At 45.3% G+C, this 72,089-nt stretch overlaps 2 protein-coding genes across 2 annotated transcripts; one reads left to right on the top strand and one right to left on the bottom strand.

Moving 5' to 3' along the window:
* The first annotated feature begins 36,861 nt into the window (after positions 1–36,861).
* Positions 36,862–37,495, top strand: LOC123066354 (uncharacterized). The gene is made up of 2 exons (XM_044489447.1): positions 36,862–37,029; positions 37,128–37,495. The coding sequence occupies exons 1-2, from the start codon at positions 36,906–36,908 to the stop codon at positions 37,334–37,336; spliced, it is 333 nt and encodes a 110-aa protein (XP_044345382.1). The 5' UTR covers positions 36,862–36,905; the 3' UTR covers positions 37,337–37,495.
* Positions 37,496–39,282: 1,787 nt separating this feature from the next.
* Positions 39,283–48,190, bottom strand: LOC123072213 (homeobox protein LUMINIDEPENDENS). Its single transcript, XM_044495782.1, has 13 exons — positions 47,846–48,190; positions 46,914–46,941; positions 46,487–46,617; positions 45,613–46,169; positions 45,438–45,531; positions 45,268–45,361; positions 44,882–44,984; positions 44,760–44,811; positions 44,643–44,683; positions 44,443–44,522; positions 43,399–43,845; positions 41,013–41,611; positions 39,283–40,921 (listed from the first exon to the last, which is right to left on the bottom strand). The coding sequence occupies exons 1-13, from the start codon at positions 48,023–48,025 to the stop codon at positions 39,533–39,535; spliced, it is 3,795 nt and encodes a 1,264-aa protein (XP_044351717.1). The 5' UTR covers positions 48,026–48,190; the 3' UTR covers positions 39,283–39,532.
* Between the last annotated feature and the right edge of the window lie 23,899 nt (positions 48,191–72,089).

The following is a 72,089-nucleotide window of genomic DNA, read 5'->3' as shown; positions in this document are numbered from 1 at the left end:
GTCCGTTCGGCACTAGGATCTCCGGTGATTTGGATCACGACGAGTACGACTCCTTCAACCCCGTTCGCTTGAACGCTTCCGCTTAGCGATCTACAAGGGTATGTAGATGCACTCTCCTTCTCTCTCGTTGCAAGTCTCTCCATAGATAGATCTTGGTGACTTGTAGGAAAATTTTGAATTTATGCTACTTTTCCCAACAGTATGATCCGCATAATGGGCCCTGTCATCTTGGTTCGTTAACAGGCCTAAATGTAAGCTGGCCCACTAGTAGATTCGGGCCTTTAATAGACCGAGTAAACCGTCGGGCCTATTTTTCCAAGAAAACTCAATGGGCTTTTAGGATGCTGAAAAGTATGTTGGGCCTAAAACATGCCGAACAGCTCACGGGTCGGTAGCAGGCCCAAATAGATCCCGGCCCATGATTGTGCCAATCAAGTTACGGGCTTATAACAGGCCAAAATTGTCTCAGTCCTTGTTTGGCCCAATCAGATTATCGGCTGTGAGCAGGCCGGATGCAAATGGGGCCGTAGTTAGGCCCAACTATATGACGGGCTTTTAACAGGCCGAAATATATATAGGGCCGAAATGTTAAATGGGCCTTTAACAGGCCGAAACTAATATCATGTGATACGTCTCCGTCGTATATATAATTTTTGATTGTTCCATGCCAATATTATTCAACTTTCATATACTTTTGGCAACTTTTTATACTATTTTTGGGACTAACATATTGATCCAGTGCCCAGTGCCAGTTCCTGTCTGTTGCATGTTTTATGTTTCGCAGAAAACCAATATCAAACGGAATCCAAATGGGATAAAAACGGACGAAGAATTATTTTGGAATATTTGGGATTTTCCGGAGGAAGAATCAACACGAAACGGTGTCCGAGGTGGCCACGAGATAGGGGGCGCTCCCTGGCCTCTCGTGGGCCTCCCGTAAGGCGGTTGATGCCCTTCTTTTGCCGCAAGAAAGCTAATTTTATGAGAAAAATCTGGGCGAAAGATTCACCCCAATCGGAGTTACGGATCTCCAGATATTAAAGAAACGGTGAAGGGGTAGAATCTGACAACGCAGAAACAGAGAGATAGATCCAATCTCGGAGGGGCTCTCGCCCCTCCCAAGCCATGGGAGCCAAGGACCAGAGGGGAAACCCTTCTCCCATCTAGGGAGGAGGTCAAGGAAGAAGAAGAAGAAGAAGGGGCCATCTCTCCCCCTTGCTTCCGGTGGCGCCGGAGCGCTGCCGGGGGCCATCATCATCACCGCGATCTTCACCAACACCGTCGTCATCTTCACCAACATCTCCATCACCTTCCCCCTTCTATATCCAGCAGTCCACTCTCCCACAACCCGATGTACCCTCTACTTGAACATGGTGCCTTATGCTTCATATTATTATCCAATGATGTGTTGCCATCCTATGATGTCTGAGTAGATTTCCGTTGTCCTATCGGTGATTGATGATATGCTATGATTGGTTTGAGTTGCATGTTTTATTATTGGTGCTGTCCTATGGTGCCCTCCGTGTCGCGCAAGCGTGAGGGATTATCGTTGTGGGGTGTTGCAATGCGTTCATGATTTTCTTATAGTGGGTTGCATGAGTGACGGAAACACAAACCCGAGTAAGTAGGTTGTTGCGTATGGGATAAAGAGGACTTGATACTTTAATGCTATGGTTGGGTTTTACCTTAATGAATCTTTAGTAGTTGTGTATGCTTGCTAGAGTTCCAATCATAAGTGCATATGATCCAAGTAGAGAAAGTATGTTAGCTTATGCCTCTCCCTCAAATAGAATTGCAATGGTGATTATCGATCTAGTAACATAGTCAATTGCTTAGGGACAATTCCACAACTCCTACCACCACTTTTCCACACTCGCTATATTTACTTTCTTGCATCTTTATTTAAACAGCCCCTAGCTTTTATTTACGTGCTCTTTATTATCTTGCAAACCTTTCCTTTCACACCTACAAAGTACTTCTAGTTTCATACTTGTTCTAGGTAAAGCGAACGTCAAGCATGCGTAGAGTTGTATCGGTGTTCGATAGAACTTGAGGGAATATTTGTTCTACCTTTAGCTACTCGTTGGGTTCGACACTCTTATCAAAAATTGTTGCGATCCCCTACACTTGTGGGTTATCAAGACCTTTTTCTGGCGCCGTTGCCAGGGAGTCAAAGCGTGGGGTGAATATTCTCGTGTGTGCTTGTTTGCGTTATCAGTAAGTAATTTTTATTTGTTGTTCTTAGTTGTTTTCTATCTTTACTTATGGGTAGGAAACGCAAAATACTAAAAAAAAATAGTTGTACCTACTACACCAATGGTTGAAGAACCACTCAAAATCTATCACACTATTGAAGCTTTTTACTTGGATCATCTTTGATCCCTTTGTGCTCGTGCTGAAACCCCAACTAGCTTAGTTGAGGGAAAATCTTTAGATGAGCATGCTTGTTATGTGCGACACTGTATATCGGAAAAAGGGAAACTATTATGGGATCAAATTCAATGTTTGCAATGCTATGCTTGGACTTTATGTGAATTATATGATATTACTTGTTGTTCTGAAAACCCTAAGAAACACCTTCCCTACTAATGTGAGTTTGATAATGGTATCGTATCTTCATATGCTAAGGGTGTTTATAATTACTATGATGTTCAACAAATTGAAGAATTTGTTGCTTTTAAGGGTGCTTTTGAAATTGCTTCTTTGATTGAAAAGTATGTTGCTACTCTTTACAAATCTGAAAGTTTTGCCATACTTGAATATTTTTATGATAATTATGCTTCTAATGCCTATGTTAAACCATATATTGAGAAATTCTCCGTTGTCCAAGAAGAGACTAATGTTTTGCAGGAAGCTATGGAAGAAGAAATTGATGAAACTATGACCTTATTGGATGAAAAAGATGATGAGGAGAGCAAAGAACAAAAGGAGGAAGAGTGGATTAGCTACCCGTGCCCACCTTCTAATGAGAGTAACTCTTCAACTCATACATTGTTTAATTCCCCTTCGTTCTTACCGAAGGATGATTGCTATGATGATTGCTATGATCCCGTTAATTCTCTTGATATATCCCCTTTTGATGATGCTTGCTATGCTTGTGGCCAAGATGCCAGTATGAATTATGCTTATGGGGATGAACTTGCTATAGTTCCTCATGTTAAACATGAAATTGTTTCTATTGCACCCACGCATGATAGTCCTATTATCTTTCTGAATTCTCCCTACTACACTATATCGGAGAAGTTTGTGCTTATTAAGTATTATATTGATGGGTTGCCTTTTACCATTGCACATGATGATTTTGATGAATGTAATATGCATGTGCTTGCTGCTCCTACTTGCAATTATTATGAGATAGGAACTTTATCTCCACCTCTCTATGTTTCCAATACGATAGAATTGCAAGAAACTGTTTATACTATGCATTGGCCTTTACTTTGTGTGCATGAATTGTTCTTTTATGACATGCCGATGCATAGGAAGAGAGTTAGACTTCGTTGTTGCATGATATATGTTACTTTGTGCTCACTACTAAATTACAAATCATTGTTAATTAAAATTGGCTTTGATATACCTTGGGATCCGGGTGGATTCATTACTTGAGCACTAAATGCCTAGCTTAATGGCTTTAAAGAAAGCGCTGCCAGGGAGACAACCCGGAAGTTTTAGAGAGTCATTTATTTCTGTTGAGTGCTTTCATATAGTTTAAAAACAAAAAAAATAAAGAGGAGAACCTAAAAACTTTTCAAAAAGGAAAGTGAAAGTGAGAAAGACAAGCATTGTTGAAGTGGGAGCTAGCCTTGAACTTTGTTCATGCTCACGGAAACTTTGTGAATCTTGATTACAGAAACTTTTCATCAAAAAATAATTATCCCCTTGTATAATTCCATTGTATTATAAAAATAATGTTCCAAGGTTTTCCTTTAGGATGTTTACAATGCTTGCTGGTTTGTACGGTGCAGGACAGAAACGTTGGCTGTAGTGCGCAATTTTACATTTTTAGCTGGAAAGTCAATTGGTTCTGATTCCTGTTGCACTGTCTTTCTATACACCTTGTTTATTTTTCATAATTGTGGTAGAATTTTTGGGGTACCAGGAGTATGGTTAATGTTCAGATTGCTACAGACTATTCTGTTTTTGACAGATTCTGTTTTTGATGCATAGTTTGCTTGTTTAGATGAAACTATCAATTTATATCAGTGGATTAAGCCATGGAAAATCTATATTACAGTAGACACAATGCAAAAATAAAATATGAATTGGTTTGCAATAGTACTTAGAGTGGTGATTTGCTTTATTATACTAACGGATCTTACCGAGTTTTCTGTTGAAGTTTTGTGTGGATGAAGTGTCTAATCGAGGATGTCTCGATATGAGGAAAAGGAAGAGAGGCAAGAGCTCAAGCTTGGGGATGCCCGAGGCACCCCAAGTAAATATTCAAGGAGACTCAAGCATCTAAGCTTGGGGATGCCCCGGAAGGCATCCCCTCTTTCTTCAACAAGTATCGGTATGTTTTCGGATTCGTTTCGTTTATGCATTATGTGCAAGTCTTGGAGCGTCGTTTGCATTTAGTTTTCATTTTTATTTTATGCACCATGCTGGTATGAGATAGTCCTTGGTTGATTTATAGAATGCTTCATGTGCTTCACTTATATCATTTGAAGTTTGGATTGCATGTTTCTCTTTATATAGACAACCGCCATTTGTAGAATGCTCTTTTGCTTCACTATATTTGTTAGAGCGTGGGCATATCTTTTGTAGAAAGAATTAAACTCTCTTGCTTCACTTATATCTATTTAGAGAAATGACAGGAATTGGTCATTCACATGGTTAGTCATAAAATCCTACATAAACTTGTAGATCGCTGAATATGATATGTTTGATTCCTTGCAATAGTTTTGCGATATAAAGATGGTGATATTAGAGTCATGCTAGTGGGTGGTTGTGGATTGTAGAGACACTTCTGTTGAGGTTTGCAAGTCCCGTAGCATGCACGTATGGTAACCGTTGTGTGACAAATTTGAAGCATGGGGTGTTTCTTTGATTGTCTTTGAGGGAGTTCTGGAGTAGGGGGTGTCCGGATGGCCGGACTATGACCTTTGGCCGGACTCCCGGACTATGAAGATACAAGATTGAAGACTCTGTCCTGTGTCCGGATGGGACTTTCCTTGGCGTGGAAGGCAAGCTTGGCGATATGATATGAAGATCTCCCCCCATTGTAACCGACTCTGTGTAACCCTAGCCCTCTTCGGTGCCTATATAAACCGGAGAGTCTTAGTCCGTAGGAAGAACAACAATCATACCATAGGCTAGATTCTAGGGTTTAGCCACTCCGATCTCGTGGTAGATCTACTCTTTTACTACCCATATCACCAATATTAATCAAGCAGGAGTAGGGTTTTACCTCCATCGAGAGGGCCCGAACCTGGGTAAAAACATCGTGTCCCTTGTCTCATGTTACCATCCGCCTAGACGCACAGTTCGGGACCCCCTACCCGAGATCCGCCGGTTTTGACACCAACATTGGTGCTTTCATTGAGAGTTCCTGTGTGTCATCGCCTTTTAGGCCCGATGGCTTCTTCGCTCGTCAATCACGATGCGGTCCGGGATGAGACTTTTCTTCCCGGACAGATCTTCGTATTCGGCGGCTTCACACTGCGGGCTGACTCGTTCGGCCATCTGGAGCAGATCGAGAGCTACGCCCCTGGCCATCAGGTCAGGTTTGGAAGCTTGAACTACATGGCCGACATCCGCAGGGACTTGATCTTCGATGGATCCGAGCCACAACCGGGCACGCTGCACTGTCATGATGGGCACGATTTAGCTCTATCGTCGGACAACGCCCAGAGCGCCGCTCAGGTGTCCGCTCCGACCATTAGCTCGGAGCCCACTACGCCAGTCGGGGACGGACGGTTAGACGCCACCCCGGAAGCTGCAATCTCTACGGCGATAGAGCCGGATACCGGCCTAGTCCCTCGCAAGGCCCGTGACTCCGAGGTGCCGGACTCCGATCCGGACTCCGTAAATCCCGCACCTCTCCCGGTTAAGCCCGATTGGGCTCCGGTCATGGAGTTCACCGCCGCGGATGTCTTTCAGCACTCACCTTTCGGCAACATCCTGAATTCGTTAAAGTCTCTCTCTTTGTCAGGAGAGCCCTGGCCGGACTACGGCCAACACGGTTGGGACGCGGACGACGAAGAAATTTGTAGCCCACCCACCACCCACTTTGTAGCCACTGTCGACGATTTAACCGACATGCTCGACTTCGACTCCAGAGACATCGACGGCATGGACGCCGATGAAGGAGACGAACAAGAACCAGCGCCTATAGGGAACTGGAAAGCCACCTCGTCATATGACATATACATGGTGGACACCCCTAAAGCGGGGGATGGCGAGGAGAAAACGGAGGATGACCCCTCCAAGAAGCAACCCAAGCGCCGACGTCAGCGGCGCCGCTCTAAGTCCCGCCAAAGCAAAAACGGCGATTCCAGCACCGGAGATAACAATACACCGGACAGTGCCGAAGACAACCCTCTCCAGCAGGATTCAGTGCAGGAGAACGAAGGAGCCAGCCCTCGTGAGAGAGCGGCCGACAAAGAGGATGAGGACGACAATTACATGCCTCCCTCCGAAGACGAGGCAAGCCTCGACGACGATGAATTTGTCGTGCCAGAGGATCCCGTCAAGCAAGAGCATTTCAAACGCAGACTCGTAGCCATGGCAAGCAGCCTCAAGAAGAAACAGCAGCAGCTTAGAGCTGACCAAGACTTGCTAGCCGACAGATGGACCGAAGTCCTGGCGGCCGAAGAGTATAAACTAGAACGCCCATCCAAGAGCTACCCGAAGCGCAGGCTGCTTCCCCAACTTGAGGAGGAAGCAACTAAACCAACATCACCAGCGTATGATGCGCCCGATCGGCCACCCCGTGGCCGCGATAGAGAGGCCTTCCGGCCCTCGACCCAAACCGCACCTCGACACCGCTCAAAAAATACCAGAGTACAGGGAGACGCAATAGACCTGCAAGACATCTTGGAGAATAAGGCAAGGCAAACAAGATCAATCTACGGATCGCATGGGCGCCCCGCGTCACGTGACGCTAGCCGTCACGTCGGACATAATAAGTATGGCCCGGCCGAATACAACAGACCAAGCTCGTCTGAGCTGCGTCGCGATATAGCTCAATACAGGGGTGCCGCACACCCACTATGCTTCACAGACGAAGTAATGGATCATCAAATCCCAGAGGGATTCAAACCTGTAAACATCGAATCATACGATGGCACAACAGATCCTGCGGTATGGATCGAGGATTATCTCCTTCACATCCACATGGCCCGTGGCGATGATCTACACGCCATCAAATACCTCCCGCTCAAGCTTAAAGGACCAGCTCGACATTGGCTTAATAGCCTGCCAGCAGAGTCAATAAGTTGTTGGGAGGACCTGGAATCCGCATTCCTTGACAACTTCCAGGGCACGTATGTGCGACCACTAGACGCCGATGACCTAAGCCACATAATCCAGCAACCAGAGGAATCGGCCAGACAATTCTGGACACGGTTCCTGACAAAGAAAAACCAAATAGTCGACTATCCGGACGCCGAGGCCCTCGCAGCCTTCAGGCACAACATCTGAGATGAATGGCTGGCCCAGCACCTAGGACAGGAAAAGCCGAAGTCTATGGCAGCCCTCACGACACTCATGACCCGCTTCTGCGCGGGAGAAGACAACTGGCTGGCTCGTAGCAATAACATAAGCAAGAGCCCCGGCAATTCGGATAACAAGGATAACAACGGCAGGTCACGCCGCAACAAGAATAAGCGCCACATTAACGGTGACAATACTGAAGATACGGCAGTCAATGCCGGATTCAGAGGCTCTAAACCGGGTCAGCGGAAGAAGCCATTCAAACGAAACCCTCAGGGCCCATCCAACTTAGACCGGATACTCGACCGCTCGTGCCAGATACATGGCACCCCCGAACAACCAGCCAACCACACCAACAGGGATTGTTGGGTGTTCAAGCAGGCAGGTAAGTTAAGTGCCAAAACCAGAGACAAGGGGTTGTGTAGCAATGACGAGGAGGAGCCCCGGCTGCCGAACAACAGAGGACAGAAGGGATTCCCCCTGCAAGTGCGGATGGTGAACATGATATACGCAACCCACATCCCCAAAAGGGAGCGGAAGCATGCTCTCAAGGACGTCTATGCGTTGGAGCCAGTCGCCTCAAAGTTCAACCCGTGGTCCTCCTGCCTGATCACTATTGATCGAAGGGACCACCCCACTAGCATCCGTCACGGCGGATTCGCCGCATTGGTCCTAGACCCAATTATTGACGGATTTCATCTTACCAGAGTCCTAATGGACGGCGGCAGTAGCCTGAACCTGCTTTACCAGGACACAGTGCGAAAAATGAGCATCGATCCTTTAAGGATTAAACCCACAAAGACAACCTTCAAAGGTGTCATACCAGGTGTAGAGGCCAGCTGTACAGGCTCGGTTACACTTGAAGTGGTCTTCGGATCCCCGGATAACTTCCGGAGCGAGGAGTTAATCTTCGATATAGTCCCATTCCGCAGCGGCTATCACGCCCTGCTGGGACGAACCGCATTTGTGAAGTTCAATGCGGTGCCGCACTATGCATATCTCAAGCTCAAGATGCCAGAACCTCGCAGAGTCATCACGGTAAATGGAAACACAGAACGCTCTCTCTGAACGGAGGAGCACACGGCAGCCCTGGCGGCGGAAGTACAGAGTAGCCTCTCAAGGCAGTTCTCCAATCCAGGCGCCAAACGTCCGGACAACGTCAAGCGAGCCCGAAGTAACCTACAACAAATCCAGCTGGCACGCTCCGAGCAAGCATAGCAGTGCAGCCCCGACCCCAGCCCCCGCCAAACGGCTATGCTGGTACCACACGTACATAATTACGCCTTAGAGATACCATGGGCATAAGGGGAGGGGCACAACAACGGCACGCCCAGAATGCGGCTTAACCGCACTAGGGGGCTCCCTATTTCTCTGTTTTCCTTTTTTACACACTTTCAGGACCCAACTATTCGGAAGGCCTGTCCGGCAATACTATCGCCGAACAAACGATGCAATAGCCAGGGAGGAAGCAAGCTACGTCAAAAGTCAAGGTGGTCTCTATAACGAGTTTAATACATGTTTCTCTTACAATCCTGCAGCTTGCCCCTGAAGGGGAATATGTCAAATGCTCCCATCTCTTGCTTACCGCACTTTTTGTACCGTTCTGCTTTCGCAGCAGCCCCTTTTTAATAAACAATACATAGCTCTTACCTATAATTGTACTTATCCATTTTTATATGCAAACATGTTCAGTCATGACACTATGCAACCGTACACTTTGGCACGGATAATACACCAGGGGCTTACAACACCCCATAATGCGGTGTGAGAAGACCGAACACTCTAACAAGTGCGGCACCCCGAACTTATAGCACTATATGCATCGGCTCCGAATCATGTCTTTGGTCAATAGTTGGGTTTGCCCGGCTCCCATGTTTTGGTACCTTACGTTCCGCGTTGTTGGCTAAGGTAGCGCTGGGAGAACTACTGCGATTGTGCCCCAGTTGAGCTGGGTTAACACCTCAGCAGAGAAAGCTAAAACTGACTGTCATGATAGTGCGAGAGACCGGTTGCTGTTCGCGAGGTTTTTACGAGTCCTTAAAGACTTATGCCGCTTCAAGCGAGGAACCGGACTTATCCGGCCTAGGCGTGGATAGCGCCCCGAACTCGGTCTTCCGAATACTAGGGGCTTCGCCGAAATTTAAAATTATAGAATTCTATGGCTAAGTGAGAGTGATAAAGTATTATAAGTCCGACGGCCTGGTTCGCTGTGCTGAACGCCTCCCCAGATGGACCCAAGAATGGGAACAAGAGCGCTCAGGTTTATCCCGAACACCCCAGCACTCGTGGCATGGGGGTCGAAGCCGACGACTTGCATCTCTCAGATTTGATAAACAGACGCACAGAAGGTAATATTTTAAATTAACAAGCGTTGCTTAACGCATATGAAAAAAGCTTCAGCGTACAGGATAAAAAATGCGAGTTCACTCAAAAATTACATCTTTGGAGCACTCATCCGCTATGCGGCGGGCACCCTTCAGAACGCCATTGTAATACATCTCGGGCGTACGATACTCCTTGCCCGGCGGTGGCGCGTCCGTCAACAGCTTCTCCGCGTCTAGCTTGCCCCAGTGCACCTTAGCACGGGCAAGGGCCCGACGGGCACCTTCAATACAAGCGGAGCGCTTGACGACCTCAATCCACGGACACGCGTCCACCAGCCGCCGCACCAGACCGAAGTAGCTCCCAGGCATGGCTTCTCTAGGCCATAGCCGAGCTATGAGGCCCTTCATGGCCTGTTCGGCCACCTTGTGGAGCTCAACCAGCTGCTTCAGTTGGTCGCTCAGGGGCACCGGATGTTCGGCCTCAGCATACTGAGACTAGAACACTTTTTCCGTCGAGCTCCCCTCTTTGGCTCGGTAGTATGCGGCGGCATCAGACACACTACAGGGCAGATCGGCGAACGCTCCTGGAGAGCTCCGGATTCGGGTAAGTAGCAAGATAATTAACTTTTATATTTTTGCTTTGCATAAAGAATGCCTTACCCGCCGCTATCTTCTTCATCGCCTCGATCTCCTGAAGGGCTTTATGGGCTTCGGCCTTAGCGGTCTTGGCACTCTCAAGAGCCAAGGCAAGCTCGGACTCTCGAGTCTTTGAGTCACGCTCCAAACTCTCGTGTTTTTTCACGAGAGCCTGGAGCTCTTGCCGTACCTCCGCCACCCGCGCCTCCTACTTCTCTCACTCGGTGCGCTCCAAGGCCGCACTCTTTTCGGCCTCGGAGACCGCCTCTTTCAGGGTCGCCACCTCATTCGTGGCTCCTGCAACATTAACGTTGGTCCTGTTATTATTTTGCAACCAAGTATTTCTATATACATTTACAGGAGGTACTATGTACCCTCTTTATCCTCGAGCTGCTTCTTGGCACGTCCGAGCTCGCTCTCGGACCGCTCGAGGCTTTCCTTCAATGCATTGACCTCCGCAGTCAGTGCGGCAGAGGTCAGCAGCGAAGCCTGCATTCCCATATTGACATATTTCTATCAGACTCCTGCGTACATCTTTTTAGATCCTCAGCTCGGCTTTTCTTTCCGAACACCGAACTGAGCATCAGGGGCTACTATCTATGCGGTAACATTTTTATATATGTTTTTGAACACATACCTCAAAGCCCGTTAACAGGCTTGTGCAGGCTGCCGTCAGTCCGCTCTTGGCGGACTGAACCTTCTGAATCACCGCACTCATAACAGTGCGGTGTTCCTCGTCGATGGAGGCGCCGTTAAGCGCCTCCAGTAAATTGTCCGGCGCCTCCGGATGGACGGAGGTCACCGGCGTCGTAGGCTTGCCCTTTTTATGAAGGCACCGCCTGTTGGACTCCGGAACCATTGATGGTTCCGGAGCAGTGTCCGGCCCCAGGACGGACTTGGATCCCTCCGGGGCTTTGTCCCCTTTGGGCCTGGAGTCCGGGAGGTCGCCTTGCGGCGCCTCCAGAACCACCTCCTCCTGGTCTAGTCCCCTATGGGACTCCACCCCGGCGTCGTCCGTAGGGAGAGGGGAGGAGGCCGTCGGAAGTGAAGCACTATTCACATCCAACGAGCCCAAGGGGCCGCTCGTCGAATCATCAAGCTGAGCTCTGGGCGGGCTGCATCATTAAAATTCGACGTGAGAAGCTATCAAATACCAGAGGAGCGCCATAAGTAGTTCGGGTAGCCAGACACTTACGATTTTGCCAGGGGCTCGACCCTGGATGGCCATTCCCCCTCGCCGTCTTCGGCGTCAGGGGCGTAGTCCGGCAGAAGGGTTTTCCCCTTCTTGGACCCTCGGGCCTCCCCAGTTGGGGAGGCCTTCCTTTTCTTCCCTTCCCCCGTTGGGGAAGAAGATTGTTTCTTCTCCTCCTCGTCTTCGCGGGAGGAGTCCGCCTCGAAGTCATCGGACGATGAATCCGATAACACCTGGAGCCGGGAACTCTTTCGAGTTCCCACGGCCTTCTTCCTGGCCTTCTTATCCGGCACCACGTGAGGTGCCGGAACCAGCAGCCCCGTTAAGCGGGCGTCCGCTGGGTCTTCTGGCAAAGGAGTCGGACAGTTAGTCTGCCCGGCCTTCTTCAGCCAACCCTGTCAAAGGAGGGGGAGTTTAGATCCCACACAGAGTCAAACTATGAAAAGCACGTGTCCCATAAAGGATAACATGGCTTACCTCGTCAGCTGGACGCTGCGAGCTGAATCCACGATCTTCATTAGCGGATGTGGGGGCCTCGGCGCCCTTGAACAGCACCTTCCAGGCCTCTTCGTACGTAGTGTCGAAGAGCCTGTTCAAGGTCTGGTGCTGCGCCTGATCGAACTCCCACAAATTGAAAGCCCGTTGTTGGCACGGGAGAATCCGACGGATGAGCATGACCTGGACTACGTTAACAAGCTTGAGCTTCTTGTTCACTAGCTTTTGGACGCAGGCTTGGAGTCCGGTCAGCTCTTCCGAATCGCCCCATGTCAGGCCCTTCTCTTTCCAGGAGGTGAGCCGTGTGGGATGCCAGATCTGAATTCGGGGGCCGCTGCCCATTCAGGGTCACGCGGCTCGGTGATATAGAACCACCCCGATTGCCACCCTTTGATGGTTTCCACGAAGGCGCCTTCGAGCCATGTGATGTTCGGCATCTTGCCCACCATGGTGCCTCCGCACTCTGCTTGGCTGCCCTTCACAACCTTCGGCTTGACATTAAAGGTCTTGAGCCACAAGCCGAAGTGGGGCTGGAGGCAGAGGAAGGCCTCGCACACGATGATAAACGCCGAGATGTTGAGGATGAAATTCGGGGCCAGGTCATGGAAATCTAGGCCATAATAGAACATGAGCCCCCGGACAAAGGGGTGGAGTGGGAAGCCTAGTCCATGGAGGAAATGGGGAAGGAATACCACCCTCTCATGGGGCACGGGGGTGGGGATGAGCTGCCCCTTGTTGGGGAGCCAGTGCGCGATATCGCTGGACAAATATCCGGCGCTGCGCAGCTTCTTGATGTGCCCCTCCGTAACGGAGGAGGCCATCCACTTGCCTCCCGCTCAGGACATGGTTGGAGAAGGTTGAGGTGAGATGTGCGGACTTGGGCGCTGGAGCTCGAGCGCGCAGGGACGGATAAGCAGAGGAGGAAGAAGGCATGAACGGAAAGGGCGGATTCTTATCCCCTTATATGGGCGGCCAAAACTAAGAGCCCCCCACCGGCCTAATAAAACTCGCTTATCTCCCAAGCACCGCGGTTAATGGCGCGGTTGGGTTACCCACGCCCGTATTGATGAGAATCCCAAAATAAGGGGACACGATCTCTGCTTTGACAAGATGTGCCAAGGAAACCGCCTCGCTAAACGCGCTGAGGTGGAACAATAAAATGAATAAAGAGCCTGGCTGTGGCATGATGTCACGCCACGGAATACGTCAGCAAATCCGATTGATGCAAATATTATTCTCTCTACGAAGGAATGTGGAACTTGTTTTGCAGAGCTGGACACTACCCTGGTGTTCAACATCTTCTATGAAATATTCGGAGGAGGAACCCACCTTGCAATGCCGAAGACAACTTGCACACCGGACTCGTCGTCATTGAAGCCTGGTTCAGGGGCTACTGAGGGAGTCCTGGATTAGGGGGTGTCCGGATGGCCGGACTATGACCTTTGGCCGGACTCCCGGACTATGAAGATACAAGATTGAAGACTCCGTCCTGTGTCCGGATGGGACTTTCCTTGGCGTGGAAGGCAAGCTTGGCGATACGATATGAAGATCTCCTCCCATTGTAACCGACTCTGTGTAACCCTAGCCCTCTCCGGTGTCTATATAAACCGGAGAGTCTTAGTCCGTAGGAAGAACAACAATCATACCATAGGCTAGATTCTAGGGTTTAGCCACTCTGATCTCGTGGTAGATCTACTCTTGTACTACCCATATCATCAATATTAATCAAGCAGGAGTAGGGTTTTACCTCCATCGAGAGGGCCCGAACCTGGGTAAAAACATCGTGTCCCTTGTCTCCTGTTACCATCCGCCTAGACGCATAGTTCGGGACCCCCTACCCGAGATCCGCCAGTTTTGACACTGACAGTCTTCCTTATGAGTGGCAGTCGGGGACGAGCGATGGTCTTTTCCTACCAATCTATCCCCCTAGGGGCATGCGTAGTAGTACTTTGCTTTGAGGGCTAATAAACTTTTGCAATAAGTATACGAGTTCTTTATGACTAATGTGAGTCCATGGATTATACGCACTTTTACCTTTCCATCATTGCTACCCTCTTCGGTACCGTGCATTGCCCTTTCTCACCTTGAGAGTTGGTGCAAACTTCGCCGGTGCATCATCCGAACCCTGTGATATGATACGCTCTATCACACATAAGCCTCATTATATCTTCCTCAAAACTGCCACCATACCTACCTATTATGGCATTTCCATAGCCATTCCGAGATATATTGCCATGCAACTTCAATCATCATCATATACATGACTTGAGCATTTATTGTCATATTGCTTTGCATGATTGTAAGATAGCTAGCCTGATGTTTTCATGGCTTGTCTATTTTTTTTATGTCATTGCTACGCTAGATCATTACACATCCCGATACACCGCCGGAAGCATTCATATAGATTCATATCTTTGTTCTAGTATCGAGTTGTAATATCGAGTTTTAAGTAAATAAAAGTGTGATGATCATCATTATAGAGCATTGTCCCATGAAAAAAAAGAAAAAAAAGAAAAAAAAGGGAAAGGCCAAAGAAGCCTAAATAAAAAAAGGGGGGCCAAAGAAGCCCACCCAAAAAGAAAAAAAAAGAAAAAAGGGGGAAATGTTACTATCCTTTTTCCACACGTGTGCTTCAAAGTAGCATCATGTTCTTCATATAGATTGTCTCCTATGTTGTCACTTTCATATAATAGTGGGAATTTTCATTATAGAATTTGGCTTGTATATTCCAACGATGGGCTTCCTCAAATGCCCTAGGTCTTCATGAGCAAGCAAGTTGGATGCACACCCACTTAGTTTTCAGTTTGAGCTTTCATACACTTATAGCTCTTAGTGCATCCGTTGCATGGCAATCCCTACTCCTCGCATTGACATCAATTGATGGGCATCTCCATAGCCCGTTGATTAGCTGCGTCGATGTGAGACTTTCTCCCTTTTTTATCTTCTCCATATAAACCTCCACCATCATATTCTATTCCACCTATAGTGCTATAAACATGGCTTACGCTCATGTATTGCGTGAGGGTTGAAAAAGCTGAAGCGCATTAAAAAGTATGAACCAATTGCTCGGCTCGTCATCGGGGTTGTGCATGATGGGAGCATTTTTGTGTGACGAAGATGAAGCATGGCCAAACTGTATGATTTTGTAGGGATAAGCTTGCTTTGGCCTTGTTGTTTTGAAAAGACATGATTGCTTTATTGGTACGCTCGAAGTATTATTGTTTTTTATGTCAAATGATAGACTATTGCTTTGAATCACTCGTGTCTTAATATTCATGCCATGATTAGACATATGATCAAGATTATGCTATGTAGCATTCCACATCAAAAATTATCTTTTTTATCATTTGCCTACTCGAGGACGAGCAGGAATTAAGCTTGGGGATGCTGATACGTCTCCATCGTATCTATAATTTTTGATTGTTCCATGCCAATATTATTCAACTTTCATATACTTTTGGCAATTTTTTATACTATTTTTGGGACTAACATATTGATCTAGTGCCCAGTGCCACTTCCTGTCTGCTGCATGTTTTATGTTTCACAGAAAACCAATGTCAAACGGAATCCAAATGGTATAAAAACGGATGGAGAATTATTTTGGAATATTTGGGATTTTCCGGAGGAAGAATCAACGCGAAACAGTGTCCGAGGTGGCCACGAGATAGGGGGCGCGCCCCAGGGAGGCAGGCGCACCCTGGCCTCTCGTGGGCCACCCGTAAGGCGGTTGATGCCCTTCTTTTGCCGCAAGAAAGCTAATTTTATGAGAAAAATCTGGGCGAAAGATTCACCCCAATCGGAGTTACGGAACTCCAGATATTAAAGAAACGGTGAAGGGGTAGAATCTGACAACGCAGAAACAGAGAGATAGATCCAATCTCGGAGGGGCTCTCACCCCTCCCAAGCCATGGGAGCCAAGGACTAGAGGGGAAACCCTTCTCCCATCTAGGGAGGAGGTCAAGGAAGAAGAAGAAGAAGGGGCACTCTCTCCCCCTTGCTTCCGGTGGCGCCGGAGCACTGCTGGGGGCCATCATCATCACCGCGATCTTCACCAACACCGGCGTCATCTTCACCAACATCTCCATCACCTTCCCCCTTCTATATCCAGCGGTCCGCTCTCCCGCAACCCGCTGTACCCTCTACTTGAACATGGTGCTTTATGCTTCATATTATTATCCAATGATGTGTTGCCATCCTATGATGTCTGAGTAGATTTCCGTTGTCCTATTGGTGATTGATGAATTTCTATGATTGGTTTGAGTTGCATGTTTTATTATTGGTGCTGTCCTATGGTGCCCTCTGTGTCGCGCAAGCGTGAGGGATTATCGCTGTAGGGTGTTGTAATGCGTTCATGATTTGCTTATAGTGGGTTGCGTGAGTGACGGAAACACAAACCCGAGTAAGTAGGTTGTTGCGTATGGGATAAAGAGGACTTGATACTTTAATGCTATGGTTGGGTTTTACCTTAATGAATCTTTAGTAGTTGCGGATGCTTGCTAGAGTTCCAATCGTAAGTGCATATGATCCAAGTAGAGAAAGTATGTTAGCTTATGCCTCTCCCTCAAATAGAATTGCAATAGTTATTACCGATCTAGTAACGTAGTCAATTGCTTAGGGACAATTCCACAACTCCTACCACCACTTTTCCACACTCGCTATATTTACTTTCTTGCATCTTTATTTAAACAGCCCCTAGCTTTTATTTATGTGATCTTTATTATCTTGCAAACCTTTCCTTCCACCTACAAATTACTTCTAGTTTCATACTTGTTCTAGGTAAAGCGAACGTCAAGCGTGCGTAGAGTTGTATTGGTGGAAGATAGAACTTGAGGGAATATTTATTCTACCTTTAGCTCCTCGTTGGGTTCGACACTCTTACTTATCGAAAACTGTTGCGATCCCCTACACTTGTGGGTTATCATCAGGCCGAATTACTAAATGGGCCTTTAGCAAGTGGTCCGAAAAGCATAGCGTCTAGTTGACCGGCCGAATCTGATATGGGCCATAATTTCGCCCAAAGCCTCTTAAAGGGTCGGACCTGATCTGGGCCGTAATTTGGCCCAGAACGTGGTAGGATTTTAACGGGCCGGATCTCATATGGGCCATTATTAGGCCCGGAACCTGGCAGGCCATTAATGGACCGGATCAAATATGGGTCGGCATTTGGCCCAAAACATGGCAGCCAGTTAATGGGCCGGCCTACTAGGGTCCTCAAAATCTGGTGGGCCTTCAGCTGGGCTGGCCCATTATGGTCGGCAAAATTTCATGGGCCTTTAGCTGGGTCGGCCCATTATGGTCCGCAAAATCTTGTGGGCCATTACCTGGCCCGGCCCATTATGATCCGCAAAATCTCGCGGGCCTTTAGCTGGTCCTGCCCATTATGACCCGCAAAATCTCATGGGCCTTTAGCTGGGTCGGCCCATTATGGTCTGCAAAATCTTGTGGGCCTTTAATTGGGCCGGCCCATTTAAACTTTATGGGCCACTTTTGGGCCGGTCCACGTGTCAACATATCATAGGCGCATCTCACCCATTGGATGAGTGACATCTGTGCCAACGCGGAGCTGACACGTGTTTCCTCCAGCTAAAATGATTTTACAGATGGAAAATCCCCATTGGTCCGGGCTGTTAATGGGTTATCGGATCCAAAACTGGACCCGATAGCTTAACGGTGTTCCGTTATGGTGGATGCCACGTGTCGGTCACCCTTGACGAAAGCACTTCTGTGACACGCGATTTATCGTCATGGAAGTGGACACTTTCGTGATGATAATTTTGGTAATGTCATGGAACACTTGTACGACAGCACAGGTATGACTATCTTGATTCTGTCATAAAATCATCATGGATGTACATGCATGACAAAAAATGTGACCTACTGTGACAAACACGTATCATCATGGAAGTGTATTTTGTTGTAGTGACCGTCACCACACCGTCGTGCTGACGAAGCTCTTCCCCGAAGCTCTACTGGATCATGAGTTTGCGGGACGTCACCGAGCTGAATGTGTGCTGAACGCGGAGGTGCCGTATGTTTGGTACTAAGGATTGGTCGATCGTGAAGAGGTACGACTACATCAACCGCGTTGTTATAATGCTTCCGCTTACGGTCTACGAGGGTACATAGACGACACTATCCCCTCTCATTGCTATGCATCACCATGATCTTGCGTGTGTGTAGGAAATTTTTGAAATTACTACATTCCCCAACAGTGGTATCCGAGCCAGGTTTATGCATAGATGTTAACACAAGTGAGTTGTGGGCGATACAAGTCATACTGCTTACCAGCATGTCATACTTTGGTTCGGCGGTATTGTTGGATGAAGCGGCCCAGACCGACATTACGTGTACGCTTACGCGAGACTGGTTCTACCGATGTGCTTCGCACACAGGTGGCTGGCGGGTGTCAGTTTCTCCAACTTTAGTTGAACTGAGTGTGACTACACCTGGTCCTTGTTGAAGGATAAAACAACACTAACTGGACGAAATATCGTTGTGGTTTTGATGCGCAGGTAAGAACAGTTCTTTCTCAGCCCGTAGCAGCCACGTAAAACTTGCAACAACAAAGTAGAGGACGTCTAACTTGTTTTTGCAGGGCATGTTGTGATGTGATATGGTCAAGGCATGATGCTCTATTTTATTGTATGAGATGATCATGTTTTGTAACGAAGTTATCGGCAACTGCCAGGAGCCACATGGTTGTCGCTTTATTGTATGAAATGCAATCGCCATGTAATTGCTTTACTTTATCACTAAGCGGTAGCGATAGTTGTAGAAGCAATAGTTGGTGAGACGACAACGATGCTACGATGGAGATCAAGGTGTCGCGCCGGTGACAATGGTGATCATGACGGTGCTTTGGAGATGGAGATCAAAGGCACAAGATGATGATGGCCATATCATATCACTTATATTGATTGCATGTGATGTTTATCTTTATGCATCTTATTTTGCTTAGATCAACGGTAGCATTATAAGATGATCTTTCACTAAATTTCAAGGTATAAGTGTTCTCCCTGAGTATGCACTGTTGCGAAAGTTCGTCGTGCCGAGACACCACATGATGATCGGGTGTGATAAGCTCTACGTTTACATACAACGGGTGCAATCCAGTTTTGCACATGCATAATACTCGAGTTAAACTTGACGAGCCTAGCATATGTACATATGGCCTCGGAACACTGAGACCGAAAGGTCGAGCATGAATCATATAGTAGATATGATCAACATAGTGATGGTCACCATTGAAAACTAATCCATCTCACGTGATGATCGGACATGGTTTAGTTGATATGGATCACGTGATCACTTAGATGATTAGAGGGATATCTATCTAAGTGGGAGTTCTTAAGTAAATTTGATTAACTGAACTTTAATTTATCATGAACTTAGTACCTGATAGTATTTTGCATGTCTATGTTGTTGTAGATAGATGGCCCGTGCTGTTGTTCCGTTGAATTTTAATGTGTTCCTTGAGAAAGCAAAGTTGAAAGATGATGGTGGCAATTACACGGATTGGGTTCATAACTTGAGGATTATCGTCATTGCTGCACGGAAGGATTATGTCCTGGAAGCACCGTTGGGTGCCAAACCCGCTGCAGGAGCAACGCCAGATCATATGAACGTCTGGCAGAGCAAAGCTGATAACTACTCGATAGTTCAGTGTGCCATGCTTTACGGCTTAGAACCGGGACATCAATGACGTTTTGAACGTCATGGAGCATATGAGATGTTCTAGGAGTTGAAGTTAATATTTCAAGCAAATGCCCAGACTGAGAGATATGAAGTCTCCAATAAATTCTACAGCTGCAAGATGGAGGAGAATAGTTCTGTTAGTGAGCATATACTCAAAATCTCTGGGTATAACAATCACTTGATTCAATTGGGAGTTAATCTTCCCGATGATAGTGCCATTGACAGAATTCTTCAATCACTGCCACCAAGCTACAAGAGCTTCGTGATGAACTATAATATGCAAGGGATGGATAAGATAATTCCCGAGCTCTTCTCGATGCTAAAGGTTGTGGAGGTAGAAATCAAGAAAGAGCATCAAGTGTTGATGGTCAACAAGACCACCAGTTTCAAGAAAAAGGGTAAAGGGAAGAAGAAGGGGAACTTCAAGAAGAATGGCAAACAAGTTGCTGCTCAAGAGAAGAAACACTAGACTGGACCTAAGCCTAAGACTGAGTGCTTCTACTGCAAAGGGACTGGTCACTAGAAGCGGAACTGCCCCAAGTATTTGGCAGATAAGAAGGATGGCAAGATGAACAAAGGTATATGTGATATACATGTTATTGATGTGTAGCTTACTAATGCTCGCAGTAGCACCTGGGTATTTGATACTGGTTCTGTTGCTAATATTTGCAACTCGAAACAGGGACTACAGATTAAGCGAAGATTGGCTAAGGATGAGGTGACGATGCGCGTGGGAAATGGTTCCAAAGTCGATGTGATCGCGGTCGGCACGCTACCTCTACATCTACCTTCGGGATTAGTTTTAGACCTGAATAATTGTTATTTGGTGCCAGCGTTGAGCATGAACATTATATCTGGATCTTGTTTGATGTGAGACGGTTATTCATTTAAATCTAAGAAGAATGGTTGTTCTATTTATATGGGTAATATCTTTTATGTTCATGCACTCTTGAAGAGTGGTCTATTTATATTGAATCTTGATAGTAGTGATACACATATTCATAATATTGAAGCCAAAAGATGCAGAGTTTATAATGATAGTGCAACTTATTTGTGGCACTGCCGTTTAGGTCATATTGGTGTAAAGCACATGAAGAAACTCCATTTTGATGGACTTTTGGAATCACTTGATTATGAACCACTTGGTACTTGTGAACCATGCCTCATGGGAAAGATGACTAAAATGCCGTTCTCCGAAACAATGGAGCAAGCAACAGATTTGTTGGAAATCATACATACAGATGTATGTGGTCCGATGAATGTTGAGGCTCGCGGCGGGAATCGTTATTTTCTCACCTTCACAGATGATTTGAGCAGATATGGGTATGTCTACTTGATGAAACATAAGTCTGAAACATTTGAAAAGTTCAAATAATTTCAGAGTGAAGTGGAAAATCATCGTAACAAGAAAATAAAGTTTCTACGATCTGATCGTGGAGGAGAATATTTGAGTTACGAGTTTGGTCTTCATTTGAAACAATGCAGAATAGTTTCGCAACTCACACCACCCGGAACACCACAGCGTAATGGTGTGTCTGAACGTTGTAATCGTACTTTACTAGATATGGTGTGATCTATGATGTCTCTTACTGATTTACCGGTATCATTTTGGGGTTATGCTTTAGAGACGGCTGCATTCATGTTAAATAGGCACCATCTAAATCCGTTGAGACGACGACTTATGAACTGTGGTTTGGCAAGAAACCAAAGTTGTCATTTCTTAAAGTTTGGGGCTGCGATGCTTATGCGAAAAAGCTTCAACCTGATAAGCTCGAACCCAAATCGGAGAAATGTGTCTTCATAGGATATCCAAATGAGACTGTTGGGTATACCTTCTACCACAGATCCGAAGGCAAGATATTCATTGCTAAGAATGGATCCTTTCTAGAGAATGAGTTTCTCTCGAAAGAAGTGAGTGGGAGGAAAGTAGAACTTGATGAGGTAACTGTACCTGCTCCCTTATTGGAAAGAAGTTCATCACAGAAATATGTTCCTGTGACTCCTACACCAATTAGTGAGGAAGCTAATGATGATGATCATGTAACATCGGATCAAGTTACTACCGAACCTCGTAGTTCAACCAGAGTAAGATCCCCACCAGAGTGGTACGATAATTCTGTTCTGGAGGTCATGTTACTTGACCATGACGAACCTACGAACTATGAGGAAGCGATGATGAGCCCAGATTCTGCGAAATGGCTTGAGGCCATGAAATCTGAGATGGGATCCATGTATGAGAACAAAGTGTGGACTTTAGTTGACTTGCCCGATGATTGGCAAGCCATCGAGAATAAATGGATCTTGAAGAAGAAGATTGACGCTGACGGTAATGTTACTGTCTACAAAGCTCGACTTGTTGCGAAAGGTTTTCGACAAGTTCAAGGGGTTGACTACGATGAGACTTTCTCACCCGTAGCGATGATTAAGTTTGTCCGAATCATGTTAGCAATTGCCGCATTTTATGATTATGAAATTTGGCAAATGGATGTAAAGACTGCATTCCTGACTGGTTTTCTAGAAGAAGTGTTGTATATGATGCAACCTGAAGGTTTTATCGATCCAAAGGATGCTAACAAAGTGTGCAAGCTCCAGCGATCCATCTATGGACTGGTGCAAGCATCTCGGAGTTGGAATAAACGTTTTGATAGTGTGATCAAAGCATATGGTTTTATACAGACGTTTGGAGAAGCCTGTATTTACAAGAAACTGAGTGGGAGCTCTGTAGCATTTCTAATATTATATGTGGATGACATATTGTTGATTGGAAACGATACAGAGTTTCTGGATAGCATGAAAGGATACTTGAATAAGAGTTTTTCAATGAAAGACCTCGGTGAAGCTGCTTATATATTGGGCATCAAGATCTATAGAGATAGATCAAGACGCTTAATTGGACGTTCACAAAGCAAATACCTTGATAAAGTGTTGAAGAAGTTCAAAATGGATTAAGCAAAGAAAGGGTTCTTGCCTATGTTACAAGGTGTGAAGTTGAGTCAGACTCAATGCCCGACCACTACAGAAGATAGAGAGAAAATGAAAATTGTTCCCTATGCTTCAGCTATAGGATCTATCATGTATGCAATGTTGTGTACCAGACCTGATGTGTGCCTTGCTATAAGTTTAGCAGGGAGGTACCAAAGTAATCTAGGAGTGGATCACTGGACAGCGGTCAAGAACATCCTGAAATACCTGAAAAGGACTAAGGATATGTTTCTTGTTTATGGAGGTGACAAAGAGCTCGTCGTAAATGGTTACGTCGATGCAAGCTTTGACACTGATCTGTATGACTCTAAGTCACAAACCGGATACGTATTTATACTGAACGGTGGAGTTGTCAGTTGATGCAGTTCTAAGCAAAATGTCATGGCGGGATCTACATGTGAAGCGGAGTACATAGCTGCTTCAGAAGCATCAAATGAAGGAATCTGGATGAAGGAGTTCATATCCGATCTAGGTGTCATACCTACTGCATCGGGTCCAATGAAAATCTGTTGTGGCAATACTGGTGCAATTGCCTTGGCAAAGGAATCCAGATTTCATAAGAGAACCAAGCACATCAAGAGACGCTTCAATTCCATCCACGATCTAGTCAAGGAGGGAGACATAGAGATTTGCAAGATACATACGGATCTGAATGTTGCAGACCCGTTGACTAAGCCTCTCTCATGAGCAAAACATGATCAGCACCAAGACTCCATGGGTGTTAGAATCATTACTGTGTAATCTAGATTATAGACCCCAGTGCAAGTGGGAGACTGAAGGAAATATGCCCTAGAGGCAATAATAAAGTTGTTGTTTATATTTCCTTATATCATGATAAATGTTTATTATTCATGCTAGAATTGTATTAACCGGAAACTTAGTACATGTGTGAATACATAGACAAACAGTGTGTCACTAGTATGCCTCTACTTGACTAGCTCGTTGAATCAAAGATGGTTAAGTTTCCCAGCCATGGACATGAGTTGTCATTTGATTAACGGGATCACATCATTAGAGAATGATGTGATTGACTTGCCCATTCCGTTAGCTTAGCATTTGATCGTTTAGTGTATTGCTATTGCTTTCTTCATGAGTTATACATGTTCCTATGACTGTGTATGCAACTCCTGAATACCGGAGGAACACTTTGTGTGCTACCAAATGTCACAACATAACTGGGTGATTATAAAGGTGCTCTACAGGTGTCCTTGATGGTACTTGTTGAGTTGGCATAGATCGATATTAGGATTTGTCACTCCGATTGTCGGAGTGGTATCTCTGGGCCCTCTCTGTAATGCACATCACTATAAGCCTTGCAAGCAATGTGACTAATGAGTTAGTTGCAGGATGATGCATTACGGAACGATTAAGAGACTTGCCGGTAACGAGATTGAACTAGGTATTGAGATACCAACGATCGAATCTTGGGCAAGTAACATACCGATGACAAAGGGAACAACGTATGTTGTTATGTGGTTTGACAGATAAAGATCTTCATAGAATATGTGGGAGCCAATATGAGCATCCAGGTTCCGCTATTGGTTATTGACCGGAGACGTGTCTCGGTCATGTCTACATAGTTCTCGAACCCGTAGGGTCCGCACGCTTAACGTTCAGTGACGATCGGTATTATGAGTTTATGTGTTTTGATGTACCGAAGGTAGTTCGGAGTCCCGTATATGATCACGGACATGACGAGGAGTCTTGAAATGGTCGAGACATAAATATTGATATATTGGACAGCTATATTCAGACACCAGAAGTGTTCCGGGCAATTTTTGAGAAAACCGGAGCACCGGAGGGTTACCGGAACCCCCCCCCCCCCCCCGGGGAACTAATGGGCCTTGTTGGGACCTAGTGGAGAGAGAGAGGGGCCGGCCAGGGCAGGACGCACGCCCCCTCCCCTTGAGTCCGAATAGGACAAGGAAGGAGGGGCGGCTCCCCCTTGCCTTCCCCCTCTCCCACTCCTTCCTTCCCCCTCCTAGTGGGACTAGGAAAGGGGAGTTCTACTCCCACTAGGAGGAGGACTCCTCCTCTTGGCGCGCCCACCAGGGCCGGCCGACATCCCCCCTTGCTCCTTTATATACGGGGGCAGGGGGCACCCTAGAACACACAAATTGATCATTGATCTTTTAGCCGTGTGCGGTGCCCCCCTCCACCATAATCCACCCCGATCATATCGTAGCGGTGCTTAGGCAAAGCCCTGCGTCGGTAGCATCATCATCACCGTCATCACACCATCGTGCTGATGAAACTCTCCCTCGACCTCAACTGGATCAAGAGTACGAGGGACGTCATCGAGCTGAATGTGTGCTGAACTCGGAGGCGCCGTGTGTTCGGTACTTGGATCGGTCGGATCTTGAAGACGTACGACTACATCAACCGCGTTGATATAACGCTTCCGCTTACAGTCTATGAGGGTACATGGACGACACTCTCCCCTCTCGTTGCTATGCATCATCATGATCTTGCATGTGCGTAGGAAATTTTTTGAAATTACTACATTCCCCAACATATCTACCATCCATATTGCACTTGTATCACCATCTCTTCGTCAAACTAGTGCACCTATACAAATTAACATTGTAATGGGTGTGATGGGGACACAAGAGACTCTTTGTTATTTGGTTGTAGGGTTGCTTGAGAGAGACCATCTTCATCCTACGCCTCCCATGCATTGATAAACCTTAGGTCATCCACTTGAGGGAAATTTGCTACTATCCTACAAATCTCTGCACTTGCAGGCCCAACAACGTCTAGAAGAAGAAGGTTGTGTAGTATACATCAAGCTCTTTTCTGGCGCCGTCGCTGGGGAGGTTAGTGCTTGAAGGTATATCTTTAGATCTTGCAATCGAATCTTTTTGTTTCTTGTTTTATCACTAGTTTAGTCTATAAAAGAAAACTACAAAAAATGGAATTAAGGGTGCCTCATATGCTTCATCTTTTTAATGTCTCCCGTGAAAATGATGGGAAGGAAAATTGTGCTCAAGTACTAGAAGAAGAATTAAATAGAATGCTTGGCATAAAATATGTGATGATGAGCATGATTGCAATGTTGTTAGTATGAATTCTTTGAATACCATGATGCTAATGATATGCAAAGCCACAAGCTTGGGAATGTTATGTTTGATGAATATGATATGTTTAGTCCCCCAAGTTTTGATGAGCAAGTTTATTATGATGAAAGCACGCCTCCTATTTATGATGATTATTGTGATGACACGTATGCTATAAAGAATAAAGATAACCATGAAAATTGCCATCGTGATTTTAATTTTCAATTGTATTATGCTTCACATGATAGTTATTTTGTTGAGTTTGCTCCCACTACTATTCATGAGAACAAATTTTCTTATGTGGAGAGTAATAAAAATTCTATGCTTGTAGATCATGAAAAGAATGCTTTATGTGATGATTATATTGTTGAATTCATTCATGATGCTACTGAAAATTATTATGAGGGAGGAATATATGCTTGTAGGAATTGCAATAATATCAAGTTTCCTCTCTATGTGCTTAAAGTTTTGAAGTTATGCTTGTTTTGCCTTCCTATGCTAGTTGATTATTGTTCCCATAAGTTGTTTGCTCACAAAATCCCTATGCATAGGAAGTGGGTTAGACTTAAATGTGCTAGTCATATTCTTCATGATGCTCTCTTTATGTTTCAATTCTTATCTTTTATGTGACCATCGTTGAAATCATCATGCCTAGCTAGGGGCGTTAAACATTAGCGCTCATTGGGAGGCAACCCAATTTTATTTTTGTTCTTTGCTTTTTGCTACTGTTTAGTAATAAATAATTCATCTAGCCTCTGTTTAGATGTGGTTTTATTGTTTTAATTAGTGTTTGTGCCAAGTATAACCTTTGGAAGACTTGGGTGAAAGTTAATGTGCTCTTGCTGTAAAAAAAACAGAAACTTTGCGCTCACGAGATTAGCTGTCATTTTTTACAGAAGAGTGATTTTAAGTTGATTCTTTTTGCAGAAGATTAATAGACAAAAATCCTCTTGTCCACCAATTTATTTAAGAATTTTTGGAGTTCTAGAAGTATACGTTTGATACAGATTACTACAGACTGTTCTGTTTTTGACAGATTCTGTTTTCTATGTGTTGTTTGCTTATTTGATGAATCTATGAGTAGTATCGGAGGGTATGAACCATAGAGAAGTTGTAATACAGTAGATATTACACCAATATGAATTTACAATGAGTTCACAACAGTACCTAAGTGGTGATTTATTTTCTTATACTAACGGAGCTTACGAGTTTTCTGTTAAGTTTTGTGTTGTGAAGTTTTCAAGTTTTGGGTAAAGATTCGATGGACAATGGAATAAGGAGTGGCAAGAGCCTAAGATTGGGGATGCCCAAGGCAACCCAAGGTAATATTCAAGGACAACCAAGAGCCTAAGCTTGGGGATGCCCCGGAAGGCATCCCCTCTTTCGTCTTTGTTCATCGGTAACTTTACTTGGAGCTATATTTTTATTCACCACATGATATGTGTTTTGCTTGGAGCATCATTTTATTTTATTTTGTTTTGCTTGCTGTTTGAATAAAACACCAAGATCTGAAATTCTTAAATGTTAGAGAGTCTTCACATAGTTGCATAATTATTCGACTACTCATTGATCTTCACTAATATCTTTTGGAGTAGTTTGTCATTTGCTATAGTGCTTCACTTATATCTTTTGAGAGCACGACGGTGGTTTTATTTTGAAGAAATAGATGAACTCTCATGCTTCACTTATATTATTTGAGAGTCTTAAACAGCATGGTAATTTGATTTTGTTATGAATAGTCCTAATATGATGGGCATCCAAGAGGGATATAATAAAAACTTTCATATAAGTGCATTGAATACTATGAGAAGTTGTGTGACAAATTTTAAGCATGAAAACTTTCATATGAGTTTGCATATAAGAGGGATATAATAAAAACTTTCATATAAGTGCATTGAAAACTTTCATATGAGTTTGCAAGTCCCGTAGCATGCACGTATGGTAAACGTTGTGTGACAAATTTTAAGCATGAGGTCTTTCTTTGATTGTCCTCCTTATGAGTGGTGGTCGGGGACGAGCGATGGTCTTTTCCTACCAATCTATCCCCCTAGGAGCATGCGCGTAGTGCTCGGTTTCGATGACTTGTAGATTTTTGCAATAAGTATGTGAGTCCTTTATGACTAATGTTGAGTCCATGGATTATACACACTCTCACCCTTCCATCATTGCTAGCCTCTTCAGTACCGTGCATTGCCCTTTCTCACCTCAAGAGTTGGTGCAAACTTCGTCGATGCATCCAAACCCCGTGATATGATACGCTCTATCACACATAAACCTCCTTATATCTTCCTCAAAACAGCCACCATACCTACCTATATGGCATTTCCATAGCCATACCGGGATATATTGCCATGCAACTTTCCACCGTTCTGTTTATTATGACACGCTTCATCATTGTCATATTGCCTTGCATGATCATGTAGTTGACATCGTACTTGTGGCAAAGCCACCATGCATAATTTCATACATGTCACTCTTGTTTCATTGCCCATCCCGGTACACCACCAGAGGCACTCATATAGAGTCATATTTTGTTCTAGTATCGAGTTGTAAACATTGAGTTGTAAATAAATAGAAGTGTGATGATCATCATTAATAGAGCATTGTCCCAAAAAAAAGAAAAAAAAGAAAGGCCAAATATAAAAAAAGGCCAAATAAAAAGAAAAAAAGAATAAAAGAAAAGAATAAAAGGGACAATGCTACTATCCTTTTTCCACACTTGTGCTTCAAAGTAGAACCATGATCTTCATGATAGAGAGTCTCTTATATTGTCACTTTCATATACTAGTGGGAATTTTTCATTATAGAACTTGGCTTGTATATTCCAACAATGGGCTTCCTCAAATGCCCTAGGTCTTCGTGAGCAAGCAAGTTGGATGCACACCCACTTAGTTTATTTTGTTAAGCTTTCATACATTTATAGCTCTAGTGCATCCGTTGCATGGCAATCCCTACTCCTTGCATTGACATCAATTGATGGGCATCTCCATAGCCCATTGATTAGCCGCGTCGATGTGAGACTTCCTCTTTTTTTGTCTTCTCCACACAACCCCCATCATCATATTCTATTCCACCCATAGTGCTATGTCCATGGCTCACGCTCATGTATTGCGTGAAAGTTGAAAAAAGTTTGAGAATACTAAAGTATGAAACAAGTGCTTGGCTTGTCATCGGGGTTGTGCATGATGAGAGCATTTTGTGTGACGAAAATGAAGCATGGTCAAACTATATGATTTTGTAGGGATGAGCTTTCTTTGGCTATGTTATTTTGATAAGACATAATTGCTTGGTTAGTATGCTTGAAGTATTATTATTTTTATGTCAATATTAAACTTTTGTCTTGAATCTTTCAGATCTGAACATTCTTGCCACAATAAATAAGATTACATTGATAAATATGTTAGGTAGCATTCCACATCAAAAATTCTGTTTTTATCATTTACCTACTCGAGGATGGGTAGGAATTAAGCTTGGGGATGCTTGATACGTCTCCAACGTATCTATAATTTTTGATTGTTCCATGCTATTATATTATCCATCTTAGATGTTTTATATGCATTTATATGCTATTTTATATGATTTAGGGGACTAACCTATTAACCTGGAGGCCAGTGCCAGTTTCTATTTTTTCCTTGTTTTTGAGTATCGCAGAAAAGGAAAACCAAACGGAGCCCAATTGACCTGAAATTTCACGGAGATTATTTTTTGGACCAGAAGAAGCCGATGGAGCATCGGAGATGGGCCAGAAGAGTACGAGGCACCCACGAGGGTGGGGGTGCGCCCTACCCCTCTAGGCGCGCCCCCTACCTCGTGGCCGCCTCGGCTACGCCCCTGACTTGTTCCCGATGCCAAAACCTCTTATATATACATAAACCCCCAGAACATATCCTAGATTGGGAGTCCCGCCGCTGCAAGCCTCAGTAGCCACCAAAAACCAATTGGGACCCTGTTCCGGCACCCTGCCGAAGGGGGGATCCATCACCGATGGACATCTTCATCATCCCGGCGCTCTCCATGACGAGGAGGGAGTAGTTCACCCTTGGGGCTGAGGGTATGTACCAGTAGCTATGTGTTTGATCTCTCTCTCTCTCTCTCTCGTGTTCTTGAGGTGGTACGATCTTGATGTATCGCGAGCTTTGCTATTATAGTTGGATCTTATGATGTTTCTCCCCCTCTACTCTCTTTCAATGGATTGAGTTTTCCCTTTGAAGTTATCTTATCGGATTGAGTCTTTAAGGATTGAGAACACTTGATGTATGTCTTGCATGTGCTTATCTGTGGTGACAATGGGATATTCAGGTGATCTACTTGATGTATGTTTCGGTGATCAACTTGCGGGTTCCGTAACCTTGTGAACTTATGCATAGGGGTTGGCACACGTTTTCATCTTGACTCTCCGGTAGAAACTTTGGGGCACTCTTTGAAGTACTTTGTGTTGCTTGAATAGATGGATCTGAGATTGTGTGATGCATATCGTATAATCATACCCACGGATACTTGAGGTGGCATTGGAGTATTTAGGTGACATTAGGGTTTTGGTTGATTTGTGTCTTAAGATGTTATTCTAGTACGAACTCTATGATAGACCGAATGGAAAGAATAGCTTCGTGTTATTTTACTACGGACTCTTGAATAGATCGATTGGAAAGGATAACTTTGAGGTGGTTTCGTACCCTACAATAGTCTCTTTGTTTGTTCTCCGCTATTAGTGACTTTGGCGTGACTCTTTGTTGCATGTTGAGGGATAGTTATATGATCCAATTATGTTATTATTGTTGAGAGAACTTGCACTAGTGAAAGTATGAACCCTAGGCCTTGTTTCCTAGCATTGCAATACCGTTTACGCTCACTTTTGTCATTAGTTACCTTGCTGTTTTTATATTCTCAGATTACAAAAACCTATATCTACCATCCATATTGCACTTGTATCACCATCTCTTCGCCGAACTAGTGCACCTATACAATTTACCATTGTATTGGGTGTGTTGCGGACACAAGAGACTCTTTGTTATTTGGGTGCAGGGTTGCTTGAGAGAGACCATCTTCATCCTACGCCTCCCACGGATTGATAAACCTTAGGTCATCCACTTGAGGGAAATTTGCTACTATCCTACAAACCTCTGCACTTGGAGGCCCAACAACGTCTACAAGAAGAAGGTTGTGTAGTAGATATCACCCCATATCCGCCACATGTCTCGGCTGGATATGGGAGGTGCCGGTCAGCCCGGGTGTATGAGGGTCGTTTGAGAGGCCCGTCTGGGTCAAAAAAATTGTGACCGGGTGACCCGCCCGGGCGTATGAGGCTTCACTAATAAGATAGATAGATAGATAGATGTTTCCATGCTTAGGATAGTGCACTGGTGAGTGCTCTTTTTAGATGTTTCCATGTTTAGGATAGTGCACTGATCAGTGGCATTTGCTCATGGGCAAGTACCACTGATCAGTGGCACTTTCTGTTGGGCAAGTCTCCTTATCAATGGCATTTGCTCATGGGCAAGTGCCACTGATCAGTGGCACTTGCTATTGGGAAAGTCTCCTTATCAGTGGCACTGATCAGTGGCATTTGCTATTGGGAAAGTCTCCTTATCAGTGGCACTGATCAGTGGCATTTGCTCATGGGCAAGTACCACTGATGAGTGACACTTGTTGTTGGGCAAGTCTCCTGATCAGTGGCATTTTCCCAAGAGCAAGTGCCATTGATAAGTGGCATTTGGCAAAGAGTTTGTGCAGTGATCTGTGGCATTTGCTCTTGGGCAAATGTCTCTGATCAGTGCCATTTGCTGTAGTGCTAGTGCAACTAATCGGTGGCATTTGATAAGTGGCATTTGGCAAAGAGTTTGTGCACTAATACTTGTCATCTTACCTGACAAGATATTGAAGAGTGACTAGGATGTGGCTGGTGGAGTAGCTCAGGTGGTGGCCGGAGCTGAGGGCGCCGAGGATTTCATCCCCACGAACAGGTGGCTCAGGACGGTGGACCTGCCTGGCAGGATCGTCTTCATGAGCCTGCCTCATTCAAGGGGACGATCTCCAAGGCAGGGCCACGAGGAGGGGGCGAGGAGCCGATGCGCTTCTACCAGCAGATCAAGGACAACGAGGACCTCGCCATGCTCGTCGTCCCTCGCAAGTTCATGGAGGTGATGAACATCTGGCTGGTCATCAAGCGGCTTCCGCGCGTGGTCAGGCTGTCGGTGAACAAGCGGTGTGTGTTCTAGGTGCAGGTCCAGAACTTCGAGGGGCACATGGTGCTTGGCCGGGGCTAAAACTACTTCTGCCGCCGCCACCGGATCGTCCCCGGCGACCTCGTCGTTGTGCGCATCTCAGGACTCGGACTGAATGTTTAGATCTACAACCACGACTCCTCGATCATGTGCAGGTTTCGTTGCAGCAGGCACAACTGCGTTGGTGACATTGAGCATGCTATGTAGTTAAATTAAAGGTGTTAGTGTTGAACCTTTATGGTGTGTGTCTATACTTATGGTACTTGTGCTGGGAACTTGTTCATATTTTGGTCAGGAGCAGCACCCTGGCGTGTAGCAGGGAAGGAGGATGCCCCTGCTGTTAATCTTAAGTAGTTTGCTGTCATTTCCTTGCTTGCTTTGTTTTATTTCATTTGGTTGCTTGCTTTGTTTGATCTCATATGTGCTTGTTGTTGTGCTGATCATGTGGTGGTAAGGCCACCACATTTGAATGAGGTGAGCAGAACACAAACGTTGTTTGCAACCTAAGCACAAAAACGGCAACCAAACAGTAGGGGGTAAGTGCCCCTTCATGCGAGACAGGCAACCAAACAGGTTGCATCTGCTGCATATGAGGCTGCATTTTAAGAACCTGGCTGGCTGGAGATGGACATGCTATGCAGGAACTGTAGCAAACTGGAACCAAACACTCCCTATACTACTCCCTCCCCTGCCTATAAATATATAACGTTTTGGTAGGCTATATGTTGCCTTGAGCAAACAATTCTTTTTTATTTGAACCATGCGAGAGAGAGAGAGAGAGACATGTTTATTTCAAATATATAATTCTACTACAACAAGGTTTGTCCGTCTCTGGTGGGGGGTGGGGGCGATGATGGTGCTGCGCCTTCGTCTTGCTCCAAAATGACTCTAATCCTCGCTAGATGCTCTATGGACTTTGGTGCAATTTCTATTACTTTTTATGTTTTTTTTGTAATAACATGATGTTTGATGAATAGATCTGAAGCATGGTGTTGCTTTTCATTTTTATACATTACCCCACCTCTTTCACATTTGTTAAAACATGGTAGCCTACTTTTTAGAGTGCAATCAAGTTCGACCTCCTGGTCGGTGGTGAACATAGCTAAGGTGGAGCCCTTGATGACACGTAGCGACGGCCAATCAAAGGTTGGCGTGGGAAAGAAACCACACTGGATCGATTAGGATCAAGGTTGGTGTGATTAGGCGCCGGAGTTAAGCGGTTTATCAGAGCCAAGGGAGCTTAGGGCGAACGCTTGATCCAGTGCAGGCAGCGGCCGAATAGGATGTGCCGAGGTGGTGACATCAACGAAGGCAAGAATGGTATAGGAGATGATAGTTTAAACTTTAAAGGCGAGAGGTAAAGAAGCGAGGGAGATAGAAGAAAAAACGATAAACAAAAGTGAGCAAAGGAAGAAGACAAAGATGGGCCATTAGATCAGCTTACAAAATCCCCTCGCAAAAACAATAAAAAGGTCAGCTTGCAAAATCGATCTTTACTTTAACATCACCGCAAACATGATTTCTCACATAATGTTTCAGCTGAAGGCGGTGTGCCGCCATGCATGGCATGGCTAGTACATTGTTTTGTCTAAAACATAAATTTGATATGTGGTTCCGGGGTGTGTCTAGGGCATATCTAGATATGCCCTAATTATTGCACATCTAAGTGACTCAATCAAATTAAAAAGAAAAAGATAAAAGATAAAAGATAAAAGAAATGATTGCACGAATCTTAGTATAAAATCAATGACATATGAGTTAGATGTGCAATACTTAGAGCACATCTAGATGAGTTTTAGCAAAATTGTTCCCTTTAATAGAGTTGTATATTTGGCCACACATATGCGTATATCAGCATACTTGGCTACATACATGTATTGATCAGTTCATATCCTGACACATCTTTATCGACGGCACTATGTTCTAGCTAGCTAAGGTATGTAGTTTCCTTCTCTCTCTTTTTTCAGAACGCAACTATTGTTCTAGGAAGATATGTCAAGAGGGGTCAATGGCGACGACTACGGCTATCGGGCGCTGATCCTTAGAGGCACCCGCACGAAGACTTCCCGATTATCATCGATAAGGTCAAGCCGGCTTCAATAGTGGAGCGGCGACAACGGTGCGTCGGTGGCTCATACTGGCGGAGGTAGTGGTCGTTTGGTGGTGTAGGGTTCTCAATGAAATTTTGATTATGTTTAGGGTGCTTTGTATTTTTTATAAACTTTTATAATAGATCTGGGTCCTTTTGCGCAAAAATGTAATCAGGTTCCATGTCTGGTCGGCCACATTCATATTTGAAATGTATCCTTCTCAATATAAATTGTGAACACTGTTAGTTGACTACTAATCTTGTGTTAAAATCTAACCACAAATTTTGAATCCAATGATTAGATTATTTGGATGATGTAGCTTAATATGGTACCTCTTTGGTACCGGTATTCACTTTTTGTATATTTTAGATCCAACAATTAAGATAATTTGAATGTTGTGGCTTAAGTGGTACCTCTATCAGACCCTGTATTTTTCTTTTACAATATAATTAGATTTATATTACTAAATAGATACGTCTTTCGGGTAATGCGTTTCCACACCTGATCAACCACATCCATATATGAATATAACCTTCTCAATACAAATCGTGAACATGTTTGCACCGATACAGTTAGATGACTAATAATCTTGCATTAAAATCTAACCATAAATTTAGATCCAATGATTAAGTTAATTGGGATGATGTGGCTTAACTTGGTACCTCAATGATACTCTGTATTTTGCTTTTAGTATATACAGTAGATCAATATAAATCATGAAGATGATTACATTGACATGGTTAGATGACTAATAGTTCTGCATGAAAGTCTAACCACAAATTTAAGAATCAATGATTAGGTTAATTTGGATGGTGTGACTTAATGTGATACCTCTATGAGACACTGTATTTTGCTTTTAGTATATGATGATAAACAAATAAATAGATAGATAGACAGATAGAATAGATAAAGGATAGAATAGATAGATAGACACAGATAGACAGACCGACCGTCAGACGGACGGAGGGATAGATAGATAGATGTTACCCACACTATCCAACAAACATATATCTCGTACCTATAAGGCCTTCCACTATGTAGGCCAAAAGCGGTGCCAAATTTGCTTTTTGGATATTTGGCACCGATGCCCTACGTTGTCAAGCCGATGCCAAATGAAAATTCATGGGCACCGGAGCATCTACTTGCTCCGAAGCCAAATCCATCGAGCAAATAAAGTAAGGGTGTCGTACTGCAGTGAGTCGGGAAGTAATGCATGGAGCCAGGAAGGAGAGACGCTGGCAGTGGGGTGTCTTGGCCTGGTCTATACTATTTTATGTATATGGGTCCAAGCTTCAACCGATGCTAATATCTCAACATGGTGTGAGCGGTGCTAAATATTTTGTATCTAACATAGATGTGTATGTGGCAAACTTTTCAGAGTATTGGCACCTAACACATAGTGGAAGGCCTAAGATGAATGCTCGGGATACATCGTACAAAGTTTGACCATGTCAAACATCATACACGTCTTTGTAGTCTGCAAGAAACAAGAAACGGGACATGTGAATATATCCTAAAGGAATGATGTAGTACGTAAGCCATAGATATCTTATGAAATAAATTTGGCTATGACAACGTGTGATTTGAGAAGATAATGTTGTAGCCATAAGGAAATTATTAGATAATTGAGAAGAGCTATATGGTGGGATAAATCTAACACATTATTGCACCTCTGAACCCCTAGTAGACTATATATATGCGGATATTGGAAGGGGGGGAGTGATTTTTTGTCCAAAAAGACCACCTGCCGAGACAAATTGCCAAAAAAGACTACCTCTGAAACGAATTGACAGAAAGGACCAGCTACACCGTGGCGGCAGATGCGCCAGCCGACACGTGGCACCTGCCGCCACACGCGCTGGCGGCAGCCGGGGTGTAACAGGTTTTTTCATCCGCGTAACAGATGCAACGAAACGGATGGAAATGATGGGCCCCGCGGCCACACTGCAAGCGGCAGCCACTGCTGCTGCCAGCGCACCGCGACAGGCCAAGTGGGCCCCGCCGCCGCCTCTACGTGTTGTCAGGCGGACCGGATGGCGAGTGCGAGAGGCACATCGCATTGAAGCATTGGCTTCTGTTTAGTGCCTCAACGCCATGCATGCACGCATATGGGCGGATGGAAGTCAAGCAGCATGCAGCGACGTTCAAGAACTTGTGTCAGCTCAGATTAAAGCATCCCGTACATCCGGCCATCTGTATTGAATCGGAGTCAGCGGCTGCCGCCTCGTGCTGTGGCGGCATGGCCCACCTGGCCTGTCGCGGCGCGCACGCAACAGCAGTAGCTGCCGTCACAGGGCCCATCACTTTCGTCCGTTCCGTTGTAGCACGCACGCGGACGAAAGAAACTGTTAAGCCCGGGCTGCCGCCTGCTCCTCTGGCGGCAGGGCCTGCCGCTGACCTATGTGGCGGCAGGTGACACGTGTTCGCTGCCGCACCTGCCGCCACGGTGCAGCCGGTTCTTTTTGTCAATTTAGTTTAGAGGTGGTCTTTTCTGACAATTTGACTCGGCAGATGGTCTTTTTGGACAAAAATTCGGGGGGAGTAACCAAAGCATAGGCATAGGCATGGCCATGGGAGCGTGGTCGGCGATGAAGAAGAGCTTATTAATGAAGCTGAGTGTGTGTCTGGTGATCATCGCCATGGCTAACTGCGCTCGGGACATCCCTGACTCCGTTGCTGAGCACCCTCGTGCGTAGTAATAATTTCTTTTCTTCATTCTTTCTTTCGATTGATTGACAATAATTCTTGCCTAATCGTGGCAACTGGGTGGTGGTGATGGGGTGCAGCCGGATACATCATCTGCGGCGAGATCAGCGAGACGTGGCACGGGGGGCTGTGCGCCAAGCACGGCACCTGCAACAAGCCGTGCCGGGCGGAAGGGTACGACTCGGGCTACTGCGCCCCCTTCCCCTTCATGACCTACTGCTGCTGCAAACAGAACTGTGGCAAGTCGTCGTCTCTGCAACCACACAGGAGCAGCATTATGTGCAACTAAGTAGTACTGTACCATGTATGGATGCATGCATGGTTAGTGAAATAAATCTCATTTCGATCGCGCGTGTGTGTACCTACCTATAGATGGCAAAAGGAACCGTTCTTGTAACTTGTTGGAACTGCTGCTAATTCTCAGTGACCAAGAAGAACTGTCCACCAAGTTGCATACATACATACCGTCAGTTCGTCATAATCTAGTGGATAAGATTATTCGGTGCAGCACCCCAACAATTCTGCACGTGTGGGCTGGAACCCACGGAGGTGCGTGTCTCCCTCGTAATCCTCCTCCTTCCCTCGTGAAAACTCTCATCCACGGTTTTCCTGCCTAGCCTCCGTTCTGGTGATGCCTTTAGCATAGTCGGAGGGCGTGTGAAGGTGTGTTTCTGGCGGATCTCATGGGATCCGGTCGGAATTTGTCTTCTGTGGAGCCGTCTTGATCCGGTCTTCGTTTGTCTACCTATGTGTGTCTACATGTTGGATCCTTTCGATCTACAATTCTCTTCATCGGCGGCGATTGCTGTCCTAGTGTGGTGGTCCTATGGGCCTTAGCACGACGACTTCCCGACTGTCTAATACAACAATGGTTGCCCGACTCCGATGAGGGAGGAGCGATGATGGCGGCGTGCCTTCGGCTCGCTCCATGGCTTGTAGTCATCGCTAGGTGGTCTATGGACCTAGATGTAATTTTTAATTCTGGTGTTTTTTGTACTACTTTGACAATTGAAGAATAGATCGAAAGTTTTCTCGAAAAAATGTTAGTTTATTGTTTAATGTATGAGTTAAATTAAGGACAAACATGGATCTTTGCATAACCACACTATAGTATACTCCCTCTGTAAAGAAATATAAGAGCATTTATAGAGAGAACGGACGTTTGGCTCTCGGCCTTCATGAATGCCTTTTAAAAAAATCAAAATTCAAACTTTTCGGTTTCAAAAAATCTGAAAAAAATTGTGTAAGTAAATAAGGATGTTATGTGTATGTGTTTAAAATTTCAGGATGAAATACGTTGAAATACAATCTGTACAAAAAAGACAAATTCATAACCTGGGAGGATGAATAGTATCATATGTTAAAAAGCCCAAGGTTTGTCTTTTTTTCACAGCTCTCATTTCAACGCATTTTGCCCTGAAAATTTACACAAATGTTCCTCCATGTATATCTGCATTTATTTATTCAGATTTTTTTGAAATGTAGAAAATATGAAATTTGAGGAATTTTGATTTATTTTTTCAAAACCGAGCTCCATGGAGCTCGACCTCCAAAGTACCAGGGTACCAGATTATATACCAGGATTTGTCGAGCCATATAAACATTTGATTTTTTTCTTTTTCACTAACTCTCTTATATTTCTTTACAGACAGAGTACCAGATTATATACTACCTAAATCAAACATGTCTTTTCTTAGGATTCATTTGCACTACCTTCAATAGGAACATTTGTATCCACTCTAACCACTCGGGAAAGAATCTTATGTTTCTACTGTTCATGTAGTATAAAGACGTCATTGAACACTAATCCTATATACTTTTTATCAGAATTGTTAAGAATTTGACGTTCGCTGGTTAAGCACGGAAAATCAAATGTTTATGTGGCACGACAAATCCTGGTAAAGAACTGGACACGACAGATCCGCCATCTGTGTTTGCTAAAGGAAATTGATATCTTCGTGCCAACATAATTTGCCACAAAATATGCTCGGCTTGCCATACCTAAAAATCTGACGTTCGCAGGTTATCCAAATATCCTTTTTCTGTTCCTATGTTTCAGGAATTTGGAAATGAAACACAGCAGTGAAAAGATCTGAAAACGGCAAGCATCTAATTGACTGACGATGCGAATAAAGAACAAGGTGCTTTTACTGGATGCCACGCGCGCGCCCCCTCTTTTCTTTCCCCTCCCTTTGCAGCACACGCGAAATGCGCAAGACGCCGAAGACGGAGATAGATCGCCCAACACGGCGAAAAGAAAATTTTGGCTATCATTGGATGCATGCATACCTATCCTCTCTAAAGTTTCATGTTTCCTTTTGTTCTCCATCATCCACCTGCAGCTACCACTACTACTACTGACATTACAAGATGTATAGTTTTCTCTCAACGTCCTCGGCGCCAATCACGGAGGACCACCACAATTAACGAATGGAGCATCACACAATGAGGGAGGGAGCCCCAAAAGAATTAGCTAATGTACAACTCACTCCCATAGTCTTCTCCGGCGCTGGTCATACGGACTCCGGCCGTCGCTCGGAATGTTGTAATAGTCTTGCTGCTTCCCGGCGCCGCTCCATTGCCTTGATGTGTCAGGGTTTTGGGCCCCCTGGCTGGCCGTGCTCCACGGCCTCGACGGCTCAGCGGGGGTGTAGCCCTGCTGGCCTGAAGGCTCGGATGGGGTGTAGCCCTGCTGCGCCGAGCTCCACTGCCTTGAAGGCTCTGCTGGAGTGTAGCCCTGCTGCCCGGAGCTCCGGTGGTTTGAAGGCCCAGCTGGGGTGTAGCCCTGCTGACCGGAGCTCCACTGGTGGTTTGAAGACTCAGCTGGAGTGTAGCCCTGCTGCCCGGAGCTCCACTGCCTTGAAGGTTCAGCTGGAGTGTAGCTCTGCTGCCCCGAGCTCCACTGCCTTGAAGGTTCGGCTGGGGTGTAACCCTGCTGCCCAGTGCTCCGGTCCCTTGATGATTCAGCCGAAGTGTATCTCTGCTGCAAGGAACTCCAGTCCCTTGATGGTTCAGCTGGGGTGTAACTCTGCTGCCCGGAACTCCAGTCAGTTGATGCCACAGGAGGATTGTAGCTCTGCTGCCCATAATTAACCAGCTTAGACACCTCCGGAATGTACCCTTGCGTGCCACCGTACACTCTAGCGGAACCTGGCTCAGGGGATAGCGAGTGTCGCTGGCGAACGTTACGCCCTGACATCTGGTACTCTGACGTTTGGGTGTAACCATTTCTGTTCAGTCCCTGGGATGAGGCTGAGGTAGAAGAACCATAGGCATCGTATGTGCTCTGCAAGCTTTGGTTGCTGTAAGCACTCTGGTTAAGATGGGGTGCAGACGCATCATTAAATGAATTAGTAACACGGTCCGCCCACTGATCAGGTGTTGTACTTCGTCCAGTGCTTGCAACATTAGCAGCACCAGACTGCCAGGGGAATGTCGCATAAGCTGCGGCATTCGGCTCGGGTGTCAAGGAACGTGCTAGACCGGAGTTTGACATGTTCTGAAATTCATGGGCTGGTTTATTTACCGCTGGCTGCTGATGGATGGCCACTGCAGTAGGATCAGACGCCAAGCCATATGGCTGGGTATGTTGGTGTACCGAAGTTCTATCAAACATGTTATTCATGGGCGCAGCATACTGAGTCAGTGAATTTACTGAGACCGCGGACTGAGGTGGTAAAGACGGGGCATTACTTTGGATGTGTGCCGGCAAGGCAGAAACTGAAGTATAGGGTTGTGAAGGCAACGGACTAACAACATTTGAGAAGCTTTGGTGCACTTCGCTTGCAAAAGGTGTGTTTCCATTATTTGGTAGATGCGCCTGCTGCGAGTTTGAAGGCCTCGCATGCGTCGGAAAATCAGATCTCCAGCCCACCTGCCAAAGATAACATACATATATACATGAACAAGATAGTGACAGCCTTGACACTGGAAAAAGAAAAGAAAAAGAGAGCCAACGGACTAACACTTGCTGGAAGATCTTTTGGAGGAGTCGGTGATGGAAGTGAAGTAGGGATAGTTTCAGGGACGGGTTCAGGCTCGTTTGGAACCCCCGCACCGTTGGGCAGACTATTGACCAGCTCCGAAAGTCCAAGGCCAGTCTGCTTCAGCATGTCCAGGAGCGCGACGGTCTGCTCGGTTGGCAGGTTCCCCACCTCGTTAGATGATAGAGCAAATACAAGCTGTGGATTCTTGAGCAGCACTGCAAGCAGCTCAAGATCTGGCTCAGAAGCTGCACCATTTGCACCAGCAGCGACTGTCAGAGACGATGACGAGGTTGATCCAACTTGCTGGATCTCACCAGGAACAACAACGTTTGGAGGGGCAGCTCCCACGCTATCCACCTCCATAGTGTCAGCATCTGGTGGCTGCTCAATTGGAATTTCTGGGGTCAGGCTGTCGTCAAAGTCCATTTCCAAATCCCATGGGTCCTTGGGATTCGATGGGATGTCCTTTGGACTTGCATAAAAGGTTTCCTTCTCGCGTCGATTTCTCTGTGCCTGAACGTCAAGCTCCTTGCTGTTTTCCCCAGCACTAACACTCCACGAGGGGTCTATCCACACCTCTGCAATAGGAGATAATAAACTTCAAACAATGAACAGATAAACCAATCGAGCATAGGTCATGTTCCAGGTAACAGCCTAATAAAATATTAGACTTGGAAAGTGAAGAAAGGAAGAACATTTTAATCTCTGCAACAGGCAAAACGCAATGGTATCAACTGGTAGATTCCTTGTATTTAATCTCAACTGACTAAAATATCTGGATCACATCATTCAACCCGTTGCTTCTTCATGTTAAGGTTTGGCTAACAAGATCCTCAGTTTAGTTATTTTATTTATCAAATTCGCAGCTATTTTAAACCTAATTTCGCAGCTTTTCTATTTTGTTAACAGTTGCTGAAACAGCAATCGCCGACAGCATAACCGTATCTCTGGGAAATATCTTCCTAGTGAGCCGAGTTGTTTATATGAGAAGTAATAATGAACAAAATCGCTAGGTAGTCCATTTACGTCAATGTTAAGTGTCAGGTAATATGTACTGCTGCAAATAAGTATCAAAATTCAAAGGGCCAAGAAGTGGCTGCTTCTGATACAGAAACAGGTAAGCCTACCACAGTCAGTCATCACACAACAACAGCTGCAGGTCAAATAAGACCAAATTATAAGAACACTTGCATTACAACTCCCCATATGCACTGCAAATTAAGGAAAAGGCAACATGATCTATAGTTAAATAAACAACATTGTATTTCTTGATGGTCCATGTAACTTCAGCATGGGGTAGTATTTGATATAAGCAAAGGATCCCAGAGCTTTTCATCTGCTCTGCAAACTCCCAGAACAGAAATTGAACAGTTTACAACTGCCAGAAAATAGCGAATTATGAAGTTAAACACACCTCCTGAATGTCTACTGCTTTTAGCAAGTAATTTTACATTAATACACAAAGTGGCTATTAGTGGATTATGCTGGATATTTTTTATGAACTGGATGCATAATATATGTGTAGAAGGTCACATGCACTGGGCACCGCCATGGCATGTGCCAGGCCAAACCACAACTATTCAATGTCCTTTGAGAGCAGTACTTGTTTGTCATCTTGTGTACGAATTTTGAATGAGCAAAAATTTGGACGCAACATATGTGATACAGATTTTCAGGTCACATGCTATGCCAGGCACATGATCGACTTTCGTCATTATTTGTGTTCTTCCAGATCGATATGCTCAGGAACTGTATAAACACATTGGTCCAAGTATAAACCGTTGTGGATTTACTCAGCATACTTCCTACAAGTACACCAAGTAACTAGTGATGCAGCCTGAAAGCATGGTACTACACGCATGTTCATATGATACATGGGAAACCATAAATGTTAATTTCCTGTGCCATTGCAGAAAATTGTACACCAACATTGACCCTGTGTCTTGGATAACCTTCATTCGATTACCCGTCTTAGGTTCAAATGTACATCTTAGATGAGTTATTCATAGCGTTGAAAATGCCCATATAACTGGTGCGCATGAGATCAAACAAAAGGTATGTGTGACACAAAAGGTATGTTGAGGTGCAGTTTTCTCCGTTTCAAGTTTCAACTGAAGGTGATTCATCTCCATATAATGATTTTGGAGATCAAACCTGATATAAGCTATGGTTTACGCCATTCACAAAAGCTTGGGGTGTTGTTACAAATAAAAGGCAATGCACTCCCAAGTTCTTAAGCCACCGAACACTCCATTAACCATACGACTTCACTGGTTCTTGTTGTCCAAAGAAGTTTATTGAACTTGGATTAGACCCAACACTCTAAGAAATTGGGCAAGTGAGGGAGCACAAAGCAAAGGTATACCTGGTGGTATCTGCCAATGAACCCTCTTGGAATCCAATTTCTCTATGGGGGTCTCTCTGGGAGCTATGTTTAGCTTCGGAGTGGCCAGGATTTCTGGATTATCAGACAAAGGTACAGCATTTTGTATAGAAGTTGATGGGCTTGGGTCAACAGGTTGCTTAGCAGTTGATGTGAGGGGACTTCTGGGCATACGAGGCTCATTTGAGTTGACCAAGCCAGAGGGTTTTTTATTTTCTGTCGTCTCAGGTTTATCAGACACTTTACTTGTGTCAACCTTGCCATACTTCTCCTGCATAAACATGGCACGCATCTTTGCTTTTTGAATATCATCTGCAGATAATGGTCTGCTATTATTTGTACATGTGCTCCTTGCAGAATGAGCGTTCTTTCCGGCAGCTTTCCGATTTGGATGTTCTACAAGTTGAACTTTTCTTCTTTCTTTGGACTCTGTAGATTAGCTAAGGAAATTCACACACACAGTTTGAGATATGATAAATGTCAATATAACTTTAGTAACAAAGTAAAAAAATCAATTTGAAGATGACCTCAATCATAATGAGTAATAACCAATATGAAGTCTACATGCACAATTATGAAATTATTATTTTTATTCATGAACCATCCAATTTACACAGTTAAAGCAACAATAGACAGCAACACTGCCTTTTGAGGACCTATATGTCCAGAAGCTGTAACTAAAGAGAAAACTGAAAAGGAAGCTATTAGTAGTACCAATTTAACAAGACACGTTATAAAAAAAAACAGACACAACACACACCAACAAGGGACAAAATAAAAATCGAGAAGCTCCTAAAGGGTCCTTATGTAAGAAGTGCAAGATACTGATGAGACTACCAAAGCCACCAGATCTAGTACAGATTAGTTAATTAGACACTACTATTTGCTAAGGATGAACTATAATATGAATGTGATCGGAAAAAAAATATCCTATAATAGCATATTATACACAGGAACAGACAACAATATGTTCAGAAAGAGAAGTAAAACTTGTAATGGTGGACTTAAAACATAATAAAAGGATACTTGTCTGCACAGGACTCTTTTTATACGACTCATCAGCAGAAGCAGTGAGCAGCAGTGGAGTTTTCTTGGGCTCAGGCTTTCTGCACAATGCCACACAAACCAAGTCAAACAAAATTTTACCAACCAAAATAGAGGTAATGGAAATCACATGCACTACTACAGTTTAAACTTATTCAAAGAAGTGAGAAGTTAAAATGCACCTGCTCTCACTTGCACCTTCAGTCAAGGCAAGGATCTCCTCCTGATAGACCACAGCGATTAAATTGCAGAACATGTGAATCTACCATAAATATACATATCATTGATTAGATACTTACAGTAATATCAACTTCAGATCTCCAGGACTCATCATGGAGAATTTCACTTATCCTGTAATAGAAAATAAATTACCACAATGGAAACCTAGAGAAAAGGTAATAGCAAACAATGTAGAACTCACCTTTGTTTACAGATTAAATCCTTTTGAGGTTTCTTCGATGCCTGACTCCGTACGAGCACTTTGCTCAATCTGGAGAGCAGGTTTCTGGCCCTACCAGATATGTCTGATCTTCAAAAATCAGATATGCATTAGTAAGCAGCACGAGAAATTAAGAAAATCAATAAATGCATAAGTTCATACAACTGTGCAATAAGAAATGCAAAAAATGCTAGAACTAATTCTGATGGAAAAATGCATCTCAACAACACTGTACTGGACAAGCAAAAATAGAAATTAACAACATAATTAGGCCTTTGAAAGTTGAAACGTTCTCAAACTAGAAATCGTCTTTCACATGTCAAAGATCATGCAATACAAATGTAAGTCTTGTGGCAGTTTCTACACACCTTGTGTCCTATAAAACCGCAATCTGTTGATAGTTCGCAATACAACTGACATGTGGGCTGGCAAAGCTTTATGTAGTGGAAGGTGAAGAAGCACCTACAAAAATGAGATGGTAGTTAAAAATGCATGCTATACACATATACATACATGCTCAGATGGCACAAATAAGAACCTTGAAAATGATGAGAATAACAGTTGTTTGCTCTTCAGTAGCTGCTTGGCTCAGCCATGTTGACACAATAGTCAAACCACCCATTGTTAAGAACCTGCAAAGTTAATAGAAACATGAAGCTAGGAATGATATAATCATTTCAAGCTCTGTACATACTATAAGGCCTATATCTCACCAACTAAGAATCGTAGCATTATTTATTTGAAGAATCCATTCCATCAACTTGACCTGTCCAGAAAACGTTTCCTCCTTTCGCATTAGGGCAAAGATACTATCCAAAAACTTTTTATCTTCTGACTCAACACCAGGAGCAACTTCCTCTTGTTTGGTTTCCTTTTGAACAGAATCTGGATTAATCTTAGCATCAGTTGGTTGGATTGTTCCCGTAGGGGTGACAGGGATTGGGGTTGCAGTGCACTGCTGGACCTCTGGTTGTTGTAGAGAGCTCTGAGGGGCCTCCGCTAGTTGTGAAGAGCTTTGAAACATCTCCAATGGTTCTAAAGTACTCAAAGGTTCGACAACTTGAGCATGTGTCTCAATGTCAAGAGGTGTCTGCTCAGTGTTCAAGGAGCATATATTGGTAGCCGTCTTGGATGCCTCCAATTTGAGTGCCGTCTTGGATGCCTCCAATTTGAGTGCCGTCTTGGATGCCTCCAATTTGAGTGCTTTCTCTCGTGACAAACGGACAGCTTTTCTTACTCGTGTACGCTGACTTGCAAAAAACTCCCTTACCTAATAACCATTGAGGTAGAGCTTGTCAATAACAACTCACGGAAAAGGGAATTCAAATGATATCATAAGCTCATGTTTGACACAGGAACCAAACACATTGCAACCAATCAAGCTAAAATAAAAAGGGGGGAAATATAGAGATACTGTTGAAACTTGAACCCAGTTCAATGGCTACTGTTCACTTGTATATGGTGAAAAGATGAAGGTGTAATTCCATTCCAAACCAACCATAAGAAAAGTGTATAAAGAGCACATAAATAGGCATAAGACATAAAGGTACAAACAGAATAACAGCACATGCGAGAAAAAGAGCAGACCTGTGTAACAGTAAGCCCACAAAGTGCGCTAATTTCACGAGTTTCTCTCTTGCCAAGAGTATCTTTCACAGCAAAAAGTGACTGCATGGAATTAACTGCTTTCGGATTCAACAGATCCCTTGGTTTTTTACCTACAAAATTTGAAACGCTATAAAAGAAATGCTTTCAATAGCAGGCAATAACTACAATATTGTGCAATAATCTTTAAAAAATCTTTGTTGCCTGAGCACTAGTCATCTAATTTTGCCAGCGGTGACATGAGTGACGAGTGAAGGATTCAACCTTAATTCCTTAAATCCAATAAAAAATTCAGTGTCTGTCAATATTATAGTTCATGATGCTTGTGTCAGTTTATTGTGTTTTTACTGATGTATCAAAAGAAGTATTATGCCAAGCTGAATCCAATTGATGCAGAGAAACAACTCACCTATCTTGATAGACAATGCACCAGCAGCCTGTAAGAAACAATCAAATTTAAGATTAGTCAATAGATTAACCATTTCCTAGAAGGGTAAAAGAGGGTCGCTGTAGCATACATCGAGGGTCTAAAGCAAGGTAACGACACAGCAAGATGGCAAACATGCAAAACTGGCAATATTACAAAAGTATATCCAAATACATTCAAACAACTTATAAAGTTCGTTTCTTGAAAACCATGATTTACAAGAGAGAAGTAATTTTACAATTTCCTTTGCCAGATGATAAAGTGAAGAAAATTGTTTGCCTGTCTAAGACCATCATGAACATCAGAGTAGCAACGAAATCAGTATTCAGTACCCCCATTGTCCTTCAACATGTGTAGCTTCCAATTTCTCGGTGTCTCAAAGTTACAGATTTGGCGTTTACTACCAGAGTACTACTACATGTTATATTGTTATGAGAATCAGAAAGTACATAATATTATGGATGCATTAGGATTTCAATATTCAATATCCTGATGTCCTTGGATACGCGTAGCTTCTGGTTTCCCCATTGTCTCAAAGTCACAACTTTGGTAATTGCTTTTATACAAGTACTATGTCATCAGAATCAATAAATACATTATATTCTGGATGTACTAGGGCCTAGATATTAGAAATAAACACATGTGGTGTAGTAAAGCACCGCGCAGCCGCACAAATTCAGTGACAATCTGGGCAGAACTATGGAATTTACATCACACAGCACGACAGCAATAACCAACTACAGCTACCGGAGAAAACTTAATGAGGTAAGCCCGAGAAACTGGAACTATCCAACCTAAGCTTTGACAGGCACCCAATCAGGCACGAAACTGGCCGCGCGAGGGAAGAAAAACAGGCGCGCAGATCGAGAAAGACGCGGGGTGGGAGAGGAGAGCGGAGAAGAGGAGCTGCTGACCATCTCCTGGGCGAGCGGGTTGACGCCGGTGAGGCGGCACTGGGCGACGACGAGGCGCTGGAGCTGGTCGGCCTGCGCGTGCAGCTGCTGCTGCTGCGCCGCCACCATCGCGGGGATCGAGCCCGCGCCGCCCCACTCGACGAGGGCGCCGGCCGCGGGCTTGAAGGGGGCGAGCTCCATGGCGCCCGCGGGCGGCTGCGCATCAGGCTGCCGCCGCCCCCCGCTCTCCGTCGGCGCCGGGGCTGCTAGGGTTTGGCGGCGGGGCGCGCGGCTCACGAGGGGGAGGTGATGCGAGCGGACGGAGACGGGGACGGGACGGGGACGCGACAGGGGCTGATGGACAGATGAGGTGCGGAGTTTTTTTTTCGCTCTCTCTTTCTACCCCTTTTCGTTAGCCTGGTACTGGACTGAACGGTGGGCCCCAGTGTCAGTGCCAATATTTTCTTGCGATGAACAGGGATGAAAAACAGTCTTCGTGATATAACTTTTCTTTTTTTAATTAAAAAATGTTCTCTTTTTTTTGACTATTTACACTCCTCATATACTATTTCTTTTGTGAACCAATATGTGGTTGGGTAGTTAGGAGGAATCAAGTCTTAGATTTGACACGATGCTTCTGGGCGGACTTCATAGATCTCAAAATGATGTGCCGGTTCGATCTCTCGGAGATGCTCTTAGGGATATAGTGTGTGCATGCCTTCATAGGGTATGAGCATTTGTGTTTGTAATGTCGAAAAAATGTAGTATTGCCTTTTAACACAATATATACAAACGCAGATATTCACATACACCCATCCTTAAGTACATGTACACCCGTCATACCCCTATGAACATCTTCGAAAGACTGAGTCGGTGGATTTTTTTTAGATTGAGTCGAACCATGTGAGTTATGCTCACTTCGTGCCGAGATTGTTGATTCATTTTTTTTTCACATCTATCTTAAAAGGGGGGGCTTGTACTTCTCACTCTAACAAAAAAAACTTTTGAGCATTCTTGAGTTTCTCCACTGGGACGGATTAGACGGAGTTTTGGTGTAAAATCATGCCAGCTTCTCAGGGTAGTGAGATAAGGGTTTTTCGTCGCGCATACGCAACTGTGAGATTTGGTGTCAATTTTTTTAGAACAACTCAAGGGTTCAACAGTGAAGACTAAGACTTCGGGGCGATGGTACTTAGGGGCACGTGCACAAAGGTTTTTCGGTTGTCGCCGACGAGGTCAAGCTGGCTCTAGAATGGGAGTGATGACAACATCGCCTCAGCGGTTGCTATTCCCGCGGGTTGGGTTTCCTCAAAGAGGAAGGGTGATATAAATAGCAGCAAAGGTTCTCTCTCAATTAAGAAGCACGGTTTAATCAAATCGGTAAGAGTCAACAAGATAAGCAGCACCTACACACAAACAAAAATAATACTTGCACCCAGCGTGACAAGGGGTTTGTGGGGCCCCTTGTCTTGCTAGTTACAAGGTTAAAAGCAAATAGATAGATAGATAGATAGATAGATAGATAGATAATGGTATAGCGAAAGGGCAAATGTTAAAGGCAAATAAATAGAAAATTTCGTAGAAGAAAGTATTAATGGAGAATGGACCTGGGGGCCATAGGCTCACTGGAGGTACTCTCGAAAGCGGGCAAGTGGCATAGTAACAAATTACAATTGGGCAATTGACAAGAAAAACAATCTTTACGACAATGATCATTAATGGCATAATCTCATATAGGCATTACATCGTGATAAGTAGACCGTTAAACTTACTGACGTCTACTACTAATACTCCACCCGAGATCGCTATCCACCATGCATCTCAAGATATTAAGTTTATAAAAAACATAGTATTGCAATAAGTGTTGGGGATCGTTGCATAAATTAAAATTTTCTACGCATCACCAAGATCAATCTATGGAGAAACTAGCAACGAGAGAGAGGGGAGTGCATCTTCATACCCTTGAAGATCGCGACACGGAAGCGTTACAAGAACGCGGGTGAAGGAGTTGTACTCGTAGTGATTCAGATCGTGGTGGATTCCGATCTAAGCGCCAAACAACGGCACCTCCGTGTTCAACACACGTGCAACCCGGTGACGTCTCCCGCGCCTTGATCCAGCAAGGAGGAGGGAGAGGTTGAGGAAGACAGCTCCTGCAGCAGCACGATGGCGTGGTGGTGGTGGAGCAGCGGTTCTCCGGCAAGGCTTCGCCAAGCTCAAACGGAGGAGGAGAGGTGTTGCAGAGGGGGAGGGCTGCGCCTTGGATATGGTGCGACTGCCCTCCCTCCTCCCCTCTATTTATAGGGTGAAGGGGGGAGGGGGCCGGCCCCTCTAGATGAGATCTAGAGGGGGGCGGCCAAGGGGAAGGGCTTGCCCCCCAAGCCAAGGGGGGAGCCCCCTTTAGGGTCCCCCCCAACCCTAGGCGCATGGGCCCTAGGGGAGTGGCACCCAGCCCACTTGGGTCTGATTCCCTTCCATCCGGGGCAGGTGGACCCCCGGAACCCCTTCGGTGGTCCCGGTACAATACCGATAAACCCCCGAATACTTTCGGTGATCGTATGATGACTTCCCATATATAAATCTTCACCTCCGGACTATTCTGGGACTCCTCGTGACGTCCGGGATCTCATCCGGGACTCCGAACAACATTCGGTAACCACGTAAAACATTCCCTATAACCCTAGCGTCATTGAACCTTAAGTGCGTAGACCCTGCGGGTTCGGGAATCATGCAGACATGACTGAGACAGCTCTTTGGCCAATAACCAACAACGGGATCTGGATACCCATGTTGGCTCCCACATGTTCCACGATGATCTTATCGGATGAACCACGATGTCGAGGATTCAAGCAATCCCGTATACAATTCCCTTTGTCAATCGATACATAACTTGCCCGAGATTCGATCGTCGGTATCCCAATACCTCGTTCAATCTCGTTACCGGCAAGTCACTTTACTCGTTCCGTAATGCATGATCCCTTGACCAACTACTTAGTCACATTGAGCTCATTATGATGATGCATTACCGAGTGGGCCTACAGATACCTTTCCGTCATACGGAGTGACAAATCCCAGTCGCGATTCGTGCCAACCCAACAGACACTTTTGGAGATACCTGTAGGGCACCTTTATAGCCACCCAGTTACGTTGTGACGTTTGGTACACCCAAAGCATTCCTACGGTATCCGGGAGTTGCACAATCTCATGGTCTAAGGAAATGATACTTGACATTAGAAAAGCTTTAGCAAGCGAACTACACGATCTTGTGCTATGCTTGGGATTGGGTCTTGTCCATCACATCATTCTCCTAATGATGTGATCCCGTTATCAATGACATCCAATGCCCATAGTCAGGAAACCATGACCATCTGTTGATCAATGAGCTAGTCAACTAGAGGCTCGCTAGGGACATGGTGTGGTCTATGTATTCACACATGTATTACGATTTTCGGTCAATACAATTATAGCATGAATAATAGACAATTATCATGAACTAGGAAATATAATAATACCCATTTTATTATTGCCTCTAGGGCATATTTCCAACAGTCTCCCACTTGCACTAGAGTCAATAATCTAGTTACATTGTGATGAATCGAACACCCATAGAGTTCAGGTGTTGATCATGTTTTGCTCGTGGAAGAGGTTTAGTCAATGGATCTGCAACATTCAGATCCGTATGCACTTTACAAATATCTATGTCTCCATATTGAACATTTTCACGAATGGAGTTGAAGCGACGCTTGATGTGCCTAGTCTTCTTGTGAAACCTGGGCTCCTTGGCAAGGGCAATAGCTCCAGTATTGTCACAGTAGACAGTCATCGGGCCCGACGCATTGAAAATAACTCCTAGGTCAGTAATGAACTCCTTCATCCAGATTGCTTCATGTGCTGCCTCCGAGGCTGCCATGTACTCCGCTTCACATGTAGATCCCGCCACGACGCTTTGCTTGCAACTGCACCAGCTTACGGCCCCACCATTCAAAATATACATGTATCCGGTTTGTGACTTGGAGTCATCCAGATCTGTGTCGAAGCTAGCATCGACGTAACCCTTTACGACGAGCTCTTCGTCACCTCCATAAACGAGAAACATATCCTTTGTCCTTTTCATGTACTTCAGGATATTCTTGACCGTTGTCCAGTGTTCCATGCCGGGATTACTTTGGTACCTTCCTACCAAACTTACGGCAAGGTTTACATCAGGTCTGATACATAGCATGGCATACATAATAGACCCTATGGCTGAGGCATAGGGGATGACACTCATCTTTTCTCTATCTTCTGCCGTGGTCGGGCTTTGAGCCGAGCTCAATTTCACACCTTGCAATACAGGCAAGAACCCCTTCTTGGACTGATCCATATTGAACTCTTCAATATCTTATCAAGGTATGTGCTTTGTGAAAGACCTATGAGGCATCTCGATCTATCTCTATAGATCTTGATGCCTAATATGTAAGCAGCTTCTCCAAGGTCCTTCATTGAAAAACACTTATTCAAGTAGGCCTTTATGCTTTCCAAAAGTTCTATATCATTTCCCATCAATAGTATGTCATCCACATATAATATGAGAAATGCTACAGAGCTCCCACTCACTTTCTTGTAAATGCATGCTTCTCCATAAGTCTGCATAAACCCAAACGCTTTGATCATTTCATCAAAGCGAATGTTCCAACTCCGAGAATGACTCAGGAACCTTTGTATCCTGAAGGCCACCCTAAGAGAATCGAGCAAGATTCTCAGAGATATAATTTAGAGGCATCTGATGATAGGACTTTGCATGCTTCTAGTGAACCTACTGTAGACACACCTGAGAATCCCAATGATATTTCTATCTCTGATGCTGAAACACAATCAGGTGATGAACACGAACCTAGTGATAATCTTAATGATAATGTTCATGTTGATGCTCAACCTAGCAAAAAAAATGATATAGAGATTGAACCTGCTATTGATCTTGATAACCCACAATCAAAAAATCAACGTTATGATAAGAGAGATTTTGTTGCTAGGAAGCACGGTAAAGAAAGAGAACCATGGGTTCACAAACCCATCCCTTTCCTCCTAAACCATCCAGTCAAAGGACGAGGAGGATTTTGAGCGCTTTGCTGAAATGATTAGACCTATTTTCTTACGTATGTGTTTAACTGATATGCTGAAAGTAAATCCTTATGCTAAGTATATGAAGGATATCATTACAAATAAAAGAAAGATACCGGAAGCTGAAATTTCCACCATGCTTGCTAATTACACTTTTAAGGGTGGAATACCAAAGAAACTTGAGATCCGGGTGTACCAACTATACCTTGTTCCATTAAAAGAAATTATGTTAGAACTGCTTTATGTGATCTTGGAGCCGGTGTTAGTGTTATGCCTCTCTCTTTATATCGTAAACTTGAATTGAATAAGTTGATACCTACTGAAATATCTTTGCAAATGGCTAATAAATCAACAGCTATACATGTCGGTATTTGTGAGGATGTGCCTGTTGTGGTTGCAAATGTCACTATCTTAACGGACTTTGTTATTCTTGATATTCCTGAGGACAATAGTATGTCTATTATCCTTGGTAGACCTTTTCTTAATATTGCAGGGGCTGTTATTGATTGCAACAAAGGCAATGTCAATTTTCATGTTAATGGTAATGAGCATACGATACACTTTCCGAGGAAACAATCTCAAGTTCATAGCATCAATTCTATTGAAAAAGCTCTAATTATTATTATTGGAGGTTTTGAATTTCCTCTCCCTACTGTCAAGAAAAGGTATGATATTCTTATTGTTGGGGATTTTCATATCCCCATTGAGGTAACATAGTGTTATTCAAAGTTTCTCCGGTTCCGTGTTATTCGGAATGAGTTTGTTAACAAGACTTGATCAACCTTGTTAGTGGATTCATTTTGATGATCACGAGATGGATGAAACTAGAAGGCACAACCTTCTGTCCCTACTTTTTACTTTCTGTTATTTAGAATAAATAAAGAAAAAATAGTATTATCTGTCTATTTTCTGATTTATCTGTGCATTAAAAATAGTCCGAAAATAAAAGTGCTCCAAATGCCCTGCAAATTTAGTATGGTTTTTTCTGGAATATTTGAGGATTTTAGGCACTAAAAACACTGCAGGAGGGGCAAGCACCAGGCCACGAGAGTGGAGGGCGCCCCCCCCCCTTAGGGCGCGCCCCCTGTCTCGTGGGCCCCTGGTGGCCCCCCTCCACTTATGCCAGCATCCACACACTTCATCTTCTACCCAAAATAATCCCCATCCAGCTCAAGCACGAGTTCTAGCTCATTTTGCTGCGATTTTCGATCTCCTTGCTCAAAGCTCCATTCACAAAACTGCTTTAGAAGATTGTTGCTTGGTATCTGACTCCTCCATTGGTCCAATTAGTTTTTGTTCTAGTGCTTTATTCATTGCAAATTTTGGTTGCATAGGTGACCATGTTCTTGAGCTTGCATGTTAAATTTATGAGGTCCCAAGCAATTTTAATGCATGATATAGGCTCTAGGCACTTGTAGGAGTAGTTGCTATCAATCTTGTTTAGTTTTATTCACTTTTATTTTGAAGTTACTAAAATTTTAGAAATTTTCAGAAAAAGAAATATGCTTAGAAGAATGTAACAAGGTGGTTCCTCGGCAAAGAAAGGGCCAAGGATTGCTATACGTGAGCAAGATGTTGAATTGCCGAGGGACGCAAATGTACGAGCTTGTGAGTGGCCATCCGATGATTTTATGGTCGAAGCAGGCTTCGAGGAGAAATTTTACGCGTATGTGCGTAATGCCGAGCTGGAGGACTTCTTACAAGATAAGTGTCCTCAATACTATCAATTGACTGATTCCTTTGTGCGGAGGTTCCAATATATCTGTGCGCGTAATTCTCCTAGTGTCATGTTTGATATTTATGATACATCTTATACCATGGATTTAGAGGATTTCACAACTGCTTGCAAACTCCCGCAGTGGGGTAATATTAATGATCCTCGCAAATTTGAATTTAGAGATTTTCTTGCTAGTATTACTGTGGGAGAATCTAGGGACATAGCACAAGCTACCTTAGGGAGCATTCATTTTCCTGCTATACATTATTTTGCTCTCTTTATTGGTAGATGCATTAACGGTAAGGACGAAGCATGTCACATGTGTGTCCCTGATCTTTGTGTCCTCAAGAGTGCTGTGTCAGGTTATAAAGGTTATAACTTGGGGGCAATAGTTGCACGTAGGTTGCAGAATAATAGTAGAAGGGGGGATTTATTTGGAGGAATTTATGCAACCCGTGTGGCTAATTTTCTTAATATAGCCCCACGAGAGGGGGATATGATTTTACCTCCTGTTTATTTGGATAAAGAAGCTATGTTCGATCATCATTTTCTTGAGAGGATGAACAATTCCTCCATTATCGACTAATCTATGACAGACGCAATGTCGTCCCTGTTACTCTTCCTGCTCCCTACCTTTTTAATTATCAAGCAAAAGGAAGACATGTTGTCATCAGGGAAGAAGCAACTGAATATGAGAGGGGAATGGAGGCATCTTGCCAACATGCTGCTACTCAGGAGGCGGACGCCTCTGCATCTTAGTACAACCCCAGTTTCACTTATGGATATCAGCCAGGCGGTTATTGGTACTAGACCAACTTAGGCCAAAAGCCTAAGCTTGGGGGAGTACATATTTCTCACCGACTTTACATTCATGTTCACACACTAGTCGTCGGTGCTCATACTCTTTCATTGTATTATCCATGCTAGTTTAAATTTCTTTTTCTAGTTTTCTTCTTGTGTGTTTGATAAACTTTAGAAAAAACCAAAAAAAAATAGTTAGTTTAATTTTTATGCTTGTAGTAGAATTAAAATGAAAACCCAAAAAGATTTCTAGTTCTTCTTCTTACTTGTTGGGAGCTTTCCCGTGTAAATAGTTTTATTTTATTTTCTTTCCTTTGGGGGTCGAGAAGACTATATTGAAAATGCTTAGTGGCTCTTATATGCATGATTGTTTATTTAACTTAGAGCCCATATTACTTGTCTTCTCTCTTGAGTTGAATGCTTGCAGATTCCAGCTTAGTCAAATGCACGTACACTCTTATTATTATACACATCGTTCGGTCGTGCAAGTGAAAGGCAATAATGACGATATATGATGGACTTATTGGGATGAGAAAAGCTGGTATGAATTCGACCTCTCTTGTTTTTGTAAATATGATGAGTTCATCGTTTCTGAGTCAGCTATTATGAAGTAAACATATTTGCAATGACATTTAGAGATTATAGTTGTTTGTGCCATGCTTGATTAGCTATGAGTTATAATGGTTTACCTTGCATGCCAACATGCTATTAGAATGATTATGATGTGTTATGATGGGATGGTATCCTCCTTTGAATGAATTGAGTGACTCAACTTGGCACATGTTCACACATGTAGTTGAATCAAATCAACATAGCCTTCATGATATTTATGTTCATGGTGGATTATATCCTACTCATGCTTGTATTCGGTGTGAATTAATTTTAATGCATATTTATGACTGTTGTCGCTCTCTCAGTTGGTCGCTTCCCAGTCTTTTGCTACCTGTACTAAGCGGGAATACTGCTTGTGCATCCAAACTCCATAAACCCCAAAGTTGTTTCATATGAGTCCACTATACATTCCTATATGTGGTATTTACCTGCCGTTCCAAGTAAATTTGTATGTGCCAAACTCCAAACCTTCGAATGAAATTCTGTTTTGTATGCTCGAGCAGCTCATGTTTCAACTAGGGCTGCCTATATCTTCCATGCTAGGTGGATTATTTTCAAGAGGAGTGGACTCCGCTCCTCATTCACGGGAAAGGGTCGGTAACTGGGATGCCCAGTCCCATGATCCAAAAAGATCAAAGCAAATCAAAATAATTAAACAAAACTCCCCCAGGGCTGTTGTTAGTTGGAGGCACTCGTTGTTTCGAGCAAGCCATAGATTGATGCTTGTTGGTGGTTGGGGGAGTATAAACCTTTACCATTCTATTTGGGAACTGCCTATAATGCATGTAGTATGGAAGATACAACCATCTCATAGTTGTTGCGTTGAGAGCAAAAGTATGCCGCTCAAAATGTTATTCAATCTCTATTTTAAAATCGAGCTCTGGCACCTCTACAAATCCCTGCTTCCCTCTGCGAAGGGCCTATCTATTTACTTTTATGTTGAGTCATCACCCTTCTTATTAAAAGCACCTGCTAGAGAGCACACTGTCATTTGCATTCATTACTATTGGTTTATATTGGGTATGACTTGACTGGATCTCTTTTACCATGAATTACAATGTTTAGTCAGTCCTTGATCTTTAAAGGTGCTCTGCATTTATGTTTTGCGGTCTCAGAAAGGGCTAGCGAGATACCATTCTGTTATACCATGTTATGATTGTTTTGAGGAAGTGTTGTCATCCGAGTTTTATTATTATGGCTCGCTAGCTGATTATGCTATTGATATGAGTAATTGTGAGACCTATGTGTTATTGTGAGTATGGTTAGTTCATAATATTTGTTGAGACTTGAATGCTGGCTTTTCATGTTACAACAACAAGAGCAAACAGAGTTTGTAAAAGTTTTTCTTTATCACTTTCAGTCTATCAACTGAATTGCTTGAGGATAAGCAAAGGTCTAAGCTTGGGGGAGTTGATACGTCTGCAACGTATCTACTTTTCCAAACACTTTTGCCTTTGTTTTGGACTCTAACTTGCATGATTTGAATGAAACTAACCCTTTCAACTAACCCGGACTAACGCTGTTTTCAGCAGAACTACCATGATGTTGTTTTATGTGTAGAAAAGAAAAGTTCTCGGAATGTCCTGGAAATCCACGGAGGCACTTTTTGGAATTAATAAGAATTTTTGGCGAAAGAATCAACACCAGGGGGCCCACAGGCTATCCAGGAGACAGGGGGCGCCCCCCAGGGCGTGCCATCCTATCTCGTGGGCCCCCTGGACCTCCACCGACCTCAACTCCAACTCCATATATTCACGTTCGGGGAGAAAAAAATCAGAGAGAAAGTTTCATCGCGTTTTACGACATGGAGCCGCTGCCAAGCCCTAATCTCTCTCGGGAGGGCTGATCTGGAGTCCGTTCGAGGCTCCGGAGAGGGGGATTCGTCGCTGTCGTCATCATCAACCATCCTCCATCACCAATTTCATGATGCTCACCGCCGTGCGTGAGTAATTTCATCGTAGGCTTGCTGGACGGTGATCGGTTGGATGAGATTTACCATGTAATCAAGTTAGTTTTGTTAGAGTTTGATCCCTAATATCCACTATGTTCTGAGATTGATGTTGCTATGACTTTGCTATGCTTAATGCTTGTCACTAGGGCCCGAGTGCCATGATTTCAGATCTGAAGCTATTATGTTTTCATGAATATATGTGTGTTCTTCATCCTATCTTGCAAGTCTATAGTCACCTATTATGTGTTATGATCCGACAACCCCGAAGTGACAATAATCGGGATACTTCTCGGTGATGACCGTAGTTTGAGGAGTTCATGTATTCACTATGTGCTAATGCTTTGTTCTGGTTCTCTATTAAAAGGAGGCCTTAATATCCCTTAGTTTCCGCTAGGACCCCGCTTCCACGAGAAGGTAGGACAAAAGATTTCATGCAAGTTCTTTTCCATAAGCACGTATGACTATTTATGGAATACATGCCTACATTACATTGATGAACTGGAGCTAGTTCTATATCATCCTATGTTATAACTATTGCATGAAGAATCGCATCCGGCATAATTATCCATCACTGATCCATTGCCTACGAGCTTTTCACATATTGTTCTTCGCTTATTTACTTTTCTGTTGCTACTATTACAACTACTACAAAAACCCAAAAACATTTATCTTTACCTTTGCTACCGTTACCTTTATTATCATACCACCTTTGCTACTAAACACTTTGCTGCAGATACTAAGTTATCTAGGTGTGGTTGAATTGACAACTCAACTGCTAATACTCAAGAATATTCTTTGGCTCCCCTTGTGTCGAATCAATAAATTTGGGTTGTACTTCACCCTCGAAAGTTGTTGCGATCCCCTACACTTGTGGGTTATCAGGTACCCTTGAGCTTGTTACTCTTGGGTGTTTGGACACCCTAGAGCTTGTTCCTCTTGGGTGCCCTGGCGCCCTAGACGGTTGGTGTTATTCGGAGCTTAATCATTATGGTGTAAAGCTCCGGGTAAGCGTCGGGGTCTCCAATTAGGTTGTGGAGATCGCCCCGAGCAATTTGATGGGTACCGGTGACCGCCTCAAGGGTTGCCAAAGTGTACGGGTTCGGTGACCGCCCCCAAGGGTCGCCATTTGTACGGGTTCGGTGACTGCCCTCAAGGGTCCCTTAGTGGAATCACGACATCTTGCATTGTGCGAGGGCGTGAGGAGATTACGGTGGCCCTAGTGGCTTCTTGGGGAGCATTGTGCCTCCACACCGCTCCAAACGGAGGTTAGCATCCGCGAGGGTGTGAACTTCGGGATACATCATCGTCTCCACGTGCCTCGGTTATCTCTTACCCGAGCCCTTTACTTATGTACTTTTACTTTGTGATAGCCATATTGTTCTTTGTCATATATCTTGCTATCACATAGTTACTTATCTTGCTTACCATAAGTTGTTGGTGCACATAGGTGAGCCTAGTTGTTGTAGGTTTTGTGCTTGACAAATTAACCGTTAGGTTTATTCCGCATTTGTTCAAGCCTCTATCATAATTATTTTAAAACGCCTATTCACCCCCCTCCCCTAGGCGACATCCACGATCTTTCAGCATCGCATCCCCAAACTTTTAGAAATGACAACTTAGGTTTCTTCCCAAACCATAATTCATACGGTGTGGTCTCAACGGATTTAGATGGTGCCCTGTTTAAAGTGAATGTAGCTGTCTCTAAAGCATATCCCCGAAATGATAGTGGTAAATTGGTAAGAGACATCATAGATCGCACCATATCCAATAGAGTGCGATTACGAGTTCGGACACACCATTACGCTGAGGTGTTCCAGGCGGCGTGAGTTGTGAAACAATTCCACATTTCCTTAAGTGTGTACCAAATTCGTGACTCAAATATTCTCCCCCACGATCTGATCGTAAGAACTTTATTTTTCTGTCATGTTGATTCTCCACCTCACTCTGAAATTCCTTGAACTTTTCAAAGGTCTCAGACTTGTGTTTCATCAAGTAGACATACCCATATCTACTTAAATCATCCGTGAGGGTGAGAACATAACCATAGCCTCCGCGAGCCTCAACGCTCATTGGACCGCACACATCAGTATGTATGATTTCCAATAAGTTGGTTACTCGCTCCATTGTTCCGGAGAACGGAGTCTTGGTCATTTTGCCCATGAGGCATGGTTCGCACGTGTCAAATGTTTCGTAATCAAGAGACTCCAAAAGTCCATCTGCATGGAGCTTCTTCATGCGTCTGACACCAATGTGACCAAGGCGGTTGTCGGTGTCAAAACCGGCGGATCTCGGGTAGGGGGTCCCGAACTGTGCGTCTAGGCAGATGGTAACAGGAGACAAGGGACACGATGTTTACCCAGGTTCGGGCCCTCTTGATGGAGGTAAAACCCTACGTCCTGCTTGATTGATATTGATGATGTGGGTATTACAAGAGTAGATCTACCACGAGATCAAGGAGGCTAAACCCTAGAAGCTAGCCTATGGTATGATTGTTGTTATTGTTGTTGTCCTACGGACTAAAACCATCCGGTTTATATAGACACCGGAGAGGGCTAGGGTTACATAGATTCGGTTACAATGGTAGGAGATCTACATATCCGTATCACCAAGCTTGCCTTCCACGCCAAGGAAAGTCCCATCCGGACACGGGACGAAGTCTTCAATCTTGTATCTTCATAGTCTTGGAGTCTGGCCGATGATGATAGTTCGGCTATCCGGACACCCCCTAGTCCAGGACTCCCTCAGTAGCCCCTGAACTAGGCTTCAATGACGACGAGTCCGACGCGCATATTGTCTTCGGTATTGCAAGGCGGGTTCCTTCTCCGAATAATTTGTAGAAGATTGTGAACACCAGGATAGTGTCCGGCTCTGCAAAAATAAATTCCACATTCCACCGTAGAGAGAATAATATTTACACAAGTTCAATCTGGTGACGTATTTCATGGCGCGGCGTCACACCACAACCAAGCCTTTACTTGAATCGTTTTTATCATACCGCTTTTAGCGAAGCGGTTTCCTTGGCACGTCTTGTCGAAGCAGAGATCGTGTTCTCCTTATTCCGGGATTCTCATCAATACGGGCGTGGGTAACCCAACCGTGCCCATTGCCACGCCTCCTCCATCGAGGGCGAGTTCTAAACGCTCACGGAGACGGCTCTTGGTATTCTCCCTCTTTATAACGAGACCAAGGCCCGTTCCTTTTCTTCAATCCTCAATCGAATCCGCCCCTCGCCCCAAGTTCCAACACCCAGGGCTCCAGATTCGGGTACTTCGGACCTTCGACAATGTCCGGCTCCGACCTTCAGGGCCGGTGGATGCCCTCCTCCGTCATGGAAGAGGACGTGCTAAAGCTTAGGGACGCCAGGTATTTAACCTACGAGATTTCGCATAGGTTGCCTACCCAAGGGCAAGTCATTCCCACCCCTGAGCCTGGCGAGAGCGTCGTGTTCGTGCCTCACCTCCGTCGGGGTTTAGGCTTCCCGATGGATCCCTTCGTGAGGGGGCTCCTGTTTTACTATGGGCTGGAATTCCACGACCTGGCTCCGGAGTCTATCCTCCATATCTCATCATTTATTGTTGTTTGCGAAGCCTTCCTCCGCACTACCCCTCACTTTGGTTTGTGGCTCAAAACCTTCAATGTGGAGCCGAAGATGATTGAGGGGCGTCAGGCAGAGTGCAGCGGGGCGGTTATAAGCAAGAGGGCCGATGCTCCATGGCCCAAGGGCTCTTTTCAGGAGGAGCTCGGTTTGTGGCACAGGAGTGGTTCTATATCACCGCTCCCAGGGGCAGCAGGCAGAGGCCGCCGCCCGCCTTTCGCCCGGGCCCTCCACCACGGCTGACATCATGGGTCAACAAAGGGTTCGACTGGGGGCCGTCCAAGGACGTACCCTTATTGCAGGGCCGGATTCGAGATCTCCAAGAGAAGGAGATCAATCTGGTCGTAGTGACGCAGGTCATGCTGATTCGGCGTCTTCTGTCCTGCAAACGTCGCCCCCTCCGCCTGTGGGAATTCAATCCGGAGGGACCACGAGCTCTCCAACACTTTATGGGTACAAAACCCGTGGAGATGTACAAACTGTTCTTCGGATCACAAGAAGTGTGTCCGGACTTGACCGAGGACGCTGGCCTAAGCTGCAATCGCCCGGGTACTCAAGTAAGTAGCCCTGTAACCAGACATATCATCCATTTATTTATCATGGATTTGCCTTTTAACCAGCTATCCCTTGAACAGGAGTGGATAGCGCAAGCGAAACTGATACGGTGTTCGGCCCCCCTCCCTGAGACCACGCCGAGTCCCGTTAATCAAAATGTTGGAGGTTGCGCCTTCGGAGGAAGGCGAAGGGGAGAACAGGGAAACTACCACCTCGGTTAAGGAGGCTCTTAGAAAGGGGGGAACCAAGAATCACTCCCTCCAGGGGGAGAAGAGGACCGCTTCCGAAAACCCGGAGGCCAAAGCCTCGAAGCAGGGAAAGAAATCTGCACCGGAAGGTCCTGCGCCGGGAGGAGTCCCGGCCGTACAGTCTCCCCAAAGGAATCAGCCCTCCAGCGAGTCGTAAGTAGAAAAAAGGGAAGTTTTACAATAAGAGGCATCCCTATTTTATTTCTAAGGATAACCGAAGTTTTTACCTTGTAGTTCGGATCTCAGCCCTTCCAAGCAGAGCTCATCCTCGGGGGACCTTCGTCCGGAGATGATGGAGAGCGAAATGCCTCCCTTTGCCGTCCCATTAGGCGGGGCGGACGACCCTGAGGTGTCGTCATGGAGGGTCTCCCCGAGTCCGGCGGGGCCTGGGAGTTCGGCACCCACTGGAGTGCGGCCGGTGGAGCTGTAGGGTTTGCTCGAGAGGGCGTCTCTCTCAGAAGATCACCGTGCATTAATGAGTGCGGTGATTGAAAGGATCTCATCCGCCGAAAGCGGGTTACATGAGGTCGTCGGAAGTTTACTGACGGGGTTTGAGGTACGCAAAAAAAATGACATACCTTTTGACAGTGTTGCACATAGGGTGCGCCCTGTATAGATAGTAGCCCCTGAGACTCGGTATGTTGTCGAAAGCGACAGCGTGCCGAGGATCATAATCTCAGTTACAAAATGTTGCCTTGCCTATGCAGGTGGCAGAGCGTTCGGTGGCCAGCCGGACTGATAGAATTGCCGAACTGAAGCGGCAACTCGACGTTGCGGATGCGGACATCACGCTGGTCAATAAACGACTTGACGAGTCGCAAGGTAAGTGGTTTTTCTGCGGTCACCTGGTAAGGGAGCTGACGCCCATTCCTTACAACATGTATGCTTGATGCAGATGGTGCCGCTGCTGTGGAAGACCTTCGGGCGGAGCTTGCTCGAGCCAAGGACCAAGCCAGAAAAAGTGATGCGGCTGCCTTGAAGGCAGCAGAGGAGCTAAAAGCCGAGAAGGCTGCTCAGTGCCGAAGCAGGGAGGAAATGGCCGCAATGGCCGTGAAATTAAAAGATGCTACCGACCGCTATGAGGTTCTTGAAGGAGAACGCCAAGCGGAGCAAGAGGACCTGAAGAAGGCCACGGCCGAAGCCAAGGATGCCCGTTCTGCAATGCGGGCTATAAAGGAGGAACTGCGTCAGGCCGGAGACATTGTGGCTGGAAAGCCCTTCCTGTTGCGTAGGAAATTCATGGATCTGAAGTATGCTCAGTTGGGCCAGCTGTGGAGTGCGGAGGATCCTTATCTGGATTTGGCGGTGAGTGCGGCGGACGCAGTTCGGCACTTCTGAAGTCAGAAGGATCATCAAATGGAAGAGCTGTTTTGGTCTCAATTCCATAGTCCGGAGCGTCCACTGCCGTTGACCGATCAGTTAGCTGAGTGGGCTGAGCTGAATAGATTGTCCGGACTAGCCATGACAGATGTGGTGGCTCATCTGTGGCCGGAAAGGCCCAAGCCGAAGAGTTATTTTGGTTTATTGCAGCAATTCCTTGGGGCGGTGCCGCATATCAAGGCGATGAAGCAGTCGGCCTGGATAGAGGGTGCACGGATGGCTCTTGCCCGTGTTAAGACATACTGGGCGGAGATGAATGCCACCGATGTTGCGTCCCGGGGTTCGGACGAGAGCCGATTACCCACCGAGCACTATTTTGAGGAAGTCCTGCAGGGCGCTCGTTTAATAGAGTCGCAGTGCTCGAAAAATATCATGTTCAAATGACGTGTATGATTTGTGAGATCATATTTATAATATAACGACTTTTTATACTTGTGCGTTCAAGTATTGAAATATCTCCTGTGCGGCCGTTAATGTATATGTATGTATAACCTGAAAGATGGCAGTCTTTGGCTTCAACCCCCACGCACATAGTGCGGGGGTGTTTGCAAAAAAAGAAAAGCGCATTTTCACACTTAATCCAACGTCTTGGTCCTTTGAAGGAGGTGATAGCATAGCAAACTAGGCAACTGGACTATAATGCTTTATCACTTTCACTTAGCCATAGGAGCTCGATGGTGGGGCTACGATATAGCCCCTAGAGGCACCGCACTCTCCGAACTCGGGGCGCGTGTGTGCCTGACCGGGAAGCGGTCTTTCGTCAAAGTGGAGGAATTCTAAACATTCCAATAGTCGAGCGAGTGGTTGACCAGTCTCTCGCTGTATCATAACAGTCAGTTTTCGGCTTTCTCTACTGAGGTGCTCGCCCGGCCGAACCGGGGCACAATCGCAGTAGTTCTCCTGGTGCCACGTTAGCCGATGGAGCGGAACATAAGGCAGCAAAACACAGGAGTCGGGCAAACCCAACATTTGACCAAAGACATGATTCGGAGCTGATGCATATAAGGCCTAACTCGAGACGCCGAACACTCCCTAAGGTATTCGAACTTTATGATAACGGGCAGAACAGTGCCCTAAGCCCCTAATGTCCAGGCACACGGGAAAACTTCTGACGCGGCCGATGCCAAAACGCCAGCCTCCTCCTCGGTTATGGTAGGAAACCGGGGGATGAGTATCAACAAGAGACAGTAAGAAAGGTTTACGCAGGGTCTTAATCTGAAAAGAATCCTTGTAACGGGTCCCTGCTGCACGTCTGCGCCTGTGTCTCCGTTGTGTTGTATCCTGGACGGGTGTAGCACGTGATTCATCTGTAAAAGAGAAGAACTTAGTTTGGAAAAAATATCGTGCGAAAGATGTATTTAAAACAGAGTATGATTTGGAAAGATTGAGCTTTATTGGCTCTCATTGTTTATACGTGCAGCCCCTTGTAAAGAGGTATGCGGCTGGGAAGCCCCTTGTTTATTTATGTCGGACTCGCCTAACCGTGTCCGAGGTCTAAATGACCTGTTTTTAGGGGCTTTGATCAGGAAGGTTGGATTAATGTGCGGCTGTCAAGGCAGTCTCACGTTTTCCATGGTCGAGGAACACTCGGAGTTTGCCTTTAATGGGATGATGCCGCGTGGACCGGGCGTTTTGAGTGTAAGAGACGCGTAAATGCGGTATTGCGTTAAAGCGGGCGAAAGCTTCGCGTCCCAGTAGTGCTTGATGGCCACTTTTGAATGGGGCGATATGGAAGATTAGCTTTTCGCGATGGAATTTGTCGGGTGAACCGAACACAACTTTTAGTAGTACAAAGCCTGTACACTCGGCATAAGGGCCTGGCGTCACTTCCTTGAAGGAAGTGTTGCTATGGCGAATTTTGGTAGGGTCTATCCCCATTCTGCGGATGGTGTCCTGGTATAGCAGGTTTATATCACTTCCGCACAATTTATCACGTGAAGTGAGTTCACTGTTTTGACCTCTAGTGGGAAGGTCTTCTGTGCTCCGGTCTGCTGCTTGTGGGATTCGTCATCGTCTTCGCTTGGTGTGTCGAGCCCCTTGTGTTCGGCGTTAAGTCGGCCGGACTGTTTGAAGACCCAACAATCTTTGTGGGTATGGTTTGTAGGATTCCCGGAGGTACTGTGGATTTGACATATCCTATCCATGATTTTGTTTAGGTTGGATAGCTCATCACTGTTGTGCTTAAGGGGCATTGTTTTGTTGTTCGGCCGAGAGCTTTTGAATCCGGCGTTGACCGCCGTACTGTTTGGGCTGCTTTCCTTATTCCCGCGCTGATCTTTTCTGCATTGTGATTTCCCATTTCCATCCCTGACCTCGGATGTACTCGGGTAGCTGGTGCTGCATCTTGCTAGCCAGCTATCTTCCCCCGCGCAAAAGCGGGTCATGAGGCTTGTCAGTGCGGCCATTGTTCTAGGTTTTTCCTGGCCGAGGTGTCTGGCGAGCCATTCGTCTCGGACGTTATGTTTAAAGGCTGCTAAGGCTTCGGCGTCCGGACAGTCGACTATTTGGTTCTTTTTGGTGAGGAACCTGTTTCAGAATTTGCGTGCTGACTCCCTGGGTTGTTGAGTTATGTGACTTAAATCGTCTGCGTCCGGAGAGCGGACATAAGTTCCCTGAAAATTTGCTCGAAACGCATCCTCAAGCTCTTCCCAACTTCCAATGGTGTTTTCTGGGAGGCTTTTGAGCCAATGCCGAGTTGGCCCTTTGAGCTTGAGGGGTAGGTATTTTATGGCGTGGAGATCGTCTCCTCTAGCCATATGTATATGTAGGATATAATCCTCAATCCAGACTCCGGGGTCTGTTGTTCCGTCATATGCCTCTATGTTTACGGGCTTGAATCATGCTGGAAATTCATGATCCAGTACCTCGTCGGTGAAGCATAGTGGGTGTGCGGCGCCCCTGTATTTAGGTGTGCCGTTATCTTCGAACACTCGGCGGGTTGTGTTGCCTCCTGGAGCCTTCTTTTTGGGCCCATAAATGGACCTAACTGGGCCATCCTTTTTGCTAGGATCCTTATTTGGAAAGTGTGCCGCATTATGTGCGGCGCCGCTTGCCGCTCTTAGCCTGTTATCTGGTCGTCTATCCGGCCAGGCGGCCTCTTTCTTTTTTGACTGTGGGGGCTCTATGGCCTCCTCGTCAAATTCGGGCAACAGTTTGCGCTTCGGGTAGCTCTTTGCGTGGTGACTATCGCCGTATTTATCTGCGGTCTTGAGTACTTTGCTCCATCTTATTCTGAGTACGTCTTCCGCCATTTTGAGCTTTCACTTTTGCTTCTTCAAACTCCTTGCAGTGGCGACGAGCCTTCTGTGAAGGTTCTTATGCTTCGGTGATGTGTCCGGCGTGAGATCGTCTGGACTATTGTTTTCGCCGGGAATGGGTTGCTCGTCCACTGGTGCGCCCTGCTCTATGGCTGGGTCAGTATGGGTGTCGTTGTTATTGAGGCGGGACTTCGGGTGACGCTTGCGTCGCCGTTTTTGTTGTTTTTCGGGGGAATTATCCTTCGCTGCGTCCCGGTGTTCCTCGTCATCACTTCCTTTTGGTGTATCCACCATGTATACGTCGTGAGTTGAGGTGGCTTTCCAGTGCCCAGTAGGTGCTGATTCTTGGTCGTCTCCGGCATCGTCATCCATACCGTCGATGTCTTCGGAGTCGAAGTCTAGCATGTCGGTTAAATCATCGACAATGGCTACTAAGTGGGTGGTGGGTGGGTTTTGAGTTTCGTCGTCCACATCCCAACCGTCCTGACCGTAGTCCGGCCGGGGATCTCCTGATAACGAGAGATGCTTTAGCGAACTCAGGACATCGCCAAAAGATGAGTGTTGAAAGATGTCTGCGGCGGCGAACTCCATGATCGGCGCCCAATCGGATTCGATTGGTGGGGGCGCGGGAGGTTCGGAGTCCGGCAAGGAGTCTGGCACCTTGGAGTCACGAGCTTCAGAAGGGACAAAGTCAGTATTCGGCTCTATCGCCGTAGAGGTTGCAGCCCCCGAGGCGGTGTCTAACCACCCGTCCTCGATCTGCACAGCCGGCTCCGAATCGAAGGTCGGAGCGGACTCGTGTGCGGCCTCCAGGGCATTGTCCGGCAGCAGAGCTAAATCATGCCCATCGTGAGAGTGCGGCATGCTCGGCTGTGGCTCGAATCCATTGAAGATCAAGTCTCCGCGGATGTCAGCCGTGAAGTTCAGACTTCCAAATCTGACCTGACGGCCAGGGGTGTAGCTTTCGATCTACTCCAGATGGCCAACCGAGTTGACCCGCAGTGCAAAGCCGCCGAATACGAAGATCTATCCGGGGAGAAAAGTCTCACCCTGGACCGCGTCGTTGTTGATGATCGAAGGAGCCATCGAGCCTATCGGTGACGACACAGAGGAACTCTCAATGAAAGCACCAATGTCGGTGTCAAAACCGGTGGATCTCGGGTAGGGGGTCCCGAACTGTGCGTCTAGGCGGATGGTAACAGGAGACAAGGGACACGATGTTTTACCCAGGTTCAGGCCCTCTTGATGGAGGTAAAACCCTACGTCCTGCTTGATTGATATTGATGATGTGGGTATTACAAGAGTAGATCTACCACAAGATCAAGGAGGCTAAACCCTAGAAGCTAGCCTATGGTATGATTGTTGTTATTGTTGTTGTCCTACGGACTAAAACCATCCAGTTTATATAGACACAGGAGAGGGCTAGGGTTACACAGAGTCGGTTACAATGGTAGGAGATCTACATATCCGTATCGCCAAGCTTGCCTTCCACGCCAAGGAAAGTCCCATCCGGACACGGGACGAAGTCTTCAATCTTGTATCTTCATAGTCTTGGAGTCCGGCCGATGATGATAGTTCGGCTATCCGGACACCCCCTAGTCCAGGACTCCCTCAGCGGTAGTGCCACAAGTATGTGGGACTATCATTATCAACCTTACATCTTTTGGTATTCACACTATGAATATGTGTAACATCACGTTCGAGATTCATTAAGAATAAACCATTGACCAGCGGGGCATGACCAAAGAACATATCTCTCATATAAATAGAACATCCATTATTCTCGGATTTAAATGAGTAGCCATCTCCCATTAAACGAGATCCAGATACAATGTTCATGCTCAAAGCTGGCACTAAATAATAATTATTGAGGTTTAAAACTAATCCCGTAGGTAAATGTAGAGGTAGCGTGCCGACGGCGATCACATCGACCTTGGAACCATTCCCGACGCGCATCGTTACCTCGTCCTTCGCTAGTCTCCGCTTATTCCGCAGCTCCTGTTTCGAGTTACAAATATGAGCAACCGCACCGGTATCAAATACCCAGGAGCTACTACGAGTACTAGTAAGGTACACATCAATAACATGTATATCATATATACCTTTGGTGTTGCCGGCCTTCTTGTCCGCTAAGTACTTGGGACAGTTCCGCTTCCAGTGTCCGTTTCCCTTGCAATAAAAGCACTCAGTCTCTGGTTTGGGTCCATGCTTTGGTTTCTTCCCGGCAACTGGCTTACCGGGCACGGCAACTCCCTTGTCGTCCTTCTTGAAGTTGTTCTTACCCTTGCCTTTCTTGAAACTAGTGGTTTTATTGACCATCAACACTTGATGTTCCTTTTTGATCTCCACCTCCGCTGATTTCAGCATTGAATATACCTCAGGAATGGTTTTCACCGTCCCCTGCATATTGAAATTCATCACAAAGCTCTTGTAACTAGGTGGAAGCGACTAGAGGATTTTGTCGACGACCGCGTCATCCGGGAGATGAACTCCCAGCTGAGACAAGCGGTTGTGCAACCCAGACATTTTGAGTATGTGCTCGCTGACAGAACCATTCTCCTCCATCTTACAACTGTAGAACTTGTCAGAGACTTCATATCTCTCGACCCAGGCATGAGCTTGGAAAACCATTTTTAACTCTTGGAACATCTCATATGCTCCGTGCTGCTCAAAACGCTTTTGGAGCCCCGGTTCTAAGTTGTAAAGCATGCCGCACTGAACCAGGGAGTAATCATCACTATGCGACTTCCAGGCATTCATATCTTGAGTTGCTGGGAAAACGGGTGCTTCACCTAGCGGTGCATCTAGGACATATGCTTTCTTGGCAGCTACGAGGATGATCCTCAAGTTCCGGACCCAGTCCGTATAGTTGCTACCATCGTCTTTCAGCTTGGTTTTCTCTAGGAACGCGTTGAAGTTGAGGGCAACATTAGCGTGGGCCATTTGATCTACAAGACATATTGCAAAGATTTTAGACTAAGTTCATGATAATTAAGTTCATCTAATCAAATTATTTAATGAACTCCCACTCAGATAGACATCCCTCTAGTCATCTAAGTGATACATGATCCGAGTCAACCGTGTCCGATCATCACGTGAGACGGACTAGTCATCATCGGTGAACATCTTCATGTTGATCGTATCTGCTATACGACTCATGTTCGACCTTTCGATCTCTTGTGTTCCGAGGCCATGTCTGTACATGCTAGGCTCGTCAAGTCAACCTAAGTGTTTTGCATGTATAAATCTGGCTTACACCCATTATATGTGAACTTTAGAATCTATCACACCCGATCATCACGTGGTGCTTCGAAACAACGAACCTTCGCAATAGTGCACAGTTAGGGGGAACAGTTTCTTGAAATTTTATGAGGGATCATCTTATTTATGCTACCGTCGTTCTAAGCAAATAAGATGTAAAACATGATAAACATCACATGCAAGCAAATAGTGACATGATATGGCCAATATCATTTTGCTCCTTTTGATCTCCATCTTCGGGGCGCCATGATCATCATCGTCACCGGCATGACACCATGATCTCCATCATCGTGTCTTCATGAAGTTATCTTGCCAACTATTACTTCTACTACTATGGCTAACGGTTTAGCAATAAAGTAAAGTAATTACATGGCATTATTCAATGACACGCAGGTCATACAATAAATTAAGACAACTCCTATGGCTCCTGCCGGTTGTCATACTCATCGACATGCAAGTCCTGATTCCTATTACAAGAACATGATCAATCTCATACATCACATATATATCATTCATCACATTCTTTTGGCCATATCACATCACATGGCATATGCTGCAAGAACAAGTTAGACGTCCTCTAATTGTTGTTTCAAGTTTTTACGTGGCTGCTATAAGTTTCTAGCAAGAACGTTTCTTACCTACGCCAAAACCATAATGTGATATGTCAATTGCTATTTACCCTTCATAAGGACCCTTTTCATCGAATCCGATCCGACTAAAGTGGGAGAGACAGACACCCGCTAGCCACCTTATGCAACTAGTGCATGTTAGTCGGTGGAATCTGTCTCACGTAAGCGTACGTGTAAGGTCGGTCCGGGCCACTTCATCCCACGATGCCGCCGAATCAAGATAAGACAAGTAGTGGCAAGTAAATTGACAAAATCGACGCCCACAACAACTTGTGTTCTACTCGTGCATAGAAACTACGCATAGACCTAGCTCATGATGCCACTGTTGGGGTCGTTACAGAAATTAAAATTTTCTACGCATCACCAAGATCAATCTATGGAGAAACTAGCAACGAGAGAGAGGGGAGTGCATCTTCATACCCTTGAAGATCGCGACACGGAAGCTTGAAGGAGTCGTACTCGTAGCAATTCAGATCGTGGTGGATTCCGATCTAAGCGCCGAACAACGGTACCTCCGCGTTCAACACACGTGCATCCCGGTGACGTCTCCTGCGCCTTGATCCAGCAAGGAGGAGGGAGAGGTTGAGGAAGACAGCTCCAGCAGCAGCACGACATCGTGGTGGTGGTGGAGCAGCGGTTCTCCGGCAGGGCTTCGCCAAGCTCAAACGGAGGAGGAGAGGTGTTGCAGAGGGGGAGGGTTGCGCCTTGGATGTGGTGCGGCTGCCCTCCCTTCTCCCCTCTATTTATAGGGTGAAGGGGGAAGGGGGGCGGCCCCTCTAGATGAGATCTAGAGGGGGAGCAGCGGCCAAGGGGAGGGGCTTGCCCCCCCCCCTCCAAGCCAAGGGGGCGCCCCCTTTAGGGTTCCCCCCAACCCTAGGCGCATGGGCCCTAGGGGGGTGGCGCCCAGCCCACTTTGGGCTGGTTCCCTTCCACATACAGCCCATAAGGGCCCTCCGGGGCAGGTGGACCCTCGGAACCCCTTCGGTGGTCCTGGTACAATACCGATAAACCCCTGAATACTTCCGGTGACCGTATGATGACTTCCCATATATAAATCTTCACCTCCGGACTATTTAGGAACTCCTCATGACATCCGAGATCTCATCTGGGACTCCGAACAACATTCGGTAACCACGTAAAACCTTCCCTATAACCCTAG

Source organism: Triticum aestivum, chromosome 3B (assembly GCF_018294505.1).
Source record: "Triticum aestivum cultivar Chinese Spring chromosome 3B, IWGSC CS RefSeq v2.1, whole genome shotgun sequence".
NCBI lineage: Eukaryota > Viridiplantae > Streptophyta > Magnoliopsida > Poales > Poaceae > Triticum > Triticum aestivum.
This window is presented reverse-complemented; position numbering and strand designations above follow the sequence as displayed.

Bases quoted from the DNA above. Each gene is read 5' to 3' on its own strand.
- LOC123066354 (XM_044489447.1), top strand. From the start codon at position 36,906: ATGGCCATGGGAGCGTGGTCGGCGATGAAGAAGAGCTTATTAATGAAG. The intron at 37,030-37,127 runs GTGCGTAGTAAT...GATGGGGTGCAG, and splicing joins CTCCGTTGCTGAGCACCCTC to CCGGATACATCATCTGCGGC.
- LOC123072213 (XM_044495782.1), bottom strand. From the start codon at position 48,025: ATGGAGCTCGCCCCCTTCAAGCCCGCGGCCGGCGCCCTCGTCGAGTGG. The intron at 44,523-44,642 runs GTGCATTTTAAC...GGCATTGTGCAG, and splicing joins GAAGGTGCAAGTGAGAGCAG to AAAGCCTGAGCCCAAGAAAA. The intron at 43,846-44,442 runs GTATCCTTTTAT...GCTAATCTACAG, and splicing joins AAAGAGTCCTGTGCAGACAA to AGTCCAAAGAAAGAAGAAAA.